The sequence below is a fragment of the Cupressus sempervirens genome, chromosome 2 (genome assembly GCF_028749045.1).
Source record: "Cupressus sempervirens isolate cs-2001-9-10 chromosome 2, ASM2874904v1, whole genome shotgun sequence".
Classification (NCBI taxonomy): domain Eukaryota; kingdom Viridiplantae; phylum Streptophyta; class Pinopsida; order Cupressales; family Cupressaceae; genus Cupressus; species Cupressus sempervirens.
The window spans coordinates 594840699-594912787 of NC_143119.1; the positions used below are offsets into that span (position 1 = coordinate 594840699).

The following is a 72089-nucleotide window of genomic DNA, read 5'->3' on the forward strand; positions in this document are numbered from 1 at the left end:
ATCACAGCCAGGTGATCATTACACTCAAAGGAATCTCATTCATCAAATCAAGGTTACAAATCACAGATCAGCCACTAGTTCATCCTAACAGGTGGAATAGTTAAATCCTTCCATAAGGTAGACTTAACAGTCTTTTGTAAATCTCTTTATTGAGTGCATACTTCACTGTATGTTTGTAAATCCTTTTGCAAGGTGGACCTAGTAGTCCTTTTTGCTCCTAACAGGGAAAATCATCATAAGTGATCATTGTAAGCCTTAACAGGCTAACTTTATATTGCAGTACTAAAGCTTATGAGCAATATCCCCACCCTAGTTTTACTTTCTATTTGGAAGGTTTCTGGGTCACCGTATTGTGTGTCAAAGTGCTATGAATGTTTTAATGCTTTCATTTTTTCATGCATGCAATTAGATCATAAGTCACATGAAGGATTTATTGGTGAATTAAGATTAAGTTTTATTGGTTACTAATTCACCCCTCCCTTCTCAGTAACTTAGCCTATCTTATATTTCCAACAATTGGTATCAGAGCTTTGTGGTTCTCAAAGAAGAAGTTTAACAACTTGAGCAAAGATCAGAGGCAATGGAGGTATTCAAACTTGATAAGGCTATTGACAATGAAAAGCTAGATTTGGAATTGGCTATTAGACAACTTAAGAAAGCAAAGGAACAATACTCTCAATCCTTGAAAAGAAGAAAAGATCTTGCAGTACAAATGAATGAAAAAATCTACATTGAAAGAAGAATTGAAGATATCCATTCAGAAAGTAATTCAGACAAAGCTAATGAGGCAATCAGAGAACTATTAAAAAATAATGGTACACTTCAAGAAGAAGTTAGAAAGCTGAAAAGAGAACAAGAAATTCAGTCAGTAAGATTGTGTGAAGTCATGGAAGAGAAAAACAAGATAAAAGAAGAGATAGAAGGAAAGACCAATGAAATTCAACATCTATCCCTTCAACAGTTAGACTTCATTGATCAGCTTACTAATGCAAATGAAGAAATTGTGAATCTAAGATTAGAGAATGAAAGATTACAGAATGATCTAAATACTGAAAAAAAAACCAATGAGAGGATGATGAAATCTCAAGCAAACATGGATCAATTGAATGAGCAAAGCCAATATAGACAAAAAGGCAAAGTAGGAATTGGATATACAAAAGAAGGTGAATCATCCAAGCAAGGAGCTCAAAAGAATAAAAGACTTACTTGCAATCACTATGGTAAGTTGGGTCATACATCAAACCAATGTCAGAGTAATGGTAAAGCTAAATTCAATAGAAAATGTTACAATTGTAATAAGCATGGTCATAGAGCTAACGAATGCAAAGAGAAACCTAAATTTGAAGACAAATGTCACAAATGCAAGAAGCATGGGCAAAAATCTTCTAAATGCAAAACTAAGATATTGAACCCAACAAAATAGATTGTGAAAGCCATATTTGGTTGGGACTATAACACTTGGTGCAAATGTCACTACTGTAGAGAATTTGAACACATTGGAATAAATTATGCAAAACATCACATGAGGACAATAGACACCACTAAAAGATGCTTTATTTGTACAGAACTTGGACATCTTGCCAAGAACTATATGAACACTAGAAGAACTGAAGATGAAAAGAAAGTCAAGGCTAATAACATCAAAAAAATGAGACAACAATGGATTCCAAAATCTTTTGAGAATGCAAGTTCGAGTAATGAAGCACATGTCACTCAAGAATTGGCTAACTCAAACATTTCTACTTGATCTCCCACAAGGATAACTGAACTAAGGTTTTGAAGTAGATATTTTACATCAGTTTTAGTCAGCTAGAAGGAAAGATCCATATCAACATTCAATTATGCAAAGGGATCACTGAGTATCTAAAGAAATTCTGGACCTTACCAAGCTAAGTTGGGTTGCAAGACCCTACTGAGCAAGGTTGGGAGTAATTAAGTCATTATGTAGACACCGAGTCATGAATGGCTTTGCAAAGCAATTAATTCAAATCGAGTGGAAGATAGTCTATCATCAAGCAAGCAAATGTACCAAGCATTTATGGTGATGGGAAAGTGAAATTTGTTAAAAAGGCTGAAATCAAATTCATTTGTCACCATGAATTTTCAAGAGCTTTTGCGAAGAGCAATTTCTATGCATCCAAGTGATCTGTGCAAATTATTGTTGAGGTTTTCCATGTTTTCATAAACCCTAGCTAGCAATGGCATCCTCTAATGGAAAAACCAAGAAAGGATCTGAGATGTTAGTCCGAGGAGTTGAACGGAAAGCACCAGACTTCAAGTTGAGTTCGACAATTGCAGAAACACTTGATCTAACTAGAGCTCAATCTCAGATTCCACTTAAGGTACTTCTAGTTAACGATATTCACTCACATTTTTGTTGTATAATTCAAGTCATAGGAACCCTAGAAATGGATGAAACTTTGGAAAAGTTGCATGTGAATGGTGTGTTGAAACCAGAGCATCAACACCTGGAAGCCGAGGGTTTAACCGACATCCCACATATGCCCCACAAATTTTAGGGAAAATCGATAAGGTTTATCCTTAGTCATGTACACAATGGGAAACTATGGTTGGAGCAGCCTATTCTCATAACAAAGAAAATAATTCATCGAATCACAGGGCTCCTGATGTTGGCTAAGGCAAAAACTACTAAAACCCTAAGTTGGGTAGAACTAGAAAATAAAAATCTTGCTGAATGGGATGGAAGAGGCATGAAGATCAACTGTGTAGCTGAAATTTGGAATTCACATAATTGTACACAAAATATATAGCTCCAGTCGACTCAATAGTGTATCATGTGAGGTAGTCGATCTCACTTTCAAGATGGTGAAGAACAACATGTCCTTCAAGCTTGCCAAGTTGATGTTGAACCAATTCAACAAGATCATGGAAAGCATCAAGACATCGAAGAATGACTCGTGTAAGTTTGGTTCACTTTTAACTTGTTTATTCTTCTTTATGCAAATTTTTTTCCCTTCCAAAGGTACAGTTGTATGGAGAAAATATGTGCCTGTACTATATCAAATCAATGAGTATATAATAGAGATGGGTGAAAATTATGTCAATATAATGGATAACTATTTTGATTCATTCAAAGAAAAGATGAATAACAGATTCAGAATTCCCAAGAAATTTGTAGAAGATTACAAGGATGATATTTGTTTTATTGTAGATTGTGACAAAGTGTATATACAAGCAGTTAGACCTAGAGTGGTGTGGGTTAAACGTCTAGGTTATGAGGTTAATATTGATGACACCAGGGACATTATTGAGGCATTTTTGAATGAACCTGTAGATACCAAGGCCACATATTTTGGTACATATGATGAAGCCAAAGCCAGAATAGAACTAGAGATAAAGCTTCCTAAGGTTGTTAGCAAAGTAAAGAAGGGGATAGCAAAACTGAGACAAACTAGTTCTACTCTCCTATTGAGAGAAGGTAAAGGAGATGATATAATAGAAGATGGTGCAGATGAAGCAAAATCAAAAGAAGAAGAGCCAATCAAGAAGAAAGGTAAGGTTATCATAACCAAACCTACCAAGTTATCTATTGCAGTGTTTACAAGAAGAACATCCAGAAAGAAATTGAAATTAGGTGAAGAAGTAGAGGATGTTATTGTCAAATAGCCTTCACGAAATTTCAAGAGAAATTGAAAGAGATTGATGGAGGAGCTTGCATGGAAAATTTTAAATCATTGAGGTATGAAACCAGGAATATAGAAGAGAGGCAACAAGTTGAAGACATGCTTATGTCTAAGCTAGGTAAATGGAAATATTCACTAAACCAACTTGCACAAAAGATTTCCAATGAACTAATGGAGAGAATCAAGCCAAGATAGGAACATGCCAAGAAAATTGCAAAGGATATATATGAGGAGACTCTGAGGCAACTCATGTCGAGTCTCAGTGACAAAGAAGTAAAAGAGTCCATTAAGTAGAATAAAGTAAAACTTTGAAATTTAACACCTACTTGATACTGGTTAATGACATTGAACATGTGGTGAGGAATACCACTAATACATTGAAGAATATCTATAATCTTCATCAGCAAAGTGATTTTGTTGTTCATGTTAGTGATAAAGATGATGATGGTGAAGATGAAAAGGAAGAAAAGGATAGTGATGATGAAGAAGAAACAATTGATGAGAATAAAGATGACAAAGAGTAAGGACAGGAAGTCATTGAGGAGAATCTCCCTGAGATTCAAAGCATTGAGGAAACTAATCTTGAAAAGATTGCAACAACAATTATAGCATCACTTCTTCACTCTCTGAGCAAAGCTTTAAAGCCATCAAGCTCAAAGAAAGCTACTGTCGAGTTAGTTGTAAAAAATACTGCAAATCCAAGCACTCAACCAATCTTTTCACCTATTCATCTCAGTACTTCATTGACTTGAGTGACCAACACCTCACCTACTAAGCAATCAGTGCTTCCCCCTTCATCAATTTTGGCTACTCAGCAACTAGATATTTCTTCAATCGGTGCAATATCTACTTTTGTTGCTAGTCATTCCATTTCCACTATTGTTACTATTTCGAGTATGCAAATAGTTAGTACAAAGATAGTTGAGAGCAAGCCTACACCGTGTACAAAAGTTTATAGCAAAGGCAAAGATAAGGAAGTAGACATTGATCTTGATGAGGATATAGTTATCCCGAATTGGGATATCTCTACTCTGAATCCTAATCAAATGCATACAGTAGGTGAGCAATTGTAGAAGAAAGCTAAAGAACATAGGCTTAGAGAGGAGAGAAATAGATAAAATCAAGTGCTAGAAGATGCAAAGTACATTCTTACAGATGCACTCAGCACTGAGGTTGATACTTCTCAACCTATTTTGGCTCAATTAGCAGAAGTGGTTCAAAAATTCAATGAAAATTTGAATGGGCAAGAGAAATTGTTACAAAGAGTAGAGAAGAAATTTGAAAACAAACTATTGGAGCTAGTTGCACAGAAGATTGGAATATATCAAGTAAACTTGTCTACTATTCTTAGCTCATTGGGAACCTCTGCCAACAATGTCACTTCTCTATTTGGTAAATTATGTGATACATCTATATTTACTCAACAAATCAAAGATAAACTCTCCAAGATAGATGAAGATCTGAAGTCAAGTGCACACCAGTTGTCACTTGACCCGAGCTACAGTTATGGTCATTACACAAAGATTAGATTTCTGGTTAATATTTAAGCATAATTACTAAGGGAAGAAGCTAGGATAAGGGCCACACTTGTAGATATACAAGACATGATTCTTCTGAACACGGATGCATTGCCCATGCCGAAACTCTCATCCATGATAAAAACTTCTCCATAGCTAATCATGTGAAGAAATTATCAATAGAAGTTCATATTACATTGTATGCAAGCAAGGTGTTGCAAGAAAATTGGGACAAGACAATGTCACTGATTTTAAAGGTACATTCTGATTTCTTGCCACATTTTGGCATTACCATATAGCGTATACCTTTGGCATTTATGTCAAAAAGGGGGAGAAGATGAGAAGATGTATATATTGTGTAAATTATATTGAATATATATGTATGGGGGAGCATCATAATATTATACATATATTCAGATAAACATCTCTTCAATTTTGAAAAATTTTGAAAACAAAGTACATTATCGAGTTGAAGACACAGGATGGAGACTAAAAATTGTTTTGAACTTTTTGAGAATTCAGCTTTGATTGATAAGTGTTTTTGTCACTAATGCTAACGGGGGAGATTGTTGACATTATGGTCAAGTTTGTTTATTAGTGATACACACACTTAATCAAATGATTAGTAGCTACCAAGCTTATAGTACAGTTAATAATGTTAACCAAGTAATTCTGGCTCTACCGAGTTCTATAGTTGCTATTGAGTTCCAGGAACAATATTCATTTTGCATCAAGCAACATCTACTAGGTTGGTGATTATCAATGTAAACCAAGCTTCATAATGTTTACCGAGTTCCTCAGTGCCAACTGAGTTCTCCAGAGGATACTAATTTTGCAACTGCAACAATGTGAATCTAGTATTGATTGAGCTATACAGTGTCAACCAAGTGATTCAGTTTATCTGTCAAGTTTCGTAGTGTTCACTGAGTCACCAGCACATACCGAGTTTAGACTACTTGGAAGTGATTAGTCTATCACCTATTTTAGTAGAGTAAAATGAACACTAATCTATAAAAAGAATTTTCAATACTAAAAATAAATAAACACTTAAGATAGGACCAAAGAAGACAAAATTGAGGAAAGTAGACCAAAGATGGTAAACTCCTCAAGTGCTTCTCATGATGACGAAGCTATGTCCCTGATGGATAGTGGATGTATGCTCACGATGTGCTCAAGCTCCAAATGGATGAGTGATAATCAAATATGAGTGTGGATGAATGATTCAACAATGAAGGTATGGAGGGTTTTCAGCATTATAATAGTATTTTGGTAGTTTTTAGGCTCTCAAAATAGCATTATAAGTTTGCTTCAAAAGTGGATGATTTTAGTGAAGGGAGAGGCTTCTATTTATAGGCCAAGGGGTGGAAGGATGGACAGTCAGGATGCAAGGATGGCAAGATGGTAAGGGAGGGCTAGGATGCACTCAAAGGGGAGCACATGGATTGTGCTTGTTTAAAGCCAATTAGGAGGTGACACATGTCACAAGGTGATTGGATGTGAGAAGGTAGGATATGGGTTGGTCAAAGGAGTAATGAGGGAGGTTGAGCCATAAATGGGGATGGTTGGGTCAAATAGAGATGGTTGGGTCATAAATAAAGATGGTTGGAAGGAGGATGAGATTGTTGACTTTGGCTTAGAGGTGGTTGGGAGGAGGATGAGATTATTGACTTTGGCTTGGGTTAGCAAGTCTTAACCCTTGCTTAAGTTGTGCACATGATTAGAAGAGGGATTAGGATTAGCTTAGGAGTTGGCTAACCTTGTTTAGGGAATGTGACAAGGTTAGAGAGGGGTTTAGGATTAGAATTGACAACTTCTAGAAGAGTCTAGGCTTTTAGGATGAGGATAAATAAGATTTTTTAGAAAATAAATAAAGTTTTATTTATTTCAAGAGTTTAGGTTGAGGAAATATTTATTAAAATATTTTTAATAAATATGAGGATTAATATTTAATCTTAATTAAATATTTGAGTTGGGATTAGGGGTAGGAAATGATGGGATTAGCCTTTAATCAAAATTAAAGAAGGATTTAGAAGATTTTGGAAGAGGTTAGTGGTCTTAAGGAAATTGGCCAAGTTTTGGACAAAAAATAAATAAATTATATATTTTGGGATTTTTGGTCAATTTATTAATTAAATAATTAATAAATAAGGAAATAATGTTTAAATAAGATTTAAACATTTTTGGGAGGGATTCCTTAATTAAATATTTTTAATTAAGATAAAGGGATTTAATGGCATAAAAATAAATTAATTAATTAAATAATTAATTAATTAATAAATGATGATGTCATCAGGGATTTTTTTCAGAAAATAAAAATACTTTATTTTCTAAAGGATTTTTAGGTGTCTACATTTTGCCCCTCTTTGAGATAGTTTTGGAACAATACTATTTCAAAGAAGTTTGAAGATAGACGACACGAAGGAAACTTTGAAAGGAACATGATTGCCCCAATCTTGAATAGAAGAAGAGAGAGTGGACTGTGTGATGCCCCCTCAAGAAGATGGCGGGGAGAGAAGGGGAGGCCCGATAGCTTCTTGAAAGGTACAAGAATCTAGGACAAGAGGAGGACTGAGGGTAGCTAAGAGAGGTGAATCAAGGAAGCTATGGGAGAATGATACAAAGGAAAAGCTTTTGCACAAGGATAACCAATGGGTAAGAACACTAGCTTTAGGGAGAGGGGAGAGGGTGATTGGTTGTCTAAATTGAATCCCAAGGAAGTGAGGTGGAAGATGGGAGATTTGGGGAGATAATGATTCAAGGATTTATGATTGGTGATGACTAAGATTACGATTGATGCAGGAGATATGATGATGATTGATGTAGAAACTATGATTATGATTGATGAAGGAGCTAAGATTATGTTTGATGAAACACCTAAGATTATGATTGATGAAGGACCTAAGATTATGATTGATGAAGCACCTAAGAGTATGATTGATGAAGGAGCGAAGAGTATGATTGATGAGGCACCTAAGATTATGATTGATGAAGGACCTAAGATTATGATTGATGAAGGAGCTAAGATTATGATTGATAGAGGAGGTATGATTATGATTGATACAGGATTAAATACCATGGGATTGATAGGAGATATGATTGGGCTATGGATAAAACTTGTAGATCAGGATTGTAAGACTAATTGGATGGGATGCTTGGATAGGATGGGATGTTTTGATAAAATGGGAGTATTAAGTAATCCATTGAAGCTTGAGCATGCGGGTGTTCCAAAGGGGAGCACCACCATGTAGTTGAGCACTTATTTTGATATAGGAATATTGGGAATATGCCAAGGTTACTAAGAACATCAAGGCCTTTTTACCAATATTACATAGGACTGACACGAAACAAACACACAAGGATTGCCCCAGCATCACACATGAATCCCCAAAGAATCAGAGTGGAAATGATACTGGGTAATCCACAAGCAAACAATATTTCCCAAGTGCACCATGTAACCACAAGTGATCACATGTTTGGACTATGCAAGGGGCATATCTGACTAACTCACAAGCAGAAAAGAAAAAGAAAAAGACCTGATCAAAACCTTGCTCTTGAATTGCCCCATTCATAGCACACCATGATATAAAAGATCGTGGCGACCATGAGGAGGGAACAACCCAAATCACTTGAAAGAGATACTTTAAGAACCAAATGTGAAATCCTGAAAAGAAAATAAATCGAAAGAAAATGTAAATCCATGAAAAAGGAACCTTTTGCCAAAGAGATCGGTAGGATTGGATACTGACGGACCAAGATCAGACGAGAGGAAGGTGCAGCCTGCAAGGATCTATCGGTAATATCAAGGACTAGGATGAGCTGGGCAATCAGAACTATTTAGGACAACATGTTGATGACAAGGGGTCTCGTACAAGGATTCGCGAAAGTATCTAACCAAAAGAACTAAAAATGTTTATTTGTATTTGATTTTTGTTGAGCAAGCATGAATGGACGTGAAGAGATGAGAGATATACAATGATACCAAGAGAAGGACTGACACGCAAGAAATATACAGTGGATAAACCAAAGTATTTACAAGGGATGACCGTACAAAAGTTCAACATGATAGGATAGTGGCGGGAAAGATGAAAATGAGAAGGTTAGCAGAAGAAAAGCTAGGGATAAGGAGATAGGAGATAGTGCGAGGAAAAGCATGGGAAGTTAGTGGAAAGAGGTAGGATATAACATACTGTTACTATAGGGGAGGTGAGCTATGGAAAGGAAGGTGTGTGTGAAAGGGTTGTGAGAAAAAGAAGCTCTCTTTTTTTTTTTTTGGATTTTTGGATGATTTATGAATGTTTTTGACAATTTTTTTGGCAATTTTTTTTTTTTTTTTTGGTATTTTTGAGTTTGTGGGGGTGAAACGGAGGATGTGAGTGAGATAGTGATGCTAGATGCTATAAGGCTCAAAAATATACAAGCATGAAAAGGAAATGGGTGGATGACTCTGGAATGTAAGATAGAACATAGTAGCGGATGTGCAGCGGATGTATGAACTTTTGGAAAAAACTTGGAAAATGGGGAGATGGGCGATGAGAAGGAAAGGGGTGATACTGGATATGTAGGTCATTGATAGATAATGGAAAGACTATAGTACACCTGGTGCCTATTTGCTAGATTTTAATTAGGGACCTATCCAAGGTGCTTGAATTGCCAAGTTTTCACCATTGGACGCTTTATTTTTCTTTGCCTATTTTTGATTTACAAATTCTGCCCTTAGGCATAGAATTTCTTGAGGTGAATAATGTTGGTAGGATCATTTAGGACTTCACCTTCAAGGGTAGATAGCTGATAGGCTCCTGAGCCAAAAGATGCTGTGACCACATAAGGACCAAGCCATGTGGGCTCAAACTTGCCTTTCTTTTCTCTGTCAGCTTGAACCTTCATATTCTCTTTGAGGACCATGTCACCTTCTTGAAAACTACGTGGATGGACTTTCCTATTGAAATTGCGCTTGAGGCGACTCTGGTAGACCATGAGGTGGTCATAGGCCTGTTGCCTTTTTTCATCAAGTAGATCAAGTTGAGTAAGTCGAGCCACTCTATATTCTTCATCAGATATCTGTTCGTGTAGAGAAATGCGGAGCGATGGGAGTTCAACCTCAATAGGTAGGATTGCTTCAGCACCATAAACCAAGGAGTATGGAGTTGTGCCAGTGGCTATGCGAAATGAAGTGCAGTATGCCCATAGGGCGGGATTGATTTGCAAATGCCAATCACGACCGGAGTCATTGACAACTTTCTTGAGGATTCTGAGCAGGGTTTTATTAGTTGCCTCTGCCTGACCGTTACCTTGTGGGAAGTATGGGCTAGAAAAACAATGATGGATATGAAGGGAAGTGCACAATTCCTCCATATTTAGGTTTTCAAAATTACCTCCATGGTCAGTGAAGATGGTAGCTAGGATGCCGAAGTGACATATGATATGATATAAGATAAACTTGGACACTTGAACTCCCGTAGCAGTGACAAGGGGAACTGCTTCGACCGACTTAGTGAAGTAATCAGTGGCGGTGATTATCCACTTATGCCCCTCTGAAGAAAGTGGTGCAATAAGACCAATGAGATCAAACCCCCAGCAGGCAAAAGGCCATGGTGGTGCAATGGGTTGCAAGTCCTGTGCTGGAGCCCGGATTAAATTAGCATGTTGTTGACAAGGTAAACATCATTTCACAAATTCACATGCATCATGTTCTAGAGTAGGCCAATAGTATCCAGCCCAAAGGATCTGCTTTGCTAGCACCATCCCGCTCGTGTGAGCACCACAAAGTCCAGCGTGTACCTCTTTGAGAGCCATCGTAGCCTCATTTTGATCTAAACATCGAGAGAAAGTATCATGATAACCACGATGATATAGGGTTTGGGCAATGATAGTGTATCGGGAAGCTCTACGTATAAGGTTTTGGCATTGGGTTCGTGTGAGGTGAGGAGATATGATACCATTTAGTAGGTAAGCATGAATTTCGTGGTACCATGGGGATTGGGGACCAACCAAGATGCATACTTGTGTTGATTCATCATTCTCATATGCGGGTTCATGTAGCTGGTCGACCAAGAATTCATATTGTGTAGCTTCACACGACATTTCTAATAGAGAACCAATAGTAGCCATAGCATCAGCTGCCTTATTCTGGAGTCTAGGTACTTGTATGAACTGGATCTGAGTAAAATGCTCCTTTAATTGATCAACCAAATTTTTGTAAGGTAGTAGCTTGTTATCCTTGGTTTGATATTCATTCAATGCTTGTTTAATGATAAGTTGAGAATCACCATAAACTTGAAGCTCTGTGATATTCCATTCAATGGTGATTTTGAGGCCTGCAACAAGGGCCTCATACTCTGCAATGTTATTGGTACACCGAAATTGTAGCTTGAAAGATTTAGGAATATAATCACCTTAAGGTGTAATCAAGAGTATGCCAGCGCCAGAGCCATGAGATGTATAGGAGCCATCAAAATATAGCTTCCAAAGTGATTGTTCTTCTATCAAACAGAGGTATTCATCTGGAAATTCCATGATTAGTGGGTGATCTGCAACTAAGGGTGCATCAGCCAAGTGATCTGCAATAGCTTGGCCTTTGATGGCCTTTCTGTCAACATATTGAATGTCAAACTCACTGAGAAGTGTAACCCATTTTGCTAGGCGTCCAGTGAGTACTGTGCGAGAGAGCATATATTTTAATGGATCAATCTTTGATATCAGTTGCACAATATGACTCAACATGTAATGACGTAGCTTCTGGGTGGAAAACACTACTGCTAAGCATGCCTTCTCCATTGGCGTGTAGTTGAGCTCATAGCCCACTAATGTTCGGCTAATGTAATAAATAGCTCGTTCCTTTCCTGCATCGTCAAGTTGTGCTAGAAGAGCACCTAATGCTGTGGGAGTAGTTATGATGTACAATATGAGTGGGCGCCCTGCAACTGGAGGAACCAAAATAGGCGGTTTAGCTAAGTATTGCTTGATGAGCTCAAAATTGCGCTGACAAGTTGAGTCCCATTTGAAATTTTGATCTTTCTTAAGCAAGTGAGTGAAAGGTTGACACTTATCAGCAAGTTGAGAAATGAACCGCCGGACTGATTGGAGTTTTCCTTGCAAAGAACGAAGGTGCTTGAGTGTCTTAGGAGGAGCCATATCCATGATGGCTTTGACCTTCTTGGGGTCAATCTCAAAACCACGCTGGGACACAATGAAGCCTAGGAGCTTGCCTGAGGTGACACCGAAGATACATTTCTTTGGATTCAGCATGAGACGATAATTTGCCAATCGATTAAACACTTCTTCGAGGTGAAATAAGTGATCAAGAGCATTGAGAGACTTTACTAAAATATCATCCACGTAATCCTCAATAATCTTATGGATTAGGTCATGGAAGATGACCGTCATGGCACGCTGATAGGTTGCCCCGGCATTCTTTAGCCCAAATGGCATCATATTATAGCAGAATGTGCCCCAAGGTGTAGTAAATGTTGTCTTATGTTGATCTTCCTCTGCTATATGAATCTGATTATATCCAGAGAAACCATCCATTAGTGACAAGAGTTCATGACCTGCGGTGAGATCCATAATCATGTCGATATTTAGTAATGGAAAGTCATCCTTCAGACAAGCCTTATTAAGATCCCTAAAATCAGTGCAGATTCTGATATCACCCAAAGGCTTGGTAACAGGTACCATGTTAGAAATCCATTAAGAATAATCTATTGGGCGAATGATTTTGGCCTCCAACAATTTTTCTAACTCTGCTTTAACCAATAAAGCAACTTTGCGGTGCATCTTACGGAGCTTCTGCTTAACAAGCCTGGCCCCTGGATCCACTGCTAGATGGTGTATGACTAGTTTGGGGTCCAACCCTGGCATGTCCTGATATGACCATGCAAAGCGGCCCACATTTTCGTGGAGAACCTCCATAAGAAGATCTGCTTGTTCACGTGGTAGAGAGGTTGCGATGTATGTGATATGTGGGACCTCTGTCAAACTAATATTTACTAGCCGAGTTTCCTCTGTCAAAACTGAAGAGATAGGATGCCTATGCTCTTGCGGGGGAAGGATGAAATCTCCATCTTCAGGCACCTCAGAGAGGTTTTCACCATCAGATACATCCTTTATTTTTAATTCATTTGTTGAGTTATCCAATGATGCTCCAGAGGAGTTTTCACCAGAGGACATTTTTCTTTTGATTTTTTTCTTTTTTGTTTCTTTTTGTATTTCTATTTTGTGATTGGAGATTTCCTCCTCCCCGAAGTAACCTGCAAGATCCAGCTTGTAGACATATGCCGATGGTGGTGGCGGCCGTTTATGTGGCGTTTCTGCCCCCATGAATTTAAGAAGCGCGTGCTCAGTAGAGAACTTGTCAACATGAACGACACTTGGTTGGTCCCAATCTATGAGTTCGGGGTGACCGAGCGGGAGGTCTATGAGATTCAAGGATAATTGGCAGAGCACAGAGGCTCCAAGGATTATTTCGTCAAGGAAAATATCGTTGTAAGCTTTCTTTTCAACTTCCTCAGGGATGTCTTCAACCTCAACGAGAGTGTTTTGGATGTTCGTAAAGGTGTGGCCTTCCGTTGTAGTGCCCCCAGTTGCGGGGAGTCCATAGCCCAAGCCTTGAGTTTTCTGCCCTTGGTGTGCTTCTATAGGTTGTCTCATACCTGATTCCTGGTAGCCTAAACCACCTCCTTGATAATCCCATTGCTCTGTGGCCAAACGATGTGACCAGGGATATTTTTGTTTAAAGTGATCAAGAAGTGCTTCACTTTTAGGAGGGGGCTCCTTGTATAGCCATGTGTTAACGTCTGGTGCATTCTCTTCTCCATCAAGAATGCCTTTGGTAATAAATGTGATAGCGCCCATTTGTTGAAGTTGAGAGGTGGTTTTCGGTATAGGCCCTTGATGTGTTGGGCGTCCTTGAGTATGGGGATCAAGTGGTAGAGCGCCAACAGCAAAAGCATCTGTAAGACTATACTCACCACAACCTTGGTAGTTGATCTTAACCATGGAGAGGTTGGAGGCTAAAATGGTGTCTGGATCATGGCAGGTGCCAGAGGAACTAGCCATGGTGGTGCCAATTTTGATCCCAGGACAGTGATTGGTGTATGAAGCTTCAACCGCATTGCAATAAGCAAAGGGTTTAGGATCTGCGTGGATGGTTATCTCAGTGCCATTATGCAAAAATTTGATACACTGATGATATGTGGATGGAACGGCCTTCATGGCATGAATCCATGGGCGACCAAGGAGGATGTTGTATGGAAGGTTAAGATCAACTACATGGCAAAGTGTTTCTTGAGTGGTTGGGCCAACTCTTATAGGGAGCAAGATGGTTCCTTCAGTGGTGCGCTCCAAATTGTCATAGGCCTTGATGGTGATTACTTCATTAATGATATCTGCCTCAGTGTATCCTGCCTGTTTGATGAACTTTAAAGTACATAGATTTAAAGCCGATCCATTATCTATCATGACCCTTTTAACAGCAAAGTCAGAAACCATGATGGCTATGCGGAGTGGAAGGATATGATTTGGTTCAACTTTTGGGATATCAGTGGTTTTGAAGGATAAGGCACATGAGGCCAAAAGATGGCCAACCAAGTTGCGAAACTCGATGGCATTTATGTCAGAGGGGACGCGTGACTCATGTAGAGTACTGTTGAGGATCTCTTGATAAAGTGGGCTTGTTCGTAAGAGATCTAGAATGGAGATCTGGGCTGGTGTGTTTCCAAGGTGTTCCAAGATGTTATATTGTGGCCCTAATGAGGATGATTCTGATGGAGATGCTCTAGATGGAGGTGGTCTTGACAGTGCAGAAATAGGTGGGCCAACTATATTGAGTCGAGTCCGGCGAGTAGCAACTGCACATTGGGTATTTGGGCCCTTAATGTTAATGACGTTGATGGATGGCTCAACCTCTGATATGCAACCGATAAGGCTTCCATAGTCTAAATACGCTGAGGTATAATTTTGAGACTTGTCTCGGTTATCTCCTTGTTTGCCTTGAGTATTGTTCGGTTTGTTGACAGGTGGGTTTGTGGGTGCTTTTCCTAGGTTTGTGTTATGAGGAGTGAAAGCATTTTGATACATCATTAATCCTGCATTGGGTGAAGTTTGTGCCCCCACTGTGATTTCCTTTTGATCAATTAGGTCTTGGACATAGTCCTTGAGTTGCATGCATTTGAGAGTGGTATGTCCTTTGACACGATGGAATTTGCAAAACTCATTATCTTTATAACAAGATGCCCTAGATTGGTTTGGTTCCAAGGGTTGTGTTGGTGGATGTCGAATAAGATTATCCTTAGCTAGTTTTTCAAAGATTGCATCAAGAGGTTCCCCCAATGGGGTGTATACACGAGGTTGTCTTTGAACACGAGGTTTAGTACTTGTCGAAAGTGTGATAGCATTGGTTTGATTATGATGAGCAGGTATTTGTTGATTGTTTTGTATGGGTGACGGGTGATACATAGGGGGTTGTTGTTGATAAGTTTGTTGTTGGCAAAATGCGGTGGGAACATTGGTAGCCGCCCCAACAATATGGACCTGTCGAGTGTCGGTGGCACCATCTGTTACTGTATTCTTGTTTTTGTTCCAATATCGAGTTTTTTCATTGCTTGGACCTCGGTCTTGGGTGTTTTCTTTGTACAATCTAATGACACCATCCTTAATGAGGCCTTGCTCAAGGCCCATTCCTTTTTCTTTGATGTCCTTGTACGTTTGCAAACAATTCATAACCATATGATGAGCAAGGCTTGGGTGTGCATTGTTTATGAACACCTTGACAAGATGACGCTCAGGGATGGTACAAGAGATCCTTGTTGTGAGGATCTGCCAGCGTTGCAAGTATTCTGCAAGGCTTTCTCCACCTTTTTGTTTAGTATGGACTAGGTCTACTACAGACAGTTCAGTTTCAACAAGATGGGTATATTGAGCAACAAACGCCTCAGAAAGTTCTGCAAATGTTTTAATAGTACCTTGAGGGATACGACATAACCATTCCAAAGCTGGTCCTGCTAGGCTCTTGGGAAAGAGCCGCATGAGGAACACATCATTATAAGCTACCTCCTAACAATGCATATAGAATTCTTTAACATGTGTGACTGGATCACTTTTTCCTCTAAATTTGTCAAACTTAGGGGTCTCAAATTTTTTAGGAAACGGTGTCATCGTGATGGTTTTGTCAAACGGGTATGGGCAATCATTCTCAAACTTGAAAGTTTTGGAGTTTGTCCCATCTTTGAGGGCTTTGAGAGCATTTTTCATCTCTTCCCATTCAGAGTTTATAGGTGGGGGAGTGAGTGCCCCTAGCGTAGGATACATGCCTGGATCTGATGGTTGCGATTGATATGGAAAACCTTGGTTGCCATATGGCGTCTGTGGAAAAATAGGTTGCATAGCTGGAGGAATGGATGTTATGGGTTGTTAGAATGTGTTTTGGGTATATTGTTGCATCTGCTGAGAAGTTTGTTGGTGGGGAAGATAAGTATGAGGCTGCTGCCCTATGAGATATCATTGTGTAGGTGCTTGAGCATATTGTTGGTGTGAAGACTGCGGCTGAAAGGGTGGTAAGGTGGTTAATGTTGGTGCCATGCTTTGGGAATACATACCATGTCCAATATATGCGGGTTGCGCTCCTACTTGAGAGTATGACTGATTATGAGTAGGTGCAAGGTAATTATTCTGTGGTCGAGTATTCATCATAGGGAACTGTAATGGCGAGATGGTTTGGCTATTTCCCAAAGGTGGCATGGAGAGATAGTTGGTAAGGGGTGGTAGTGAATAACAATGTGAAGTGGTAGATGAAAGTGTTTGAGGGGCGGACATGGCTGTAGTGCTAGGGGGAAGACCAGTGGTAGGTCCTTGCGCTATAGTAACATTCCAAGGTCCCAAAGGAAATGAGGCGGAAGAGCTTTGGCTAGCTACAAAGGGGTTGATAGTGATGTTGGGTGGGATGGAAGATGAGGTATTTGACCCTAGTGGTGGCATTTGAGTAGTAAATAGACTAGGTGTGCTGTGAGGTGGAAGTGAAAAGGTAGTGTTGTTGGATGTAAACGGAGGATTTGGGGGAGTAGGAAAATGAGTGGTTGAAGCAGAGGTAGATGATACACATGAGGTTTGTTGGGATGTAGCGTGTACTAAGGGTTGAGTGAGGATGGGATGGGTGTTTTGTGGAATAGGAGCAGGCACTTGGGTTGAGGGTATATTCGGGTTTGCAGGTTCTGTCTGATGTGGTTGACATCCAGAGAAAGGATCAGTAAGAACAGATGACTCTGCGACTGGTGGTTGCCACCCAAACAAAGGGTGTGTAGGATTTGAAATGTCGATAGGTGGTGGATGCCCAAATTCAAAAGAACCAACATTATCCCTTAAGAAATTTGCCATGATGGTTTCCTTGTTTCGGTCTATGATGGCATTAACAATGGTGGCATGACCAGGTTGGTTCATGAAAGCATCAATGTCTATGGAGGAACCTGTCTCTTTGGGGATTTGTGGTGGTGGATCTGGTGCCATCACGGAAACGATGGGGTATGGCTGAGCTCGAGATGTGTTATTACTATGACTAGGATCCATGTCCTTTTTCCTTGTGTTTCTACCAAAACGAGTGGTGGGTGGCATGAAAATGCAGAATGTTCCTAGGGATGAGATGCAACAATGCTAATGGATGCAAAAGGGGGAAGGCTATTTTATGCAAATGATTTCCTAGTTTGAGACAAAGCTATACGAAAAACCTAAGGAGGATTGGGTTGGGGATTCTAACTTCAAAGATATGTTGCCAAAGCATGAAAGGTCTGCTTTCCTATGTGCAAGCTTGGTGGTGATTGTGTCAACTTAAGGATAGACTGATGACCCTTTAAGAAAAACATGAGATTAACCACTTGTGGATCTCAACCTTTAGCTCAAGGTGATGAGGGATGACAAGTGACAAGCCTAGATTACCCTAGACAAAGCTCTGTCAGAGGGATAACCTCGGTGAGACTGGTGGATTTGCAAGATGGTAGGAATGGCAGAATTCTAGCAAGGTGACAACAATTTTGAAGGCTTGGATGTGAATTTTTTTGATTACTGGTTAGATGGTTTGGTTCTAAAGAAAAGAACTAAATGAGATGGAGAACTAAAATGCTTAAGAGGATGACTAAGGATGGCTGGCTGACTTACCTACAAAGATGACTCTAATGCAAAAGTGAAGCTTATGCAAGAAGATGTGGAGAAACAAGGGGGTCTAATCATAGAAATCATGCCTAGTTGGTAAGGCATAAGCATTGTTAACTCCTGGATGTTGGTTAAGTTGGATGGTGCGATCTAACCAGGCGTCTTGAAGGGCTTCGTCAGCAGATTTGTCCTCTGCTTTGTGGAGTTTGGCAATTCGAGGGCTTGGTGTTAGTTCTTTCTCTTGGCTGAAAGTTCTTGGTATACCTGAGATGGCTTGAGTTTAACTTTGTGAAACTTCTGTTTGGGTTTGGGTTGTTCTGACATGAATTCCTGAATCTGCTTGGCTTTGAGAGATCTCGGTTGTTTTGCTTCGACTTCTTCAATTTTTGAAACAAGCAGTGACTACACTAAGTATGCCCTAAGCTAGGATCGACCAAGTTTGGCAAACATTCATTCAACAAATAAAAAATCAAGCAATAGATAGGAACAACCACATAGAAGTTTTTGATTCTCAGAATGTGATACTTGCGCCAAGGAGTGTGTATGTTTTACAAATGTTTCGATCAGTCACTTCAAACACATTAACACCCTAGATGGTTGTCTGCAAGGCTGACAGTTGGTTTAGCTAGGGAGTCCTCGATATACCCAAGGTACGTGAGGCCCAAATCCGTAGATGAAAACAAAAAGATGTCGCACAGTCGAGAGGAGCGGTAACCCACTTCTCCTCTTTCACTTCTCAAGGGTATAAAGTTCCTTGAGGCTTAGCCCGAGTGACAAAATCTTGATCCCAAGAGAGGTGTCTTTCGATTCACCTCCCGATTCTTATACTCCACTGGAACACTGGAGTTGAGGTCGTCCAAGGGGTGATGAAATCCCCAAGCAGGCCTCCTAAGAAGACAAACAAGGTTTTGGATCCTAATCTTATGCACCCAAGATGGCCTCGAAAGACGACAAGGGGAGAGAAGACTTGGATGACCTTGGGCTAAAAAACACGTTTGTTCTTTTACCAACTGACTCTTATGTGTGCCAATCTAGACTTTGCAAGCACTCATGTTTAAGAGACAATGTTCAATTCCAACTTGAAGCGCCAACAAAAGTAAATCAATCGAAGAATGCAAACAAGAAGAAGAGTTAGGGTCAACAAGAAAGTAAACCCGGGCACCCGGAGGCCCTCCACGTCAAGTATCAATTGATTTTTCTTTTTAAGGCATTCAAGATTGAGTGTGAGTTTGTTTTAAGCCCAAAACAAAAGTGTATGAAATTTGATGTCAAGCATGCGCCTGGAGGCCCTCCACATCAAGAGTTGTTCAATTTTAGTGCCCAAATGAAGTGTTAGCGAACCTAATGTGCATTCAAGAAATTTTCTAAGTTAGAAAAACTAATAAAAACACAAGTAAGTGAAGTTTGATCTTTGTGGAGCACTTAACACCCTCTTAGGTGGACCCATCCCCATAGATGGTGCTGAGATTGCAACCAATGGTTGAATTGATGGGTGATTAAATAGGGTGAGTCCAACTACAAACTCACTTAAAGCGTCTTTCTTTGGTTTTTATAATTTAGGAAGTTTCTAGAATGTAGATTCTTTTTATGCCCAAAAATTGAAGTGTGAGATATTGCAATGGTTAATTGATCTTTTGCATTCAAGATTGAGTTTTTTTGTTTGAAGCATACATTCCAAGAAAGATTGATTTTAATCCATGGCATTCAAGATTGATTTAAGCGACATACATTCAAAGACAAGTGTTTAAACATTCAAGTTCATTTTAGCAACATGCATTCAAAGACAAGTGTTTAAATTTTCAAGTTCATTTTCCAAGAGCATTAAACCATGTAAGGAGAACCTGCAAGAAACGTGATTAGTGGTTTCATAGAAGTCTTCAACCGATAATGCATGAGTTAGCAAATATCCCTGCAAAAACCATCAAAGTTCAGTCATTGATAGTGAAAATAAGTATTTAAAAGGCTCTAAAATATGATAGAAACCAATACCATCATGACGGGCTCGGAACCAGCTTTTCAAGGATATTTCATTTTCTGAAAACAGAGTCCGGATGCTCAAGTTATGAGCAAAACACCAAATGTTGCTTCTCAAGGCTTAAAAGGGCATGTAGAAATGATGTCGTGCTGACATCATCAAAGTGCAAGTTTAAATTTCATGGCCATATGGCTGTCATAGGCATAAAAAAAAAGATTTGACCTGCTAACATGGCAGATCCAATGGGCGTGGACTATGCATGATTAGAGAGTGACTTGATATGATGATGTTTTACTACAATGGCTAGAACCCAATGAATGAGAGCAACGGTGTTGGTGGTCTTCAAAGGCCGCAAGCTGTGACTAGAAATGGCGTTGTGGTGGCTGCCCAATTGGTTTGGATGGGTTTGGATGGTACCTGCAAGAAATTTGGGGGCCAAAATCCGTGCCACTCCAAAAAGACAAGCACATATTTTACACTTTTTTGAATTTTTTTATTTTTTTTTTACAACACATATATATGAATATGCATATTTTTACCAAACTTTCACAAAAAAAAGGTGTACCCAAATTTTATTTTATTTTTAAGAAAATTTGAAGAAGAGAGAAGATGAGATTTTTAAAAAAAAATTTTAAAAAAATAAAAAATAAAAAAAATAAAAAAATGGCCAAGATCCCACAAGAAGAAGTAGACGGAATAGAAGAAGAATATAGACAAGAAGAGGAAGAAGAATTCAAAGTGCTCCGTCCACCTATAAGCTTGAAAAATTTGAAAACACTCTAAATCACATTAGCATGTTTGCAAAGAACCCGTGAAGTGGGTCCCACCGGGTGTGCCAAAATGTATCACCTATTTTAGTAGAGTAAAATGAACACTAATCTATAAAAAGCATTCTCAATACTAAAAACAAATAAACACTTAAGATAGGACCAAAGAAGACAAAATTGAGGAAAGTAGACCAAAGATGGTAAACTCCTCAAGTGCTTCTCATGATGACGAAGCTATGTCCCTGATGGATAGTGGATGTATGCTCACGATGTGCTCAAGCTCCAAATGGATGAGTGATAATCAAATATGAGTGTGGATGAATGATTCAACAATGAAGGTATGGAGGGTTTTCAGCATTATAATAGTATTTTGGTAGTTTTTAGGCTCTCAAAATAGCATTATAAGTTTGCTTCAAAAGTGGATGATTTTAGTGAAGGGAGAGGCTTCTATTTATAGGCCAAGGGGTGGAAGGATGGACAGTCAGGATGCAAGGATGGCAAGATGGTAAGGGAGGGCTAGGATGCACTCAAAGGGGAGCACATGGATTGTGCTTGTTTAAAGCCAATTAGGAGGTGACACATGTCACAAGGTGATTGGATGTGAGAGGGTAGGATATGGGTTGGTCAAAGGAGTAATGAGGGAGGTTGAGCCATAAATGGGGATGGTTGGGTCAAATAGAGATGGTTGGGTCATAAATAAAGATGGTTGGAAGGAGGATGAGATTGTTGACTTTGGCTTAGAGGTGGTTGGGAGGAGGATGAGATTATTGACTTTGGCTTGGGTTAGCAAGTCTTAACCCTTGCTTAAGTTGTGCACATGATTAGAAGAGGGATTAGGATTAGCTTAGGAGTTGGCTAACCTTGTTTAGGGAATGTGACAAGGTTAGAGGGGGGTTTAGGATTAGAAGTGACATCTTCTAGAAGAGTCTAGGCTTTTAGGATGAGGATAAATAAGATTTTTTAGACAATAAATAAAGTTTTATTTATTTCAAGAGTTTAGGTTGAGGAAATATTTATTAAAATATTTTTAATAAATATGAGGATTAATATTTAATCTTAATTAAATATTTTGAGTTGGGATTAGGGGTAGGAAATGATGGGATTAGCCTTTAATCAAAATTAAAGAAGGATTTAGAAGATTTTGGAAGAGGTTAGTGGTCTTAAAGAAATTGGCCAAGTTTTGGACAAAAAATAAATAAATTATTTATTTTGGGATTTTTGGTCAATTTATTAATTAAATAATTAATAAATAAGGAAATAATGTTTAAATAAGATTTAAACATTTTTGGGAGGGATTCCTTAATTAAATATTTTTAATTAAGATAAAGGGATTTAATGGCATAAAAATAAATTAATTAATTAAATAATTAATTAATTAATAAATGATGATGTCATCAGGGATTTTTTTAAAGAAAATAAAATACTTTATTTTCTAAAGGATTTTTAGGTGTCTACAATTAGTATGAATTGAGCTTCTACATTTACTGAGTGCATGACGATTCTAAGCATTGATAATGGTTGTCGAGTGTTAGAACCTCACAAAGTTTATCTTCAGAATCCAAGTACCAGCAGTTGGGCCAACTCTATGTATTTTGGTGAAACTTGTATTGTAGTCGACTTCGATGAATTATAAATTGGATTGGTATATATGTAATGTATTGTATCACATTCACAAATATAGATGGAATAAAAAGAAGAAAGACATAAGAGCAGAAGTGCAAAGTAAAAAAAGGCTACAACAGTATAAGGAGCAACAAAGATTTATCTATCACAGCCAAGTGATCATTACACTCAAAGGAATCTCATTCAACAAATCAAGTTTGCAAATCAGAGATCAGTCACCAATTCATCCTAATAGGTGGAACAGTTAAATCTTTTCACAAGGTAGACTTAACAGTCTTTTTTAAATCTCTTTACCAAGTGCGTACTTCACTATATGTTTGTAAATACTTTTGCAAGGTGGACCTAGCAGTCCTTTTTGCTCCTAATAGGGCAGATCATTAGAAGTGATCATTGTGGGTATCATTCCCACCCTAGTTTTACTTTCTACTTAGAAGGTTTTCGGGTCACCATATTGTGTGTCAAAGTGTTATGAATGTTTTAATGCTTTAAGTTCTTCATGCATTCAATTAGATCATAATTCACATGAAGGATGAATTGGTGAATTAAGGTTAAGTTTTATTGGTTATTGATTCACCCCTCCCCTCTTAGTACCTTAGCCTATCTTATATTTCCAACACGTCAGCCCTAGCTATTAAGTTTTAATGTATAGAACCTTCCTGGGCAGCATAAAATTGCCTATTCAAGAATGGCTTGAAGATTGTCTAGGGCAACTCCGAGTGGTAGTTCTCAGCTTAGTCTTGTAGATTACTTTAATGAAGGGGCCCGTGTGGGTTAGCATTTTGTACTTGTGACTGTAATTTCGCATTTGCTGCGCAAATAAGAAGTCCATATTTTGTTCTTGCATTTGCTGCTATTTCTTTGTTTTTGTTATGAGTTTATGGTTTTAAGGGGAGAACCCTTCATTAGATACGATGAAGACTCAAGTCTCTCGGGATCCTGATGATTTCTTTGTCTCCTAGGTGACAATAAGATTCACTCTTTGCTTTTGGTCTACTTTATCGTGAGTTTGAGGCAACTCATACTCTTGCTAAAGTGGGGGCTAAATGCACCATTTTAAAATTGATGCACTTTCCTTTAAGACCTTTTAGTACCCATTTCATAGTGACTTCCTAGACCATGGATAAATATGTGCTCAATGCCACCTTTCTCTTATTTTCTTCCATATTTTTCTTAATCCTTTTGTATTCCTTGTGAAATTTTTATAGCTTGTCTGCTCCCATCTCTAGGAATAGGTCAAACTAGGTCAACCTAGTATAGAAGAGGTCGACCTAGTTATTGCGGGGCTCAAGGTCTAAAAGATCTCAATGTTTCAATTTGTTAACTCTCACTCTCTAGTCAACTTGCATTGTTTTCCCACCCAAAAACTAGTATATAAGGAGACTTGAAGACTTCATTTTACAAATTACAGTTTCACGATATCTACACTCAAACTTTGCAATCAAGGAGTTCAAGCATTCAAGCAAAGGAGATTCCATCAAGCATTGAAGATTTCTTTGTGATCATTTCCTCTTCAAGATCTAGTATATTGTTGGCCATCAAGGGAGGAGATCTACATTGAGACATTCACCATATTCTCCATTGCTGCATATTTACATCCATGGCTCCATGATATAGTTATGGCAGATCCATTATAACTCATGGAGATATCCTATATTTACATACCAAATTCAACATACAACAAGGAAATATCCTTACTAAGAAGGGTTTTTACAATCAAGGTGAATATTTACATTTATCTCATTTCAATAATCTACATTTAAATTTCTCAATGCAAGGTTGATTCCTCAATATAGGGCTTGACTAAAGCAAGTCATCATCCACCAAACAACAAAAACCTTTACATTCTGTGTGTAGGAGCAGGATAGCGAAATTGTGATTACAGATCCAAAAATAACTTTTAGAGAGATTTTTGGGGAACCCAAGTCAACTTTACCTCAGTACACTGAGAACACGGTGACCTTGTGGGAACTATTCTGGAATTGTTACAACTAGTTCAACTTGTTCTCTACTACTTTTCAATAAAAAATAATTTCTAGGTTTTTCATCCTATTAAGAGATCCAAAGTTGCAAATTTAGATCTGCACTTTTCATAGCTAAAATAGAGTTTTTGTTATGCATTTCAAGGTGAATCTTCTATATTTCATCTCCATTCATAATTTAAGCTTAGATCTGTATCTTAATTGGGATGATTATATATACTTTGCATCTAGATCTACATCACTTATTCAATCAGTTCATTTTTGCGCTTATCACACACGGGCAAAAGAGTGTATTTCCTTCAAATTTAATATTAGTACACCTTTTCTTTAGGCCTTGCTAATATAATTTGAATTCAAAGAGGAATCATATTTGGGGATCATCTCTTTCCCTTCACACACATATCTTTGAATGTTTTAGTGCCCAAAAAATGGATGTATATATCCTATGAAAGTGCTCCATTTTTTTACTAAACATAAACAATAATATGAAAAAATTCCTTCTAATAAATCTATAGAAGATTAGCCTCTTTCGTCATGATTCTTGTTGCCTCTTGGATTTTTCTATTCATCCTCTCCATAACACCATTATATTGTGGTGTTATAGATATGGATAATTGTCATTTTATTGAATGCTTCTCATGTAATAGCCAAATTCATCATGTGCAAACACCCCTCCTTTATCAGATCTTAAATATTTAGTTTTCTTTCCACATTCATTCTCTACTTTAGCCTTGAAAATCTTGATCTTATCAAATGCTTTAGATTTTTCTTGTAAAAAACCAACCCATGTGAATCTAGAAAAATCATTAATGAATAGCTCAAAATACTCTCACCAAGAAAAACTCTTGTTCTTATGGGATTTCAAATGTTAGTGTGCACAAGATCAAGAAAATGAGTCAATGTGTGATCTTTTGCCTTCAAAATTTCCCTCCTCTATTTTCTTTCTTGACATCCTTTGCAAGAGGTACTGTCTACCTTGCACAATATTGGTAAGTCTCTAACAACTTGTGAATAACTTATCATCACCAAGTTGTCAAGGCTAATGGGACACATCCATTTATGCCAAAGCCAATTTTCATCAATCTAGGATATTAAGCATCCTTCAATAGCTCCTTCTAACTGGTACACGTTCTTGCCTTTTCTCTTATTATCACAATTGACTCTCTTGATCTCTTCTCAATCTCACAACCTTCATTCTTGAACACAACATCATAACCATTTTGACACATTTGTCCAACACTCAAAAGATTATGCTAAAAATCCTTCACATAGTAAACATTATTAGTGTAATTCATCCCATCAAAATCAATTGAACCCTTGCAATAATATAAGCTTCTCTATCATCACTGAATCCAATAGGACCACCATCATATTTTTCAAGGATAACAATTTTTTTTTATATCCATGGTCACGTGATAACAATGATGACTATCAATCAACCATTCATTTTTGTTCCTTCTAACATATGAGGAAGTTTCAACATCATCAACTTTAATATAAATGTCATATATATCAATTTCAGATTTAGCTTTTTCCTCATCCTCTTCAACATAAAATATACAATCTTTACCATTTGATTCATCATTTGAAATACTAGCATATCCATTCACATAATAAGCTTTTTTATTGAATCTCTTAAACTTCTACCTAGGACCTATTTTAGGACATCTAGTAGCCAAATGACCAACCTTACCACAACTAAAACATTTTAGGGGTAACATAACCTAATACCTGTGAATTCCTTTCCTCATCCTCCTTTCCAAACTATCTCAATCTCTCCTTCATCATTGTCACCATCACATTCTCCTTCAACCTTTGTTTCTTTGAAAATTGTTTCAGATTTGTTCTTATTGGTGTCAAACTTTCTCAACCCAAACAAAATCAAATTACCAAACAACTACTCTTTGGTAAATGTATGGGAATCATAAGCTTCTTCAATAACCAAAGCCTTATCACTGTAACTATCAGGTAATATCATCAAGGTCTTCTCCATAAAGTTTTATTGGTTGTCTTATTGCCTTGATCCTTACTTTCGCTCACTGCACTTTCAATACTTTAAAAATAACTCTTGACACCATTACAATCTTCGATTTGAAGACCCTCATAATGTTTCTTAGCAGTCAACTTCCTGGATAATTTTTCTTTCATATTTCCTTCATAGATCTCTTTCAATTTTTTCCTAACTTCATAAGAAGTATTCAAGGAAATAACTTTACCAATTTTTGATTTAGATAAAGGAATAGTAATAACACACCTTGCCTTTTCATTGTCCTCATATGCTTCAATCTTATTTATATTTTGTAAGAAACTATGGGGAAATACATACTTCATCTCTACATGCTTTCAAGTCTTGTGACCTCCAATTAATACCAAGCAACATTTTATTTGATCTTTCCACGAACTCTAGTCTAATCCATCAACCATAGGGATGTTCAATCTGTGCACCATCAAATCTACCTCAAGTACTTAAGATCCATATTGAAGAACCAAGCTTTGATACTAATTATTGAATGTATCAAATAATTAAGAGGGGGTGAATAATTTTTTCCCACACAAACTAAAAAACATTTCCCATTGTCAATTACCACTTAGCATACATCCACTGCTATTTAAAATCTTTCAGTTAAAGCATACCAATATATAATCATAAAGATAAGCATGAAAATACATATACATCGATATAATGAACACTATGTTTTACATGGAAAACCCAACTGTAATAAACCATACAAAAGGTAATTCTCATGAAATGACAACAACACTAATTAAGGTGACATGGGTTAGGTGGTATTGTTCAACAAAGGTAGTTGCTTGGATAAGGGATATTGCTAGTAGGCTAATTGCTTGAGAATCTATGTGCCAAAATACAATAAGGTTCACTACTAGAAGGAAGAAAATGGAATTAAGAAAGAATAGTGTCAAGCCTCTTTAATTCTTGTTTAGAACTATCTGCACCTCCTCAATCAACTTTTTGAGTAAGTTCACATTTCCATTACACAGATACAACATCACACATTCACAAGTATATATACATTTTGAAATAATTTTTCATATGTACCAAAATTCCACCATAAACCTCTTGGCTAAAATAGATTTAAGATAGGGCACACTACCTCAAGCAGTACAACAACCCTTAAGCATAGCAACACACTACCACAATTATTGGTGATAATGGATATGTGAGCACACTAGGCAAAACTATTAAGACCAAAAACAACAACATGCTCCAAAAAGGATCGACCCAAAATATAAGCTCCATACATACATAATTTTTTTCGAAGATCCATCAAGGCATGAAATGGTAATAAAATTAATTCTTAGCCAATGGTCACAAACCACACATGAAGCACATGCTATCGATAAGCAAGATAATCATGCATAGTCGACCAATACAACACAATTATTGGAAATCCATTGATTTATAATCACTAATATACCAAAGGTTGATACAAGGATTTTGACATTGATGACAACCATCAACCTTACATTCCAATAGTTAAAAATCAAGTAAGCTAACAACGATACCAATTTTTTTGCTAATATCTTGTCCAAACTTTGCGCCTCAATCCTTGGGCACTGAATTTCATTAACGACTTATCTAAAGGAAAAAATACCAATGATATTTTGTACCTTCAAGCATGAGCCAAAGTTTGGATAGGGTGTTAGATAAGCTAAGTGCAAGATTATCGGGTACAATTCAATTCGAGGTTAGAACCAGTCACACAAGCCACAAGTAGGGGTCACATAGGACATAGGAGATGAAATGAATTATTTGATTGTGTGTGTGTGTGTGTGTGTGTGTGTGTGTGTGTGTGTGTGTGTGTGTGTGTGTGTGTGTGCGCGTGTGTGTAAGTTGATAGGCTATTATACTGAGGGATTCACTCAAAACCTATCTCACATGATAAATCCATGTGGTAAGTCAATTAGTGGTTTCTAGATCCTTGACAAATGTTTATAGTAGGTTGTCAACAAATAAGTTTTAGTCCCTATAAAAAATTTTATCTAAAAAAATATTACTTGGAATAAATTTTATCTGACATATTATATTTGATTAGATGTTTCCTTTCTAACAACCTAAGATATAATTTGAGGTAAGACTTAGCAATGAAATTGGACTTCCCCAAACATTTTGGATTTTCTCACTTAGGCATAACACCTAATATTAACTCACAACTAATATCTTTAGATAGTGATTCCACTAATCTCCTTGCAGGTTATTCATGACCAACATTGCGATGCCCTCATGCTGAGTTCAAAAGAAGATACTCTTAGATCAATACAAGAAAGATAATGTTGGAGCCATTATAGTTTTATAGCTACAACCAACCAAATTCACAGGTTCAAAGAAGACACATTTCTTCTGCTATACCAAACTATAAAACAACTCTATGTAAACCCCCATTTTGCCCTATTTTCAAGGCACAAATATATTTCAAAGTCAACTCTAAACGATTTAGAAAGGTCACAAGAAATAATTTACAATTAGATTTTGATTTATGAGAGACAAAACTATTGACAACCTATCTATGACAATGATGATGATAAATATACCATGCATATGCATCTACTTTTAGATAATTAATTTTAATTTTCATCCAAGAATTATTAAATCATTATATATGTTTTCTTGTGCTATTATTATTCAATGACCATAATAACTTGTTTATGATATATTAGTGTTTTGTTTTTAGGAGTCAACATTCAATGTAATGAAGTGATAATCAAATTGGTATGTCCATCTTAACCCTTACAACCTCTAGTAGAAGTTAGACAGAGACAATATATTACACCACTAATTTGAAATAGTTAAGTAACCTCTAAATTTTTATCGTCTATTGTCATGATATCAAAGTTCTATTTATATTGTCAACTTTACCAGATATGTGGCGTGCAAGCGATACTTGAAAATGATATGTAATTGCATATTCATTATTAATTCACAATATTATGCTACTATTCGTGGTGCACAAATTTTGTTTTTTGAATTTTTTGTTGTCATTCTCTCTTAAGGTTTAATCATGCACATGGATCAATTTCTTTTGTAATCATTCAACATAACCACTCTTTGTAGGATCTTGACAAAATTAGATGAATAATGGGGCTCTACATCAATTCCTCTATTATACTCCTATATGGAAACATCTAGATTTTTGATGCATTACACATATATTTGGGTCCAATTGCCATTTTCACATTCAATATATGCATTTGCTAATTATATATAATGATTTAAATATTAACACATTTGTTAATATAGAGAATCTTATATTAGGAATTTTTGATATGCTGATTCTTGTAACTTAATGTCTTTATGTTTGATTTAATCCCCCACATTGGCTCAATTGCGTTGCATTTTTAGTTTCTCACTACAAGAAGAGTTAACTTACCATGATATATATTTGCAAACAACTCTTCCATTGAAAACAACCTATACCCAAGGAGTTTCTTCGACTTTTCTTCAAAATGTTTATCACATGGAAACAAGACTTGCCTCCTATACAATCTTACATCGATCTTCCCTTAGTAGAATTTACTATTTCTAACATCAATATTGTCTAAAAATTTGAAAAACTATGTGTACTATTAGAATATAAATTTGAAATACATACAATATTGTCTTAACACTTGAAAAATATATGTAATTTAAAAGTACAACATAATATTGTATGATAAATAGGAGATAATTTTCACGACAAGTCAAATTGTGATAACTGTGTGGTTTTTGAGTTTAACACTTGAAAAATATATGTAATTAAAAAGTACAACATAATATTGTACGATAAGTAAGAGATAATTTCCCCTGCAAGTCAAATTATGATATTGCTATCAGGATTTAACTTTGTAGTTTTTGAGTCAAACTAAAAAACTACACAGTTAAATCCTAATAGCAATATCATAATATTGTATATCAGACATACATTACTAGTATAAATATCTTAAATAAATCTATCTGAAGAAATGCCGATAGATATCCACTACAAAATAACCATAATTTTAATTTGCTACATCTAAAATTATATATATTTTCTTTATCTCCATTTTTAAATTTTTTTACTAATTTAAGCTTTTTATTTTAATTTCTTAAAAAATGGATGATTTATATCTACAGATATTATAATTTAAATGGATATTTTATATTCTATTTATTAAATTATTCTTAAAAATATATTCTATTTATAATAAGATTTAAACTTTTGACATGTAGATGGTTGTCAAATTTAACCTTGAAGAAAAAAAGTTAACATTAACATGCTCACACCATCCCATTCTCTCATTTTACCATTGTAGAATGCTTATCGACATTAATAACATGTTAGTAAATTCATTTTTGATGTAACAATTACATCCTCTTCTAACATTTACATGTTGTTCTAATGGAAGTACTAGTAATAATAGATTTTAAAATATTTCCCTCATAATAAAATTAGATTTAATATCTGAATAATAATTGATACAACAAACATTCATATTGTAACATTAAGTATTGACACATAAATAAACCATCTTAACACATTCCCACATTAAAGAAGTGAAAACATTCCCACAATAAAAAAATACAAAACTCAAAAAGAAAAAACAAGGAAGTAATTATTATTAGTAAAAGCTTAAGTTGTTTAATATCATATCAGCCCTCATATTACAACTCAACATTTCAAATCCCCCCTCTTTGACAAACCTACATTTAATAACTTTAGAAGTAACACCACTCTCATTTCATTCACTCGAAGAAGACAAAAATTTAATGTTGGAGGAGAATCCATGTCACATGAAGCTTGTGAGCGAACTTTCATATGCATGCAAACAAGCATGACAAAAGAAAAATCATTAAAGAATAAATACATGTGATTCTCTTGGAGGAACTAACTTCATGATCAATCAATCATACAATTAGTTGTAACCACTTTTAAAAAGCTTTTCCTTAGCCAATATCATATGGGGTCAACCCTAACTCCAAATTATATGATTAATATAATGACTCCTTATTCCTCTCCTCCATTTTATAGTAGAATATTGTCTCTTCTTTGCTCTTTTCTAAGCATCATCTAAAGAACCCTTTTGAATTCCAACTAAGATTCTCCAAATGGTTATTATTATTTTATTTCTAGTGAATGACCACATTTTGTTATGATATGCAAATATTGCCATTATAGTGGGGGTACTTTGGTTGGTGTGCCAATTGAATATCTCATGCAATCCCCATGCACGAAAATGATATTCCTAATGAGTTGGGACAGATGTGGGTCACTATAATTTTGGCTTGGCCAACTTTCTTTTTTATGGGGAAAGTGTTATGTTTATACCAGACCAGACACACAATGGACAAAACAAGATCAAAAAGATGGAAAACCAAGATAAATGCTGTCCGTTGGACATTCCCAATTAATGAGCCCCCCTCGAAAACTACATGCGAACAAACAAATATTATAAAAAGCCTATAATCCCCTCATGTGACCGCATCCCCACCAAATCAAGCACTACTAAAATTTCCATCACAAAAATGTCAAATTTTATTTGTCATTAGGGGAAATCGTAAGGAGTTGACATGAATTTTGGTTATAAATATCATTAGGGAAATTATAGAGAGTTGACATCAATTTTTTTTTTTTTTGTTGGTATAATATATATGTATATGGTCGAGGAGAATTGTCAATACTAGTTACTAAAACAAGGGGTAATGTTTTATTTAAATGATGGCATTATTTTTATTAAATTTTAAATATCATAAATGTGGGGAAAAGTTTTAATTATTATTATGTTTTAACTATCATTTTTTAATTTTATTGATTAAAATCTTATTAAAAAATTATGGAGTGTGCTTATAACCATTCTTAAAAGAAGGTAATTAATTAGATTGATCGTGCAATTTTATTGGTTTTAGTAGAACATGATTGAGACATTTGTGTAGATCAATTTGTATTTTTTTGGGTTTTCAAAATAAATAGGTAATGGGACAATGCGAAGTATGTTTAAGACAAATACTTTAAAATGACCACTCTTTCATCCTTCACACATTAAGGATCTTGCAACAATTACCTTTATTTCCATAAGCCAAAACAATAACTATAAATAATTAAGTTGCAAGTAAATACAACTATTTTTTCTTCTGTAAATTTAATGTACAATTTAGGAACTTAAGATGCACAAAGTTAGCTATAACAACTAGTGTAACACACTAAGGAGATGGTGGAAATAGAATGACATTTTATCAAAGAATATGAAGCATATGAAGATATTTGCACCGACTTTGAAAACAATTTAAAGATGGACAAATTGAATGCACTTTTTGAAGAGGCAATATTTCACATAACAACTAGTTTCCTACTCATGATTCAATAACTACGAGATCAATATACAAAAGAACTTGAAAACAAATTTGATCGTAATTAGACAATGACACAAGGAAAAATCTTTACACAAAAATACTTAAGATTATTAAGCCCTTTTAAACGATAGAAAAGATTTGATTTGGCATTTCTAAACTCTTTAAATTGCTTAATCTATTGGCCCTTTTAGATGATAGAGAAGAAAGTAAACATATATATTTTTTATTTTTATTTTTGATGGAGGGTTCAAACCTGCAAGCTACCAACCAACGAAGGCCACCATTGAAATGATTTAGGAACTTGGGCCCACTCGTCCGTGAAACCTCTTCGGGCTCAGAGCTGAGGATTGAGGGGCATCCACACCGTCAAAATCACCCGAGGCACAATCCTGACCTCATCCATTATGGTGTCGGTGCCTTGCACTTAGCAAGACTTGATCCCTCGCGAACTCTTTGTGAACCATTCAACTTCACCAATAAACCAAAGACCCATTGACAAAAATAAATAAAAATATATTTTAATCTAGTATTTCTCAATTCATCAAATTGCCTTATCTATTAGAGGGTCTCTGGATGACATAGAAAACAAACTTGATTTGATATTTCCTCAAATGACTTGATCTCCTAAACATCATGAAAATACCTTGATCCATTCTTTTGCCTAGTTAGTCACCCAATCTGATAACGGAAAGCACTTGCATTCAACTGCCAGGCAAATCGGAAACACATGAAAAGCTAGTAGAAGGGATAAGTCATAAGAAATAATTTTGAAAAAGAAAACTAGGATCCAAAATGCCTTTTACAAATGCGACATAATCAGTCGGTTAAAAGGCTGCCACACCGGAATTAGCAGTGAAGGCGGATTCTAAACATTTATAAAATATTGCTAATAGCAGATAATAACTTCGAAAGCGACTGCTCAGCCTCACACTTCCCCAGCTGCGGCTTGACGGCAACGACGTACATTGCAGGATGAAAACCACTGACAATCCGACACGTGTCGTAGCGCCGGCATTTTGTCGTACAGAACCCCGCCGGGAAATTGTTTCCCGGCGTTTTCTTCACGTTACTTTCGAGAGTTTTAATTTGCTGACGGACGGCTGGTTTACGCAGTGTACTGGGAAAAACGAGCGATGAACAGCAGATAACAAGCCCCAACAATGGGCTGAGGTTAAGCTTGGGCTCTTCATGAAGCGGATGCAGCCAGCGAGGGGGATGGATATGCATTGTGTATATGTTTGGGTATAGCGCTGTGTGTATATGTTTTTTGTGGCATAGCAGGAGCCCGCCAACCATGGCTCTAGTGAAATGGGGAAGTGGGGTATATGTATTAGTTCTGGTTATGGCCTTTTGTGTTACGGTCTGCGTCTCTGATGAGGGTGAGTCTTGAGAATCTGGTGCCCATGTTAGTTTAAACCATTCTGAAGGTGGTATTCATGTTTTTGGGTATGGAGATTTGAATGCGAATTTTGATTTTTGCAGGGGCCACGCTCTTGGAAATAAAGAGATCTTTTAGAGACAAAGACAACATTCTGTATGACTGGATTGACGCCAACTCTAACGATTACTGTTCCTGGAGGGGCATAACTTGTGATAATGTCACCTTCGATGTGGTTGCACTGTAAGTTTGATTAAAAAATGATGGAAGATTAGCCAGTTAAGGGATACTTGTTGTCCACGCAACGATATCAGGATTGTAGAATGTGGTCTTGAATGATTGTTTTTCAAGCTTCTTTATTGCCATAAAATTTAGTAGCCATGGATTGTAGAATGCGGTCTTGAGTGGTCTGTATTGAAAACATTCTTGACTTAGTAGCCACTAAATCTTAAAAAAGAAGAAGAAAATGCACTCCACCCAAAAGATAAGCAGAAACACTTCATTATTAGTTTAACACATACCCTGCAAATAAAGCATTACAAGCAGCTACATTACCCACAGCAATCCATACCATTTCACCCGGCTGCAGAGTATAGTACACTCATTAGCTAGTTAGAAATTATTGTGGCAAAACTTCATCTACTAAGTTATAATATTGCCTCCCTATTCTGTACATAAAACGATGAATAACGGAAATTTAACCGTGTTACTAAAGTTCCTTTGATGTGTGAAAATTATTAGTGATGTACCATAAACATACACCCATCTCCATTTTTCCTTGTCCCATGTGTTTCTCATAGTGAGACTGTTACTATTTGATACACTATCAAATGTAGTTTAGATCTGTAGGATTGTAGTAAATTGTATCACTTACTGATTTAGGGTCTGAGACTTTTGCAAATATAACAATGGAGAGTATGAATGTGACAACGGATTCCTCAACCAGTGATGCCATAGGATGTCCAGGAGGAACATTGACAGCAACATCAATGGAGACTTTTGTTATAATTATATTGAGGCAGCTACAGCTGCTGTGGCACCCACAATCAATCTGACATATTATAAATGGGCAGCTGACGATTTCAAAGACATGACCATAATATTAGACTCCAAAATTTTATATTTAAAGTTTTTGTTTTGAAAGATGAGACCCAATTTGTATTTTCTATGCTAGATCTATTCATCTCCTGAAGAGAAAGTTTCCCCACAGATGATAAGGCAAGAGTAATTGCAGAATTTTATTAGTAGTTCATTTAACTTGCTGTTTTACAAGACTGTCTTCAAATAACGCAGGTTTACCATTGCCTGTAGGACATAAGAATCAACATTGATGAGAACTGGTTTTGAATATTTATTAACAATTTCTCGTACGATCATTATTAATGGGTTCTATTGGCCAACGTGTTCTCTGTTTTGCAGAAACCTTTCTCGTCTGAACCTTGGAGGAGAAATATCACCAGCAATTGGCGATCTCAAGAGTCTACAGTCAATGTATGTGAATACTTCATAAATAGGTTTTTTAGGTTTTTTAGGGGTTTGATATTCGATTATGATCCTAAATGATGTTTTGAATGCCCTTGCTATTTAATAGAAAGGAGATATATTATGCCTTTATTTTCCTTCCTGCAATGTTCATACAGTGATCTCAAGGGCAATAGCCTTTCCGGGCAGATTCCTGATGAGATAGGCGACTGTGCATCTTTAAAGATATTGTGAGTCTCAAATTTTATCATATTTTGTGTTTGGTTTAGTGAGTTTCATTTTGGATTTAACAACGGTTATTCTTAGCTTAAATGAATCTACTATGCAGGCCATTCCTTGCTTCCATAATGGTATGTTTATTATGTGCAAATTGCACAGCCATAATTATACATTTGAGTGGGTTCAAAATTTTTCCTGCAACATCCCAGATCCTCGAAATGGTTTGGTATTCAGTTTTGAGCACCCCATGCAATGCAAGTCAAGGCCATAGACCTTCAAACACACCTTCAAACATACCTCCAAACATTGAAGGCAGAAAACTTTCAAAAATTGAATGTGAAAAACATTCAGACATTGAATGTGAAAGATCTTCAGACATTGAATGAGAAAAAAATGTTTGCCAATATAGCAAGCAAACAATCTGTTACAGACAATTCTACATAATAGATGGAAAACCAAGCTGCCAGCTGCAAGCAATACTGACACTGCGTACCAAGGAGCCTCAAATTATTACATACTTTTCTGCATTTATGTGTATGCAATCAGATCTCATCTGCTAGGCTTTGACGGTGACTATGATATCAATAGCGCTGTAGCATGTTTACAGACATTAAACTACTGTGATTATCAGAATGGGTTTATTTTGTTTGACTCATAATAGCATGCTACATTTCTTAAAATGTCTTCATATAATCAGATCTTACCTGGTAGGCTTTGGTGACCTCAATGCTGTGACTATCATTCATAATACATTTATGAATAGATTAAATTGCGGTTAATATCAAAACGAACTTAATTTCTTTTTCCATCTAAATACCACGATTGTTCTCAGTGGGTTTTAGAGATGTCTGTATTGTGAAAAAGTATTGTAACATATTTACAAACAGATATTTAACTTCGGCAAATATCAAAATAATCACATCTTTATGCTTATCTTGTTCATTTTATGATTTCATATGAACTGACTTGTAAAGTCTTGATTGGATTTGACTCTAATGGATGTTGGTGCAGGGATGTTTCGTTCAATGGATTAGATGGGGATATACCCTTCTCTATATCAAAGTTGAAACAGCTAGAAAACTTGTATGACTTCTTACTCCTTAATTTGTTGTACTTTGATATTCACGTTCATTGTTTGCAGAGATCTGTATATTTGTTAAAGTTCATCCTCAAAACCTAATTATATTTGTGTGTGGTAACTTAAAATTTTGAAATTTGTATGTTTGATTATGTGAGTCAACATTCCAAATTAGAGGTTGAATTGTTTTACAGGATACTAAAGAATAATCAGTTGATGGGGCCTATACCTTCAACGCTGTCGCAGATTCCAAATCTAAAGATTTTGTAAGTTGGAAACTGTAATATCAATGTACTGTCATTATGATTTTACTACCTTCTATCAGCCATCCATCCCAGAAGACGTGATGTATTATGGATGGTTGCTTTGATCCGTTTCATATAAATGCTATGTATTTTTGTTTCAGGGATTTGGCACAGAATCAACTAAGTGGAGACATCCCCAGACTTATCTATTGGAATGAAGTTCTGCAATATCTGTAATACTGTGGATCCTTTCTGAATGTTTTTCTATTTATTTGTTCAATCTTATAAAATGATTAATGGCATTAGGTGCTTTTGTCTCATGCGGAAACTAATTTAGGATCATGTCTGAATACCAATTCAGGGGGTTGCGCAACAACTTGCTGGTTGGAACTCTCTCCCCTGACATCTGTCAATTGACTGGACTGTGGTACTTGTAAGTGGCTATTTATTCTCCAGCCTTGTGACAAAAGGAACATCCTTAGTTTTCATCAAGGCTTCTTCATTTGCATTGCACCTAGATGCAGTAGCATGCATTAGAGTTTCATACGGGGAGGATTTGTGTTCAGGACTGAAAAGTTTTTTCTACTAAAATGTATTCCTTTGTTGTAATACAGTGATGTGAGGAGCAACAATCTGACAGGCACAATTCCTCCCAATATTGGGAATTGTACAAGTTTTGAGATACTGTAAGCATCCTATATGTGTTCTAAGAATTGTAGAAAGGATTAATTGTTTAGCTTTCACGTCTCCTTTAATGTGTTGGAAGTCTTAAATTTTTGTTGTCTACATGGGCTATGGATCTTGTTCAGAGATTTATCCTACAACCAGCTTACTGGTGAGATCCCATTCAACATCGGATTTCTGCAAGTTGCTACACTGTAAGTAAATGTACATTTGCCAATAAAATGCATTTGCTGGTCTATACTGCTATGGAATTTATGTTACTGTAGAAGCCGAATGAAGCAGAAGCTTTCTATTAGATGATTAGGAATGAAAAAATATTTGGTTTTGAGTGTTGGTGACTGTTAAGATGATATTTATGATTCGGAGACTTAGTAATTCTTTATCTTTAAAATGTACTTTCTCTGTTCGTAATATTATTTGGCCAATTCTTCTAGGTCGCTACAAGGAAATAAGTTGACGGGGAGAATCCCAGAAGTCCTTGGTCTTATGCAGGCTCTCGCTGTTCTGTAAGTATTATGTTAAACCTTCATTGACGAGATAACTTCATTCAATTTAATAAGAATTCACAAGTAACACAATTATTATAGATGTCCATTGTGGATTGTTGTTACAAAAGCTGCAGAATACGTTTTGGAAACTTTGAGTGTGTTCTTTAAAGTGGATTAATTTGAATTCTTTCTTTAATCCAAAATTAGATAATCATGTTTATAAGTATAAAATTTGTCTTGTCAAATTAAGTTGTATCGTTAAAATTTAAATTATTGCAGGGATTTAAGTGATAATCATCTTACTGGCCCAATTCCTCCCATCCTGGGAAACCTGACCTACACAGGAAAGCTGTAAGTTGCTTCCTTTTCACTCAACAAATGTTCTTTGTTTTCAGGTCAGAGTTAAATAGTCAAGCAGCTGATTATCTCTGGTCTTTTCCTTCCCTCTTTTCAGGTATCTTCACAGTAACAATCTTACAGGACCCATTCCGCCAGAGCTAGGGAACATGACCAAACTAAGTTACCTGTAAGAGTTTATTTTGCTTGTATTTTTATCTAGATTGCACTGTGCTGAAAATGCATGGTTACAGACTTTCATTTCGTAGTGATCAATTCAAGTTGTATGAATGTGCAGGCAACTAAATGATAATCATCTGTCAGGCCAGATTCCTCCAGAGCTGGGGAAATTGGAAGAGTTGTTTGAATTGTAAGTTATCTGTATGTTTCAGAATGTGCCTTGAGAAAATGACTAATCAGCATTTTTGAACTGAACATCTTGTTGTTTATCTAAGGATTTTTTTGATTAACTTGATTAACTTCTTGTTTTTACTCATTCAGGAATTTGGCTAAGAATCAACTTGAAGGTCCTATTCCAGAGAACATTAGTTCATGTGTTGCTCTTAATTATTTGTAAGTTGTACAGCGTGAAAGTATATTTTTAATGAAAAAGCTGTTCCTTAAGTTTTCTAAGTTTGTGTGACAATTGCCTGTGCTTAATAGCAATGTGCATGGCAACCGCCTGAGTGGAAAGATGCCTTTAAAATTTGAGAAGCTTGGAAGCCTTACTTATTTGTAAGTTCTAACCTATATCAAAAATATAAGAGTTCTGCTATGAACAATAGTTGTGCGTCTCTAACTTAAACACTGTCTAGTCAAATTTAACATGGCAAGCAAAATTATTATGGTTTTAACAGGAATCTGTCCTCAAACAACATAAAGGGAGTAATTCCAATAGAGCTGGGACATATCGTAAATTTAGATACGCTGTGAGTTGCAAAAATTTCAATGGCTTAATTAGGTTTCCAAGATGCTTTTCAGAATAATGTTTGGTGACGAACTTGGTGTATGAAGTATCTGAAAAATAATAACATATTTTGTTGGTGTCTTATGTGGCATGAATTACTAGGGACCTTTCTGATAATAAGCTTTCTGGACCCATTCCTGGATCTGTTGGGACACTAGAACATCTTCTAAAATTGTGAGTGCTTCTAGACCATTAACGACAAAGTTGAGTCTTCATTTGTTAACATTACATTGTTATTTTGATGATAACTCATTGCAATATCAATTCAAGGAACTTGAGTGAAAACAAGCTGAATGGGCTTCTTCCAGAAGAGTTTGGGAACCTGCGGAGTATAGTGGATATGTAAGTTCTTTATGCTCGAGTCAAATTATTTATTTCATCATGTTGTTCTTTCTGAGAGTATATGTTGTGGATTTTCATTTTAGAGGATAGAGTAATGTAGAGTTTATCTTTTCAATGCAGCGACCTTTCTGGCAATCAATTGACCGGTCCAATTCCTCAAGAGCTGGGGCAGTTACAAAACTTGGTTACACTGTATGTTCTTCTTAGGAAAACTTTGAATATGATTTTTGGCAGGTTTGTGTTGATATTGAGATAATGGTGGAGATGATTTTTGTGTAGGATTTTGAAGAACAATAGTTTGTCAGGAGAAGTGCCACTGCAGTTGACCAACTGTTTCAGCCTTGCTGTATTGTAAGTGAACAAAACCCTTTTAATAAGTTTTTCTGCGAGGTTCTGAAAAGGAGAAATGTGGTAAGTTTTATTCACTTTCTTAGTGGTTAATTATGTGTGCTATAAATGGTTCAATTTTTTCCACAGAAACCTATCTTACAACAATTTGTCTGGTGACATTCCTGTTATCAAGAATTTCTCAAGATTTCCTCCTGACAGGTTAAGATACAACTGAAACTATGCCTCGTGGAGTGATTGTTTTTTATTTATTATTATTCAAGTGTTTGTGTATTTTTGACTGATGTTAGTGACTATTCCCCCAGTTTTCTAGGAAATCCAGGCCTTTGTGGTGACTGGATTGGATCATATTGTGGGATTTACTCTGGATCATCTAAAGGTAAAGCTACAAATTGTTCTTAATTCTTGTTCTAGAGATCACTTGGTCAGACCAGCAATTATTACTATCCCCTGGTCAGATCATCTCTCAACTTATTACTGAATATTGGATTCTGAAAATCAACAGAGACCATATCAAAACCAGCAATTATTTGCATCTGTTTGGGATCAATAATATTACTGTGTATGATCGTTTTATTACTGTACCGTTCAAATCAGCCTAAGCCCTTCACAAAAGGGTCTGCAAACAAAACAGATCAAGGTGATATAATTGACCTGACTAGACTTGATTTATTATCTCATAGATTATCAGATAACAGATCAAAGTGCAATGTCTTACATATCCTTATTGACACTCCTGTATTTTGTGGATAGGTTCTCCGAGATTAGTCATACTTCATATGGACATGGCCCTGCACATTTATGATGACATTATGAGAATTACCGAAAATCTAAATGAGAAATACATAATTGGCTATGGTGCTACAAGCACTGTTTATAAATGTGTTTTAAAGAATTGTAAGCCAATTGCAATAAAGAGATTGTACAGTCACTATCCGCAAAGCTTGCGAGAATTTGAAACTGAGCTAGAAACAGTTGGAAGTATCAAGCATCGGAATCTTGTAAGTTTGCATGGATATTCACTTTCTCCACATGGAAATCTGCTATTCTATGACTACATGGTAAATGGAAGTCTCTGGGACATCCTACATGGTAAGTAATTGAAAACATACAGAAATGTGGTAGATTTATTAAAAAAGAATGTGCCAATCTTTCTACTTTCTGATCAATTTGGAATCGGGAGAATCTAACAAACATGTAAATTTTTTTGTGTAGGAACATCAAAGAAGATTAAACTAGACTGGGATACTCGTCTAAAGATAGCTCACGGTGCTGCAGAAGGATTAGCATATCTTCATCATGACTGTAACCCACGCATTGTTCATAGGGATGTGAAGACATCTAACATTCTTTTAGATGATAACTTTGAAGCACATTTGTCAGACTTTGGCATTGCGAAGTGCATTTCCTTGGCCAAAACTCATACCTCCACCTATGTTATGGGTACTATTGGTTACATTGACCCCGAATATGCAAGAACTTCCAGACTTAATGAGAAATCTGATGTCTATAGCTATGGCATTGTTCTTCTGGAGTTACTGACAGGCAGGAAAGCTGTGGACAATGACTCAAATTTGCTTCAGTTGGTAAGATTTTTGTTTCTTGTTTTTTCTTTGGAGATCTGTTTTTAATGACTCTTAAGGTTTATTCTCTGGAGTTGTCTCAACATTGGCATGTGAATACAGATTCTATCTAAAGCAGACAACAATACAGTCATGGAAACTGTAGATACGGAAGTGGCTGCAACATGCAAGGATCTTGGAATTGTAAGAAAAGTTTTTCAATTGGCCTTGCTCTGCACTAAGAAGCGGCCCTCTGATCGACCCACAATGCATGAAGTTGCCAGAGTTCTCAAGTCAATGTTGCCAGTGCCTGCTCCTAAGCAGGTTCCTAGCATTCGAATGAGCCAGCCCACCCCTAGTAACAACTACAAGAGGTACTTAGATGAGTATGCTGATGGCAAGCACAGGGATGTAACAGGCAGCACAAGCAGCACTTCCGATGGCCATTTGTTTGTGAGATTTGGTGAGGTTATCTCACAAAATACAGTTTGACAGGGTCTTGTGAAAAACATGCAACCCCAGGTATCCTCTATATACCTTGAAGAGGCATGCCTTTACTCTATAGAGGAACCAATTTTCAAGCAAACAGCGAGTTCCTCTATATGATAACCTCAGCTTTTTTGTGTGGTAATCCGGGCTGATGGGAAGGATCTTAATCAATTGATGGAAGTGCCGAATTTCCTTTTCAACTAGTAAAATCTAGCAAGCATTATGGGCATTTTGCGAATTTTTACTGCCCAACAGACATGCTAATACATTAAAAAAAGAGACAAATCAACCAACTAGTCTTATTTTTATTGGTAACCGATCAGAAACTCTTATGTTGATGCTCTATATTTTGAAGTTTCCAAAAAACAGTTTGGGTCAAATGACATCGGAGGCAGCAACTTGTTGATATAATTTTTGTTAAACATTAGATGAGACCATCTTCTGTAAGTTGAGATCAAGAACTTTCTAAACGAAAGTTAATTGTAGATATAATTATATAGTAATATTTGACAATAAAGTGTGTTTTTCGGTCATGCTATAGATTGGACAGCTTAGGTTATATTGTCAAATTACTGTATCATTCGGGATATATGGTATCAATCTTGTATTTAAGCTCACATTTGATGGATTAAATTTTTATTTGATTTTGTATTGTAGTTGGTATGTATATGTTCTTTTGTAAATTCAATGTAAAGGTACAATGGGGATTTTGAATTTTGGATGGGGTACTGTAGCTGGCTGAGAGTTTTTTAAAGTTAGCGTGGAGCACTGTTACTCGAAAAGAGAATTGTAGAATGCTCCTGTTACTTGAAAAGAGAACTTAAGAGCACTGCTGTTACTTTAAAAGAGAATTGAAGAACACTCGTGTATGATGTCTTTTTGGACTCTAGTTATAAATCAAGTACTATTTTGTTCCCTCTAACCGGAGTCTGTCAAATAGCATTGATTTTTAAATTTTCCATTTAACGATGATACAAATAAAAATCTTGTACAACAGAACTCAGAAGCGAAGCACAGTAGCAGTTTGCCTATCTAATAGACTGATATTGTCGTAAAGAATAATAATAGGCAGGTTGATTTTCTTACAGTGGTTGCACCAATGATAAATAATGAAAAAGTCTTAAGAGGGTAGGCTGGTGTATAACTGTGCGAGATTATATAGAAGGGAATTATGAAATCAGGATTGAAATGGTGGTCTAACCATGGTCTTTAAACTGAGAGAGACTGATTGAATGGCAGATAAACATTGGGATTGGAATTTTGCGGAGTCATCATGGTCGCCAGGGTTTCTACGGTACAGCGAAATTGAATGAAAAGTAAAGCAGAAGAGATCTTCCGTGATATATTGAAAGGCAAGGATCGCGTTAGTATGCACAAGTCGATCGATTTCGAACGATTCTGAAGTGCTTTCGATATCATCGCGGCGTGAGAAGCCCGTGACACAATTTATGTAAATTTGTTTATTACACTTAAAAGGCCGTTAGTACGAAAAAATTGTTCCAGTTAATTGAATGTGAGATGTAACGTGACATTGAATGATTGTACCTGCCCTTGTTTCCAGCCATTCGCAAGGGTCCTTCGTCAAAGTGGCTTAAATAATTGGCACGAGGCTTCCCTTTTCCAATTCTTTGTTTTTTCCGGTGGTTGCAAGATATGTCGCGACGAAGAGCGGGAGCCCTTGATTTGTGCGGTCACTTTGGAAAATTGTTACCTGTACAGCAAGGCAAAACCCTGTTACCTGTACTTAAACCCACTAGTGTACTCCATCTGTAGCTTCTGATTTCTCTGTCCCATCACAAGGATCAATCATGTCACACTTTTTTGTGTCAGGGAAGGTCAATTAATTTTGTTATTTTTTCGAGGATTGAATTACTGCTCCTAGATTGAAAGGGCCCAAAAGCGTAAAATGACAAACAGTTCGAAATTTAAGCCAAGCATTTGAGAGTACTCGAGATGTATGATGAATCAAACTGTTTCTCAATGGTTGTAGTACAGATTTGGATCTTGTAATTCAATTTGATTTTGAATTGGCGATGTGACCAGTTTGTATTATAGACACATTTCCTGAGTTATCTGTGCCTATGCTTTCACAAAAACATTAGCCCCTCTGATTTGACTTGTTAACATAGCATTGAATAATTGGGCTTATGGATCCCGGAAGCTTGAGGGAGAGGAGATAAAGAGGGAGAAAGTAAGTTGGGGAAAGAACGTTTGAACGGGTGTACGTTTTATTTTTCTGTTCAGATGTTGCCGATTCTTTCAAGTAGTTGTAATGTCTCAGTCTTGCAACTTGTCTGAGCAGTGTTAGGGCCACTGGATCAACATTAATTCTGTTTTAAATGAAATACAGTTGTGCAGTGGGTTATCAGCTGGGCCGACAGTCGCAGGTTATTCTGCATTAGCCTATAAATTTAGTACTATCAGATGTTAATGAATTGCTCTTTGTCCTGTTTTGTAGGTCAGATTAAGATCACAACTAGCATGTGGATTTTAAGAGTAGTAGGGAAGGACTAATTAACACATCTGAGTCTACCGAAAGTTGATTTGAAATGCTTAAGCGTGTCAGAGCACGGGCTGCTTATTCTGACCGATCATTAGCACACATAACTTGTATTTACTTCTTTCTTCTTCTACGGAACTCGTCTTGTTTTTCTCCATGACTATGCAGTGTGACTAGACACCCTTTTCTCGTGGGGTTGCTATAATATTGTTTGTGTGGAAGAACACGCAATGATGCTGCTTATAAGAGTGAAATTATTTGTTCGTCTTTATGCTGATCTGGTTAACTTGTCAAATATACTAGAAAGTGGTGAGCTTTTTCTTTTGGTGAATGTTAGGGGAAATGAGTGAGTTGCCACAATGTCGCCATGTTAATCTTTATCTTTTTATTCAATTTTCATAAAAGTATACTCTGGTACCTACACAAGCATGTCAAAACAAATCATCATGAATACAAATAGTCGTTTGCCTTTTTTTCATGCTTTTGTTTATTGATTGCTGATTGGTCCATTCATCAACGGCTATGGGGGGTCTCAGTGATAGTTATTGGACGAATGTTTCAAAATGACACTTTTAGACCACCTTGCAATCCAGGAGTTCTACAAAAGCTGAAAGATAAGCTTTAAGCTCCACTCATCTATGAAAAAATCGGCAAATTGCGACATGGATTTGGAACTATAGGTGTACAAAGTTAGCCGAGGTGGCTACTTGGACAGCTACTAGATCAGTTCCCATATTAAACTTTGTATATTTCCTTTGGAGGTCTTAGTATATTGGTTTTGGAGGTCAATTAATGTTGTTTATCTTCACACACGATGTGTAATATTTTTTTTTGTAGATTAGTGAAAATATGCTTTTTTAAGCGTCTTTTATTACAAAATGTGTAGATCTTAAAAAAAAAATGATATAAATTTCTAAAAAAAATAAAATTAATTGTGTTTTTCATTTGGTCAATAGTATATTTATAAGAAACTCTAATTTTAGAGATGGTTGATCTCCACCTGATTTTTTGTTTGATAATCTATATTTAACCTTAAATTTTATTTTCGAAGTTATATTTTAATATATGTTCATAAGCATTGGAAAATGCTTGATTAAAGAGGAAATGGTATTGTTTGGATATATATCCAGCCTTTGAGATACATCAATGCTCCCTTTAATGCAATATTTTAGCATGCATCACCATCATATTACATTTTATAATATTTAATGCTATTGAATTTGTTAAAGAGGGCTATTAAGTAGTGTATACATGGAATATTGTATGAAAATATTTTTTTCTTCACATATTTTGTTATTAGATTAAAGTATACTACAATTATTTTCTAATTATCAAGGCTCAAAGTTTAGGTGTCTCTCATTATTTCCTTTACAAATATTTTATGGTCATACGAAAATCTCTATAATTTAATGATCTTATCAAAATTATAGAACTCATACACAATTGTATTCTTTTAAGATGAATGTTAACAATTATACTCAATAATTATTATTAAAACATTAAATATATCTAAAAATATTATTTTTTAATCAAATATTAAAATTTGAAGTAAATTATATTAAATATTATTCTAATTTATAATACTATAGATCAAAATCAAATAAACAAGATAAGTGATTAAAAGTAATACAACATAAATTCACATAGCAAGATTGATAGTTATACATAATGATTTTACACTCGTAGAATTCATTTGAGAATGACAGCGTAATTTATAATTGTCAAACATTCATTTGAAAGTTTATTAAATATTGGACAGTTTTGATTCCATTTTTCATTATTTTGAATAATAGTTCGTCTTCGAAAAATATGCATCTATAGAAAAAACATAGTTTGATCTATATAAAATTATCATTTTAATTTCTTCCAAAGAAAGATGTGCACTATGATGTAGTTGGCTATCATTCATTAATAATATTTTCCTAAATATTATTTTAGTTAAATTTAATTGTAACTAATTGTCATTTGTAAAAACTTGTTATGTACCATTGTTATTCTATAAAGGACGATGTTTAGATTAATCACAAATAATTTTAAAAAGTTAAAGATCAAAGTTGTGCAAAAATACTAATATCCTATCATTTGAAGTTTATTTATTACTTTCCTAAAAAATAAAATAAAATATCCAATCATTAAAAATTTACATATTTGAAACACCATTGTTCTAAGGTATTTTTTATTTTGTCAATTTCTTTATCAACCATATTGTCGAAGTCAAAAATTTCTCATGTTATTTTCAAGAGTGTACATGCAATTTTAAAATATATGAAATGCCCGTCCTCTCCAAACCATAAAATCATTCTAAAAGGGAAAAAGTCTATGATATATAAAAATAGTTTTTAACTTAAAATGCATGTTCATTTTAAAACAAGTACACATTTCTATTTAAGATAGGTATTTGTTTTAAACGTCAAAATGGGGATCCATTTCATATGGGTCAAAGTTAAGCTTCAAGAGCTTATTCCAAATAATCACTTTACAAAAAAAGAGATGTGTAATCATTCTTGTTAATATTTTATCAAGTTTGATACTCACTAAAAATGGACACGTTAGCTTACAACTACCCATACTTATCTATTCTTTTAAATTAGTCTCACCTTTTCACACCTTACTCTACCTTTTTATTGTGTAGTGCTTATAACATCCCTATGAATATGTTAGGGTATGAGAGAATCCAAGGATGGACCTCTACCTTTGTAGGCACTAAAACACCCCTACCATGAGAAATTGAGAATGAAAAATACCACTACCTTTGTAGTACTCAACCTTATACTACTTTAAAACCCTAATTCACAAAGATTAATAATCAAGGTATTAAGATTAATTACTTAAAGATACCTACCTTGAATAATAAGTGGACAAACTACAACATAACCTATCTCAAGCTTATAGTGCCAACAACACTACATGCAATACCTTTTTAACATCTTCATTCCAAGGTTATGCTAGTACATGAGAAGGATGCTTCACCCTATGAAGCTTGACCAAAACTAAAATAGTAAATAAAACCATCAACAAGGTGTTAAACCTTAACAAATAGATAGATTGAACATTCAAATGCAGACCTTCAAGATCTAGGTTTCCTCTTCAACCTCAAGAAAGCACCTTCAAAGGTTGAGTTAACAAGAAGATATCTCATTGGATATCACCATGTATGGGTGTATGATAATTACAATAAGAAGTTAGGGTTGATATGTAGCTACTATAAATGTGGCATATACCTGAAATGAAAAATAAAGAACAAGAGGTATCTATATCATAAATGATGAAAATTCAATAAATATATACAATTTCTTTATTGAATAGGTTGAATAACTCGGGGGGGTGGGGGTGGGGTGTGAATAAGTTATTCCCCCACACTTATAAAGAACTGGCTTTGTCATTAAACTTGTAAACAACACCAATAAAAACTTTTGACCCATTAGTTAAGCACATTGAACATCTACAATAGATGTAAACATGAAAGCACAAAAACATCAAAATAAAGAACACTGAGATTTACATGAAATCTCAAACTGGGGAAAAATAACGTAGAAACTAATTCTCACAAAATTAACACCTATAAGGGTGACACTAGTTAAGGCGATTTTTGTATTGGCTTACTACAAAATTTTCTCACTACAATTTGGAACACTATTGGTTGGTTCACTATTGGTCAAGTTAACTATCCTTATATAATAGAGATATCAAAATAACAAAAAATGAACTAATAGAATTACATCTTAATATGTATGAACAATTAGGCAATTAAGCTCTACTACCATAACAGCTGGTAGATCTAAATGAACACTTCTTTATATGCTGCTATTTGATCCATTTCTATTAATGTGTAAGCCTCTTTTTGATTACCAATTATTTGCTTCAAATATTTCTACTCACATACACCACAAATTCACATTATGTTCCACACATATTTTTACACCATTGTAAATAAACAATCTCCTTCATTTATATAGGTATTTTCTTACACAAACATCAATGTACACTTGATGTATGTCATCCCCTAAAGAAAAAGATATTGCAATTACATTTAATGCATATTAGATCCTAAATCTAGGACACATTTAAGAGTACGTATCCACATGCTACAACCTGACCCACATATAGGTCAAGCTTAAGATATTCAAATGCATATTACAATTGCTAAGAATACTAGCTTATATATACCTCTATATATATTACGCCGAGAGTAATCGTTCTTGAGGTGCCTATTTTCATTTAATCCCAAGGTTATTTTAATCACAGTTGGGATTTATGAAAATGAAAATAGGCGCCTCGAGAACGATTACTCTCGGCGTAATATATATAGAGGTATATATAAGCTAGTGGCAATCGTGGCGCAATAGGAAAAGCATTTTAATTTTTTTTTCTATTTTTTTAAGGTAAGTGCTGAATTATTTATTTCTTTTTAAATAAAATTGTATAAACTTACTATAAAACTATTCTTGAATATTTTATTTTTTAATTCTACATATGGTGTTTATTTGCATCACTTTAATTTAGTTTTATTTTAAGCATATTGTTACATAAAATGTTATATTGAAGAGTAGAGTTATAGTTAGGGTTAGGGTTAGTGTTAGGGTTGGGGCTATTGTTAGGGTTTGAGTTATGGATAGGGTTAGAGTTACGGTTAGGAATAGAGTTACAATTAGAGTCAGGATTAGCATTAGGGTTAGGGGTAGGGTTATTTTTAGGATTATGAATCTTGTTAGGGTTATAGTTAAGGTTAGGTTTAGAATTAGAGTTAGAGTTAATATTAGGATTAGGGTTAGAATTTGGGTTACAAATATAGTTAGGGTTAGAATTAGAGTTAGGGTTAGGGTTAAGGAAAGGGCAAGGGTAAGAATAAGGGTTTAGGTTAAATATATGGTTAGGGTTAGGATTAGAATTAGAGTTAGGGTTTGAGTTAGAGGTAGAGTTAGAATTGGAGCTCGAATAAGGGCTAGAGTTAGAGTTTAAATTAGGGTTATAATTAGGGTTAAAATTAGGCTTAGGGTTAGGGTTAAAATTAGATTTACGATTAGAGTTAGAGAAAGGGGTAGAGAAAGGGTTAGTTTTAGGGTGATGGTTAAGGTTAGGTTTATATTTAGAGTTAGGGTTGTATATAGAGTTACATCAGGGTTAAGGTTAGGGTAAGGGTTTGAGTTGGGGTTAAGGTTAGGGTTAGGGCTATGGTTTTCATCTAGATTAAAGTAAGGGTTAAGATTAGAGTTAGGGTTAGGTTACGATTTTAGTGAAGGTTAAACTAAGGATTAGGGTTAGGATTAGAGTCTAATTATGGTAGAGTTAGATTTACAGTTAGGGTTATATTTAGGGTTAGAGTTAGGGGTAGGATTATGGTTAAAAAAAGCATTTTTTTTTTGGCATATTGTAATGTAAAATGTTATAGTCAAACATAGATATATGGTTAGGACAAAGTTACCATTACAATTAATGTTAACCTTAGAGATAGAATAAGGGTTAGGGTTAGCATTAGGGTTAGGGCTGGAGTTAGGGTTAGGGTTTGAGTTATGGTTAAGGTTAGGGTTAGAGTTACGGTTATGGTTATTGTTAGAGTTATGGTTAAGGTTTGGGTTAGAGTTATGTTTAAGGTTAAGGTTAGGGTTAGAGTTATGGTTATGGTTAAGGTTTGGATTAGAGTTATGTTTATGGTTAAGGTTAGGGTTAGAGTTATGGTCATAGTTAAGGTTAGGGTTAGAGTTATGGTTATGCTTAGGGTTAGTGTTATAGTAAGGCTAGGGTTAGGGTTTGAGTCAAGGTTGAGGTTAGAGTGAAGGTTAGGGTTTGAGTCAAGATTAAGGTAAGGGTTAGGGTTAGGGTTAGAGTCCAATTATGGTAGTGTTAGATTTAGGGTTAGAGTTATGCTCATGGTTAAGGTTAGGGTTAGGGTTAGCGTTATTATAGGGCTCGAGTTAGGGTTATTGTAGGGATAGGGTTAGGGTTTGAGTCAGGGTTAAGGTTAGGTTTAGGATTAGGGTTAGAGTTTTAGTTAGTATTAAAGTTAGGGTTGTATATGAGCAATGTTAGTATGCTAATAGAAACTAAATTTAAATAAAGCTTCTACAAACTAAACAAAATTCATAAACTTCAAGATAGACTAAGATGAACTCTCAATTGAGAATATGAGCCATTAATGGGCTCTCTCAATGAGAAGCTCTCTTGTTGAGTAGCTTTGTCTAAATAGATAGGATGTATGCTCAAGCTTATGCTTCAAAAAGGGCTTCAAATGGAGTTGGGATTTGGGTGTGAGTGTATGGTTTTGATGTAAAATGGCTTCTCAAAATGGCATTATGACTTTACTTCATGGATTGTGTTATTTTGCAAAGGGGAAGGATCCAATTTATAGGCAAGAGGCTTGAGGGATTGAGGGCTAAGATGCAAGGATGGGAAAAAGCTTATGGAGGGCTCAGATTGCATGAGAGGAGAGCACATGGATTGTGCTTCCTTATAGCCAATCAAGGAGTGACACATGTCACATGGTGAGAGGATGGAGGAAAGGGGAAGGATGAGTCAACAAAGGAGGCTCAAGGGATACAATCTTCATAAAGACCCTCATAATGGCTTGTAAGAGCAATAAAAGGGCTTGGAAGAGCCATTTATGGCCTAGTGGGCTTCATAAAGTTTTATGGTTGAGATATTTTGAGGGAGATGAGAGCAATTTCGACTTGGGCTTGATTAGGAGGGTTTTAAGCTTGCTTAGGATGATGCAAATGATTAGAGGATGGATTAGGATGGTTTAGGATTAGCTTAGGGATGGGCAAGTGGATGGCATTTAATGAGGGTGGGTGAAGGAGGAGATATTTGTTAACTTTGGCTTGGGTTAGTAAGTCTTAACCCATGTTTAGGGAATGTGACAAGGTTGGGAGGGGATTAGGATTAGGTTTAAAGACATCTTCTAGAAGAGTCTAGACTTTGGATGAGGATAAAGACTTTCTAGAATAGTCTAGAACTTCCTAGGATGAGGATGAAGACTTTCTAGAAGAGTCTAGAACTTCTTAGGATGAGGATAAATTAGATTTTTAGGAAATAAATAAAGTTTTATTTATTTCAAGGGTTTGGGTTGAGGAGATATTTATTAAAACTTTTTTAGTAAACATGAGGATTAATATTTAATCTTAATTAAATATTTTGAGTTGGGATTAGGGGTAGGAAATGATGGGATTAGCCTTTAATCAAAATTAAAGAAGGATTAAAAGATTTTGGAAGAGGTTAGTGGTCTTAAGGAAATTGGCTAAGTTTTGGGCAAAAAATAATTTTTTTATTTATTTTAGGATTTTTGGTCAATTTATTAATTAAATAATTAATAAATAAGGAAATAATGTTTAAATAAGATTTAAACATTTTTGGGAGGGATTCCTTAATTAAATATTTTAAATTAAGATAAAGGGATTTAATGGCATAAAAATAAATAAATAAATAAATTAATAAATGATGATGTCATAAGGACTTTTTCAGAAAATAAAAATACTTTATTTTCTAAAGGTTTTTTAGGTGTCTACATTTTGCCCCTCTTTGATGTGATGCCGTAAGTGGCATGACATCAAAGATAAGAAAATAAGATGCTCAAGGCTAGAGCAGAAGAGGAGAGAATGGGCTGCGAGATGCCCCCTCAAGAAGGCGGCGGGGAGAGAAAGCGAGGCTCGACGAATTCTTGAAAAGTACAAGAATCCAAGATGAGCAAGAAGACTCAGATTGGCAAAGAGAAGGGGCTGAATTAGCTCAAACTCTCACTACGAGAGGATGATAAAGGGAAATCAGGGGCATAAGAGGAAACAAGCTTAAGACTTTTGGGATTGGGGGGAGGATGAAGGAACAGAGCGCTATAAAAAGGAATCCAGGATAGGGAGATGGATGAGGGGTTTAAAAAGCTAATGCAATAGGATTTCAAAGAGTTAGATTGGCGGAAGATGGGTTTCGGAGATCCCTAGGACTAGGATTGTAGATCTCAAAAGATGAGGCTTCGTGGATTGATTTGATTGGTGGATCCCTAAGACTAGGATTGTGGATCCCTAAAGCTAAGAGTGATGATTGGTTCAAAGAGATACGACTGCACAAGCTGGGGTAGGAGAGATGGATGCTGGATATGGATGGGGGATAATGGAGATGAAGGAAAATCTATTGAAGCTTTTTGAGCGGGGGGATACTTCAAAGAGAAGTACCACCATGTAGTTGAGCACTAGATTTGCTATAGGACTGTTGGTTAATTGCCAAGGTTACCAAGAACATCAAGGCCTTTTCACCAACCGTCTAGAGGACTAACGAACTGACTCAAAACAAACATGCAAGGATTGCCCCAGCATCACACATGAATCCTAGAGGAAGCAGCGTGGAAACGACACTGGAGAACCCACAAGTAGAAAAGAAAAAAAAACGAAAGGCATGATCAAGACCTTACGCTCTGATTGTCCCATTCGCAGTATACCATGATATAGAAGATCGTGGCAACCTTGAGGAGGGAACAAGGAGATTGCTTGGAAAAGATATTTCAAGACCCAACAGGGAAGAGTCCAAATCAAAAGAAAGTGAAAATCCAAAAGAGAAAAGTTTGCCAATGAGATGGGTAGGACGAGGTACTAACAGACCAAGATCAGACATGAGGAAAGCTATATCCTGCAAGGACCTATCGGAGAGCACCTAAGCTGATGGATCTGGGTGAGTGATGCGTCTGGCAAGCTGAACTAAGAAGGATAACACTTTGGTGATAGGAGATCTAGCTAAAGGATGCATTGGAATAGCTAACCAAGATGTGTGATGTGTGCAAGATGTTGATCAAGGAGGAACTGACACGAAAGCTGGATAGATACAATGGTACTAAGCTAAAGAGGATGTACAAGCTGACGGACCAAGATATTTACAAGCGGGCTAATCAAGATATGGTACAAGCTAATGAACCAATCATAGGTATGATACAAATGGATAAAAAGCTCAGGATGAGAGGATAGTGGGATGGTTCGATGTTGTGCAAGATGCGAAAGCTAAGGGTGGGGTGATAGCGAAAGATATGGATTTGGCAGGATGCATCCAATGATGATGAGAGATTTTGTGACCAAGGATAGCTAGAGGAGCAGGACGAGATGGCTGGATAGGATGGTAGATAGCTAGGATTATGATGGATATAAAGAGATGACATTGGGTTTGCATGAGGATAGCCTAGAGCCAGATACCAATGACAAGGGAGGATGGACAAGACAAGATCTCCAAAGAATATAGTGCCCCCAATCAGAAGATAACATGCGGAAGGAGGTCTTATGATGGATGTGATAGGATTGAAGCTAGGATGGAAAAAGATGAAGGGGCTAGGGAGATGGATGATAGCTAGGATGGTTGGCTGAAGCTGCAGGAGATAAGTGGATGGTGTGAGATGGAAGATGGAGGGTGGAGGATAGGTGGATAGATTGGAAGATGGAGTTGGATGTCAAGAGATGACTGAAAGCATGAGGGTGATAGGCTAAGCTGGGGATGGCGGGATTACGCATGACGCTTGTTTGCCAAGTTTTCATCATGGTACTTGTCCAAGGTGCTTGAATTGCCAAGTTTTCACCAGTGGACGCTTTATTTTTCTTTATTATATATATATATATATATTTTTTGACTTTTTGACTTTGGACTTAGCTGGAATGATTTTGGCTTTCTTCATCTATTTTTGGCTCATAGATGTTGGTAGGATGGATGAAAAAGGATTGGATTGAACAAGTGGAATGGGGGGTGGGAGTTTGACAGATAATGGATGCAAAGATATAAGGCTTGTGGGTAAATGGATGAGGAAAATGGAAAGATCATCATTGGCACACACCTTGAGAGGTGATAAAGTAGTGGGAAATATGGTTTGGAGCGAGGTTGAGGAGAAAATGGAGGAAGAAAGATAAGGACTAAAAGTAGAGTTGGAAGATGGAGGATGGGAAATTTAGGATAAGAAGCATATGGACTAAAAGTGGATTGGGGGGATGAAGGATGCTTATATGGGGATTTGGATGAAGGATGGATGGATGAGGCTTTTTGAGTAGCATGAATGGATGCCAATTGAGATTTTTCTTTGAGATGCATTTCTTTTATGAGCATCTTGGGTATCCACATGATTTTTGACTTCTTTAGCTTGGGCTTTTGTGGCCTCTTGACTTTTTCTTTGATTGGGATTAAATGTTGTTTTGAACATGTATTTTAGAGGGACATGTTGAGACTTGGATTTTTGTGGATTTTTGGATTTTTGGATTTATGCTTTTGTATTTTGGCATCCAATATGATTCTATTAGCCATGGGATGGGAACAAGAGCATGGAGGAGATGGAGGGATAATCGATGGAGTGATAGGGTTTAAAGGTTGGAAGGGATTCAAGGGTGAGTGCCTTTGATGATCTAGCTGGTGGATTTGAGGGGATGGAAGGATAGATTGGAACATAGGATATGGATGGATATAATTGCCCAAAATGGATGGAGGGAAGGAAGGATATGGGCCCAAAATAGATGAAACGACGAAGGTGTAGGTCCCAAAATAGATGGAGGGGATAAAGGATTCATATTAGGTATATAAGGACCCAAAATGGATGGAAAGGGTGTGGGATTTAGATAAGGGATATATGGACCCAAAATGGAGGGTTGGAGATAAGGAGTAGGATGAGGGCCCAAAATAGATGCAGAATAAGATGGATGGGAACTTTGGGGTGGAGATGGAAGGACTTGGGACCATGCAGGAATAGCAGGGATACCAACATCTAGAAATACATTTTCATTTCTCTTTTCAATATCATGTTCATTATTTGGAACACAAGATGTGAGTCCATTACTAGTTGAAGGAGTTGGAGCTTTGGATATGATAATTAGTTCTTTTTCGATGGATCTATCATCATGGATTATGGGAGATGTATGATCATGAAGCAGAGGAGATGGGAGGATAGGATCTTGAGTTGGGTGGGTTGAGGGAAAGGGATCTTGAGATGGAGTAAGTGAGATGGTAGGATTTAGATATGGAGGGGATGGTAAAAGTGGATCATGTAGGGGAATAAGTGGGATGGCAGGATCTGTTGTTTTGTCGGAGGATATTTCAACATGCTTTTGGACAAGATCTTGACAGGAATGGATGGGAGTGGATGCATGAGGTTCATTATATGGGATTTGGATAATGCTTGGAGGAGGAGAGGTGGATGGGATTTGGAGCGATTCGATGGGTGGTGGGATTTTGACGCTTGTGGGAAGTGGAAGGATTTTAAGCAATTTGATGGATGGTATGGGGATGGTAGCTATGCGAGATGGAGGTGATATTATAGATGGGGAAGCTTCATCACTGACTACTTCACATGGTTGGATTAGATGACATGGCTTATCGACTGTTGGAGGTGGCTTTTCTTGTATTTCCTCTAGGAGATTCCTTGGAGACTCATGTGTCAAAGGTGGAGGTGGTGGATTGATAGGAATAGCTGGTGTGGTGAGGGTGGAATATTGGAAGCTTGGTTGATTGGGTGATGGAGGAGAAGTTGGGATATCAGATGGCATGACTAGATAGTTTGGAATAACTCCTGGATTTTGGGGGATGCTTGGGGGAATGTTTCTAAGGCTTTCAATATACCCGTCATAGTCAACAAGATTTTCATCATCATTGGAATAGGAGGTGGCGGGAGCAAGGACAATACGACCGAACACATCATGATAGGTTTGGGATTTCATGTTTTGATGATGAGTCGAATGGGGATGGGGTCTTGCATATGGATGAACACGGAAGCTCATGGTTGGATTTGGATTAAGCGCAGATTTTGGATTGGCTGATGAAGGATTTCCTAGGGAGAGTCAAAGTTGTATGATAGACCTAAGGAGGATTGGCTGGAGATTTTTGGCTTTCCTATGGATGGAAGACTTCAAGGGCATGCTGTCAAAAAGTGAGAGTTTTGCTTTCCTATGCACTAGATTGGTGGAGATTGTGTCAAATTAAGGATAGACTAATGATCCTATGGGCATGACATGAGATTGACCACTTATGGATCCCAACCTTTAGCTCAAGGTGATGAGGGATAACAAGTGACAAAGCTAGATTACCCTAGACAAAGCTCTGTCAAAGGGATAACCTTGGTGAGGCTGGTGGATTGGTCGGATTGATTGGATAGCAAATTCTAGCAAAATGACAACAACTCTCTAAAGGCTTGGGTGTGATTTTGGATTGGGTTGCTAGCTGGTTGGGGGGGATGATTTGGATGGAATTTGGATTTGGGATTGTTCTAAAGAAAAGAACTAAGGGAGCTTGGATGATCTTTTGATGAGGCAGTGACTACGCTAAGTATGCCTTGAGTTGGGAGATTTCTGCTTTTCTGGGATTTTGACCAAAGTTGGCAAACATTCATTCAAAAGCTATGAACAAACAAGCAGACAAAATTTTGGAGCAAGCACGTCAAACACACCATCATCCTAGGAAGCTTTCTACAAGGATGAAATTTGTTATAGCTAGGGAGTCCTCGATATACACAAGGTACGTGAGGCCCAAATCCGTAGATGAAACCAAAAAGATGTCACACAGCCGAGAGGAGTGGTAAACCACTTCTCCTCTTTCACTTCTCAAGGGTATAAAGTTCCTTGAGGCTTAGCCCGAGTGACAAAATCTTGATTCTAAGAGAGGTGTCTTTGGATTCACCTCCCGATTTTTATACTCCGCCAGAACGCTGGAGTTGAGGTCGTCCCAAGGGGTGATGAAATCCCCAAGCAGGCCTCCTAAAAAGTGTAAAACAAGACCACATACATGATCTTGGGCTTTAAAAGACACACGTTTATTCCAATTGACGATTTAGATTTTGTAAGCTATGATTGAAGACACTTGTGATTATGGCAGACAATGTTCATTCCAATTTGACAACATCGTCAGCATAATGAAAGTCGAGAGATAGTCAAGATAAGAAATGCGAGCGTCATTGAAAATGCGTCCAAACCATGCAATGTTCATTGATTGTTAGGAATTCAAGATTGAGTGTGAGTTTTTTTTAAGCCCAAAACAAAGATGTGTGAAACTCGATTGCCAAGCACGCGCCCGGAGGCCCTCCACGTTAAGATTTGTCCAATTTTTATGCCCAAATGAAGTGTGAGCGAGATTAATGCACATTCAAAGAATTTTCTAACTTAGAAAAACCACTAAAGACCCAAGTGAGTGGAGTTTGATCTTTGTGGAGCAACCCTCTTAAGTAGACCCATCCCCATAGATGGCGCTGAGATTGCAACCAATGGTTAAATTGATGGGTGATTAAAGAGGGTGAGTCCAACTACAAACTCACTTAAAGCGTCTTTATTTGGTTTTTATAATTTAGGAAGCTTCTAGAATGTAGATTCTTTTTATGCCCCAAAAGATGATTATTTGATCTATGGCATTCAAGATTGGATTTGTTGTTTTAATCATGCATTCATAAAAAAAAAACAAACTTGATTTTAAACCATGACACTCGAGAGTGATTTTAGCAACATGCATTCACAGACAAGTGATTAAACATTCAAGTTTTTTCCTTTGAGCATTCAAGATTGAGATTTTGTGTGTTGTTTTAAGAACTTTGAAGTGCTTTGTTTTAACCTTAGATCATTCAAGATTGTGTTGGACTCAAAAGTGAAAATGACTCTTTGGACTTTGGTTTTCATTCAAGATTTTGTGTTCTAGTTTGCATATTTTAAGCCCAAAAATGATATTCTTAGGTTGTTTTGATGCATGAAAAACCTAAGCAACATTCAAGATTTTACAACAAGACATTTGTTTGGAACAAATAACAAAGCTTTTTGGACAATTTTTGGCAACCATTTAGGACTCTTAGTTTTCATGAGGTTCATTTTATCCTTGATTGATGCTTTGAGTTTGATTTAGATTTTAGTGTGCACTTAATGTTGATTTTGAACCTTTTGAAATGGAAACTTGAAGTTCTTTTTAAATTCCCAAAAATGAAGTGTTCCTAACTTTGCATGAATGCATCTAAAACCTTGATGTTGCAAGGATGCAAATGATTGGATTGGTTTAGTTTCACTTGTTAAAAGATTTTTTTTTTTTTGCAAATTTTTAATTTTTTAATGGATTTAAGTATGATTTAGGGGTTCATTTTAATCACTAAAAAGAAGTGTGTATGATTTTGCTTCCTTAAAAAAAAATGGCCAAGATCTCCCACAAGAAGAAGTAGATGGAATAAGAAGAATATAGACAAGAAGAGGAAGAAGAATTCCAAGTGCTTTGTCCACCTATAAGCTTGAAAAATCTGCAAACACTATGAGATTGACTATGAGTTCCTTGGTCTTCTTAATGCTCATGTGGACCTACAAAACCAATTTATACAATCCTACCAATCACAAAAACAAGCAAAATTAGCCAAAATCAGCAAATGACATACAAAACTTGACTAAAAAAGCTAATGAAGATGACCCATGCGGGGTCCCACCGGGCGTGCCAAAATGTATATGAGCAATGTTAGTATGCTAATAGAAACCAAATTTAAATAAAGCTTCTACAAACTAAACAAAATTCATAAACTTCAAGATAGACTAAGATGAACTCTCAATTGAGAATATGAGCCATTAATGGGCTCTCTCAATGAGAAGCTCTCTTGTTGAGTAGCTTTGTCTAAATAGATAGGATGTATGCTCAAGCTTATGCTTCAAAAAGGGCTTCAAATGGAGTTGGGATTTGGGTGTGAGTGTATGGTTTTGATGTAAAATGGCTTCTCAAAATGGCATTATGACTTTACTTCATGGATTGTGTTATTTTGCAAAGGGGAAGGATCCAATTTATAGGCAAGAGGCTTGAGGGATTGAGGGCTAAGATGCAAGGATGGGAAAAAGCTTATGGAGGGCTCAGATTGCATGAGAGGAGAGCACATGGATTGTGCTTCCTTATAGCCAATCAAGGAGTGACACATGTCACATGGTGAGAGGATGGAGGAAAGGGGAAGGATGAGTCAACAAAGGAGGCTCAAGGGATAAAATCTTCATAAAGACCCTCATAATGGCTTGTAAGAGCAATAAAAGGGCTTGGAAGAGTCATTTATGGCCTAATGGGCTTCATAAAGTTTTATGGTTGAGATATTTTGAGGGAGATGAGAGCAATTTCGACTTGGGCTTGATTAGGAGGGTCTTAAGCTTGCTTAGGATGATGCAAATGATTAGAGGATGGATTAGGATGGTTTAGGATTAGCTTAGGGATGGGCAAGTGGATGGCATTTAATGAGGGTGGGTGAAGGAGGAGATATTTGTTAACTTTGGCTTGGGTTAGTAAGTCTTAACCCATGTTTAGGGAATGTGACAAGGTTAGGAGGGGATTAGGATTAGGTTTAAAGACATCTTCTAGAAGAGTCTAGACTTAGGATGAGGATAAAGACTTTCTAGAATAGTCTAGAACTTCCTAGGATGAGGATGAAGACTTTCTAGAAGAGTCTAGAACTTCTTAGGATGAGGATAAATTAGATTTTTAGGAAATAAATAAAGTTTTATTTATTTCAAGGGTTTGGGTTGAGGAGATATTTATTAAAACTTTTTTAATAAACATGAGGATTAATATTTAATCTTAATTAAATATTTTGAGTTGGGATTAGGGGTAGGAAATGATGGGATTAGCCTTTAATCAAAATTAAAGAAGGATTAAAAAGATTTTGGAAGAGGTTAGTGGTCTTAAGGAAATTGGCTAAGTTTTGGGCAAAAAATAATTTTTTAATTTATTTTAGGATTTTTGGTCAATTTATTAATTAAATAATTAATAAATCAGGAAATAATGTTTAAATAAGATTTAAACATTTTTGGGAGGGATTCCTTAATTAAATATTTTAAATTAAGATAAAGGGATTTAATGGCATAAAAATTAATTAATTAATTAAATAATTAATTAATTAATAAATGATGATGTCATCAGGACTTTTTTAGAAAATAAAAATACTTTATTTTCTAAAGGTTTTTTAGGTGTCTACAAGGGTTAGGGTTAGGGTTAGAGTTTAGTTATGGTAGAGTTAGATTTAGGGTTAGAATTAGGCATAGAGTTATGTTTATGGTTAAGTTTAGGGTTAGAGTTATGCTCATGGTTAAGGTTAGGGTTAGACTTATGGTTATGGTTAGGGTTAGGGTTATAGTAGGGCCAGGGTTAGGGTTAAGTTTAGGGTTAGGGCTTGAGTAAGGGTTAAGGTTCTAGAGTTATGGTTGGGGAAAAGTTTTAAGCCAAGATTAAAGTTAGGGTTAGGGTTATGGTTAGAGTCCAATTATGGTAGAGTTAGATTTAGGGTTAGAGTTAGGGACAAATTAATGTTTATGGTTAAGGTTAGTGTTAAAGTTAGGGTTAGGGTTAGTGTTAGAGTTAAGGTTAGGGTTAAGGTTAGAATTAAGGTTAGGGTTAGTGTTAAGGTTAGGGTTAGGGTTACAGTTAAAGTTAAGGTTAGCATTAGGATGAAAATTAGGGTAAGGGATAGGGTTTGAATTAGAATTAGGGTTCTTGTTAGGGTTAGAGTTACAGTTAGGGTTAGAGTTAGAGTTAGGGTTAGGGTTAGGGTTAGGTTTAAAATTAGAGTTAGAGTTGGGATTAGGGTTAGGGTTAGAATTAGGGTTAGAAATATAGTTAGGAATAGAGATAGAGTTAGGGTTAGGATAAGGGTAAGAATTAGGGTGAGGGTTAGAATTTGGGTTTAAAATATAATTAGGGTTAGTGTTAGGGTTAGAATAAGAGTTAGGGTTAGGGTTAGAGATAGAGTTAGAATTAGAGTTCGAATAAGGGTTGGAGTTAGAGTTAGAGTTAGAGTTAGGGTTATATTTAGGGTTAGAATTAAGGTTAGGATTAGAATTAGTGTTAGAGATAGGGTTACGGTTAGTGTTAGGGTTATGGTTAGGGTTAGCATTAGGGTTAGGGTTAGTGTTAGGGTTATGGTTAGGATTAGCATTAGGGTTAGGGTTACAATTAGAGTTAGAGTTAAAATTAGAGGTAGTGTTAGTGCTAGTGTACATATAAGAGTTAGAGTTAGAGTTAGTGTTCAAGTTAGAGTTAGAGTTAAAGTTAGAGATAGAGTTGTGATCAGGGTTAGATTAGGGTTAAGGTTAAAATTACCTGATTAGATTTAGGGTTAGGGTAAGAGTTAGGGCTAGGATTATGATTAGAATTAGGGTTAGGGTTTGAATTAGCATTAGATTTAGGATTATAAAGGGTTAAGGTTAGGGTTAGGGGGAGAATTAAAGTTAGAGATAGAGTTAGAGTTAGGGTTAGGGTTAGGGTTAGGGTTAGGGTTAAGGTTAGGGTTAGGGTTAAAATTAGAATTATCTAGTTAAAGTTAGAGTTAGAGTTAGGGTTTGTGTTATTATTGCTGTTAAGATAATTTTTGGGTTACTAATCATATTATAGCTAATAAAATTATAATTAATAAATATTATTACTCTAAATTATAATTATAATTTAGAGTTAGGGTTAGGGTTAGGGTTAATCGTAATCACACGCTCTCTCACATGTCCCATTCTATAATTCCCCCCTCCCAATAATGTATACCCTCCCCACTCCCCCTACGTTGTTCTCTTTGTCCATCTCTTTCTCTACATATATACATCTCTCCCTCCATAATTATTGTCATTGTCTATCAGTATCCGTCATACTCTTCCTCTCCCCATCATTGTCTACATCTCTTTTGGGCCTTATATATTCTTTTTCTTATTTAGCTCATCTCTCCCTACTCCCCTTCTATATATCTACATCTCCTACCCCCTCTAATCATCTCTCTCTCTCTCTCTCTCTCTCTCTCTCGCCCTGCTCTTTCTCCCTCCTTATTTTTCACTACATCTATCTATGTCTACCTCATGTCTCTCACTCTCTCCCCCTTGTCTCACTCTTTCTCTCTACCACATCACCTCATGTGATCTCTCTCTCTCTCTCTCTCTCTCTCTCTCTCTCTGTCTGTTTGTCTGTCTGTCTCTCACACACACACACACACACACACACACCATCTTCATGTTTATATATCTCTAAAATGCTCTATGTATGTCTACCTCATGTCTCTCACCCTCTTCCCCTCCTCTCTCTCTCTCTCTCTCTCACACACACACACACACACACACACACACACACACACACACACACACACACACACACACACACACACACACTCACAGCCTCTCTCTCTCCACCATCTCCATCTCCATCTATTTTGGACCCTTCTTATGCTTTTTATCTCCATGGCTCATCTCTCCCCCTCTCCCCTTTTCCTTCTACCCCCTCTAAGATTATCCTCTCTCTCTCTCTCTCTCTCTCACACACACACACACACACACACACATTGCATCATGTTATTTATCTCACTCTTTCTCTGTATCACATCGCCTCATGTTAATATTCCCTCTCTCTCTCTCTCACACACACACACACACACACACACACACACACACACACACACACACACACACACACCATCTTCATGTTTATATATCTCTAAAATGCTCTTTGTATGTCTACCTCATGTCTCTCACCCTCTTCCCCTCTCTCTCTCTCTCTCTCTCTCTCTCTCTCTCTCTCTCTCTCTCTCTCTCTCTCTCTCTCTCTCCACCATCTCCATCTCCATCTATTTTGGACCCTTCATATGCTTTTTCTCTCCATGGCTCATCTCTCCCCCTCTCCCCTTTTCCTTCTACCCCCTCTAAGATTATCCTCTCTCTCTCTCTCTCTCTCTCACACACACACACACACACACACACACACACACACACACACACACACACACACACATTGCATCATGTTATTTATCTCACTCTTTCTCTGTATCACGTCGCCTCATGTTAATTCTCTCTCTCTCTCTCTCTCTCTCTCTCTCACACACACACACACACACACACACACACACACACACGTCACCTCATGTTATTTGTCTCTCTTTAAATTTGACTTCATTTCTAAAGTTTGTCCCAATTTATAATTTTTGTTTGTATTTCTATAATATAAAATCAAGTACATTTAATAGAACTTAATTATCTTTAATAATTTTTTATACAATTAATAAATTTAGGTAAAATTTTATAATTTTTATATTTGATTTAAGTAACAATTTTATTATCTTTTCTTTCTTTAATATAAATATTATGTTAAAATTCATTTGTAAAATCTAAAATAATTTCTAAACTTCAATATTTTACAACCTCCAAAATCTTATTATTTTAATAATAAAATAAAATTACATATATAAAAATCTTTATTTTTAAGATTTGAAAAAATAATAAACTTTCATATAAAATGAAAACTGCAAGCGAAACAGTAATCAAAAAAGATTTACAGAAAGTTCTTCCTTTCTACTTTACAATTCATTACCAAAATAATAACAGATTTTCAAAAGAAAGAGAATATTTGTGAAAATAAAAACTTTCTGCAGTTATCTCAAATTGTTATTACTAAGTTTTTCTAGATTTAGTACTATTCTCTGGATGAACTCAGAGATATTAATAATCAATATTTGTAATAATAAAATTTAAAAAAAAATCAAGACTAACAATAATTATAAAAAAATTAAAAATAGCAGCAACAATAATAATAAGAAAAGAGTAATTTCTTTCAGTGTTTTGTCTCTTCCATGCACCGTTTAATCTAATAGTCATGCACCAATTCACCGAATAAGTAAGAGAATGTAACATGCAGTTTGAACTTTGAGTTTTTAGAATCATGAATTTAAGCATGAAATACGGAGAATCAAGCAGTTATAAATTATTAATCACAAGTTCTATAGCTGTCTATGTTTGTTATAACAACAGTTACATAGGAATCTTGGGCCAGTCTCATTCGATAAAATTAGATTAAGTACAAAGTTAGTCTTGATTGTAGTGTAGTTAAATAAGCATGCGAAAGTCCATATGAGGCATTTCTCAATATAAAATATGGCAATTGTAACATACTTTAAGCAAACGAATTAATACAAAAACTAAAGTTTTTTCTCCATTCTCGTTTTGCTGTAGCAATTGTGTTTTTGATATTTTTGATAAGTGTTGTAGCATGTTATATTTAACATTAAATTAATCTTTATTATTATATTTAATAGTAGTTTCAAACATTATTAAAAAGACTCTAAATACAACCAAATCACATAATCTAAGAACTAAAACATAAGTACCCATCACAAGAACAGTTAGAATGCCCAAAATTGCTAAAATAATTGCACCTGCAACTACCGTTACAGAAGCAATTTGTTACTCCAATCTGTTATCTTTCTTAGACTAAAGGAGCACAAGAAAAAGTGAGATTGATATTATGAGTTACAAAAGAAATTTGAATGTATTTATAAGCATTTCTGCTCAGAGATTTCCTATAACATTGTGTTAATACCAGATTTCCCTTTTTTTCAATTGTATTGCTAAGAAAATCACCATGGCCGCATTCTATATCTAGAGCAATTATCACATTGGACAAGTCGTTCAGCATTGACATAATTATTCGCACCATTTTCCAATGAAGAATCCCATCAGAATGCCACACGCTAGACATCGTGACAAAATTACAAACCGGTGGGAATGAGCCAGAACCTCTCAATCCGCACTTAACCAGATTAAACCACCGAAAGAATAGGTAGCAGGAAGGAACCTATAAATTGGAGCCGCAACAGAGCCAATTCCAAATGCATATCCAGATCCAGAGTCAGTCATTTATCTTTAATCCATTCCCATTTAGTCCCAGCAACGCGCTAATAGGGTTAGGAAGCTCCATGCATGAATTAGAAGAAAATGGATAGATCTGGTTAGAAAAGTACATATTGGACCAAAATATTTCAAAAATAGAAAAGAAGACACCCCTAAAACACTCCCATCAAGCACCATTAACAATAAAAAGTATTATAATATATATATATATATAATATATATATATATATATATATATATATATCAAATAGATTTTGAATACAAATCTAAATCTAAATCAAACATGCAAGACTAAACTATTAAATGCAAGCCTAAATAGTTATGAACAGAATTCTAAATCTAAATGAAATTAATTAAAATTGAAATCTAAATAAAAGTAGAATATTATAACTAATTTTGAATTTCAATTTACATCTACATCTAAATCTAAATGGAAATGTAAATAAAAAATAGAAATCTCACCTACAAAAATGTTACTCCAAAACTTCAATTTACTCCTATTCAAAAACTCCAATCTAATCCTCCAATAACCTCCACCTCTTCCTTCCTACAAAAACATAAAATGAAAATGAAATGAGGAGCCTTGGTTTTATAACTTTTGAGAGGCTCCTCATATCCCCCAACAGACGTCTCTTCACATTCCACAAATTTGTTTCAAATTCCCCCACTCCCCGCAAAAAAAAAAGCATGAATGTGCATGCAAAATTATATTTAACAAAAAAAAAAATCATATTGAAATTATTTCGCCCCCATTTTTTTGGGTCCTACTTTTTCGGGCCCTACTTTTTCGAGTCCTACTTTTTCAGGCCCTACTTTTTCGGGCCTATTATTTCGGCCAGCTATTATTTCGAGAATTCTTTTTTAATATTTAATTTGGAAGTTTGTAACTGCTCCCAATTCTTTTTTATTGACAAGGAATCTTGGCATATTCCCGTGCTGGGCATTTGTGCTGCCATTGTATAGAATGCCTCTCGGCGTAATTAGAACACCACAACCAAGTCCAAAAGATGAGCCATGAAAAAACTAAAACCACTGATAGATGAATCTCGGTAAAAAGTGCCCAAAATACTACATAGCCAATAAACCAAAAACATATGATGAACCACATTACAATCCAGATACTTGAAATACACGAAGAGCATTATAGCCACAAAAATTACCAAGAACCAATAAAATATTCCTTGCACTACTAACCACTAAAAGCATACACATCCACCAAAGTAAATGATCCATGAGTAGAAAAATGTACACTTGTCGTAGAACACTAGGAAATATTAAAAATGCTCATATTGAATTTATCATGTGCATAACCAAAGCTTTTGTTGGATAATTGTCGACCAATATGTATATCCATAACTTCCAATAACTAATTGATACCGCTAGAGTGTCTGTATGAAGTCATTGACATCAACAAAAAACAATTCCAACAACTACTCAATAAGTCTAATGATTTCCCCCTTCAATATTGATGGAAAACACCCCCCAAAAAAACACTTGATTGTCATAACTGAAAATTCTAACAATAAGAATTCAAAAAATCCCCTATAAGTAGATGAAAAATATTTTATTTTTGTTTTTCCTTTGTTCTCCTCCTTTTTTGCCACAATAGAAAAGGGAAAAAACTAAAACAAAGGAAGTCAAAGAAATACAACCAATTTAACTAAAAAGATAATCTTGTAACTCTCTCTCGAAATTGGAAGTTTCTTTTTTGACTCAGTAATGGATGCCTCCATTTGAGCATACAAATTGTCACACTTGATTAGTTTGTCAAAGGTTTTCATCTAATTTGAAGACTGAAACCACTACCCAAAATCCTATGTGTTGGTTTGGATGCCATAAACAAACCCCAATATGACCTCAATCATGTCTTGTCATATCCCCATTCAAAGATAGAATTTTAATAGTAATTAGATAATTAAATGTTATTAAATAGATAATGATAATAAACTTATATTTATAAAACTAGGAAATAATAATTATTTAATCTATATTATTAATGAAATAATATTTTAAATAATTAAAAAAAAAAAAATTTTCAAAAAGTAAATAAAGAAATAAAATTAAATACAAGAGACAATATTGTAGAAAGTATGTTAACTTTCTAAATAGAATTTCATAATAAATAATAATAAACACAAATAAGTAAGTAAATAAATAATATAACATAGAATAATATAAATTAACTAAATCTAATGAAAAGTCAAGAGAGATTTAACAAATAGACATGACTCCTTAAAAGTAAGATATAAAAGGAAGGAGAGTTTATTTTAGAGAGGGAAAAAAGGAAGAGGAGAAGAGAGGAGTTCAAAAAGGAAAAATGGAAGAGGAAAGTAATATCATGAAGAAAGTAAGGAAGTGACTTTTTGAAAAGGTATGAATGATATTGAAAGGATGTGAACCTTCGAAAGGGTCATAATTATGAATAGTTGCGACTCTTCAAAAATATCGTGATTATAAAGTATTGAGATTTTTCCAAAGGATTTTAGTTATGAAGTGTTGTGACTTTTCGAAAGGATTACAACTATGAAGTGTTGTGAGTTTCCAAAGGATTTGTATTATGAAAAGTTGTGACTCTTGAAAAAGAAGAAGGTAAGAAATGTATGTTTATGGATTATATTTGTTTAATTATGTTTATGTATTTATTTATATTTATGAATCATACTTGTGGATAGTATTGTGTTAGCTCATGGGGTTAACACCATGGATATTAATGAGACTCGAAGCATGGAGCATGGAGATATTAAGATCTCCATTGTCCGCCATGGTCCGGAATCGATGTGAACTCAAAGCATGGAGCATGTGATATATTAAGATCTACATTGTCTGCCATGGCCGAGAATTAATATCGAAGCATGGAGCATGGATATATTAAGATCTTCATTGTCCGCCATGGCCAATAATCGATGTGCCAGAATATTCTGATGTTGTCAAACATATGCATATGCCATTGGCCTTGGATAGAGGATGCCCGTCCAAGAAGAATCTTAAGGGGTGCGCTCTTGAGATGACAGCGAGGTAGCTATGAGCTAAGAAGCTCAATTTGGAGACGTCCTTAAGATTGGGGTTAACTTAGAGGTTAGAATAATATAGTTAGTTTTATTATTATTGTGATTCTAACATTATTTTGCAGGTATTACTTGTCCCTAACTAACCCTATTAGTGGGGACATTATAGTGGTATCAGAGTATGATCTTGCCATCCTATAGGGTTAAAGGGGATTTAGAAAATAATATATATGAAAGACTAATGTAGAAATTTAATGACTATTAGAAATGATTCAAACATATCCATGATAGCAACCTAAGAATTTAGACTAAAAGAAATATAAATTTCAACTCAACAAAATAAGTTATATAATTGCTTGAGGACAAGCAATTTGAGGAAGGGTGAACTGTCATATTCCCATTTGAAGATAGAATTTTAATAATAATTATATAATAAAATGTTATTAAATAAATAATGATAATAAAGTTATATTTATAAAAATAGGAAATAATAATAATTTAATTTATATTATTAATAAAATAATATTTAGTATGATATTTTATCAAATTAGAAAATAATAAATTTTCAAAAAGTAATAAAGAAATAAAACTAAATACAAGAGACAATATTGTAGAAAGTATGTTAAATTTATAAATAGAATTTCATAATAAATAATAATAAACACAAATAAGTGAGTAAATAAATAATATAACACAAAAATCTAATGAAAATTCAAGAGAGATTTAACAAATTGACATGAGTCCTTAAAATTAAGATATAAAAGGGAGGAGAGTTTATTTTAGAGAGGGAAAAAAGGAAGAGGATAAGAGAGGAGTTCAAAATGGAAAAATGGAAGAGGAAAGTAATATCATGAAGAAAGTAAAGAAGTGACTTTTGAAAAGATATGAATGACATTGAAAGGATGTGAACCTTCGAAAGGGTCATAATTATCAATAGTTGTGACTCTTAAAAAATATTGTGATTATAAAGTATTGAGATTTTTCCAAAGGATTTTAGTTATGAGATGTTGTGACTTTTCGAAAAGATTATAACTATGAAGTGTTGTGACTTTTCAAAGGATTTGTATTATGAAAGGTTGTGACTTTTGAAAAGAAGAAGGTGAGAAAGGTATGTTTATGGATTATTTTTGTTTAATTATGTTTATGTATTTATTTATATTTATGAATCATACTTGTGGATAGTATTGTGTTAGCTCATGGGATTAACACCATGGATATTAATGAGACTCAAAGCATGGAGCATGGAGATATTAAGATCCCCATTGTCTGCCATGGCCAAGAATCAATGTGAACTCGAAGCATGGAGCATGTGATATATTAAGATCTACATTGTCCGCCATGACTAGGAATCAATATCAAAGCATGAAGCATGGAGATATTAAGATCTCCATTGTCAGCCATGATTGATAGTCGATGTGCTAGAATATTCTAATGTTGTCAAACATATGCATATGTCATTGGCCTTGGATAGAGGATGCCCATCCAAGAAGAATCTTAAGGGGTGCGTTCTTATGATGACAATGAGGTAGCTATGAGCTAAGAAGCCCGATCTAGAGACATCCTTAAGATTGGGGTTAACTTGGAGGGTAGACTAATATAGTTAGTTTTATTATTATTGGGATTCTAACATTTATTTTGCAGGTATTACTTGTCCCTAACTAACCCTATTAGTGGGGAAATTATATGTCCTTCACAAACTAAAAGATCTTAATCAAATATTCTCTTTGGCTTTACTACAACAACTCTGCCTAAAGTTTATCAACTCTAATTCTTTACTTTCCATCTCTGTCCTTAAAGACATTATATTTCTTCCCAATTTCATTGAGTTATGTTTCAATCACTTTACTCTGACCTATTAAGTTATCAACAATTATAGGCCACCAAAGATAGTATTGACCAGGGCTTGTGATATCCTTTATATAGTCTCTTCTTTGCATTACCACATTTATTCTCTATCTTGTTTGCAATTGTCCAGTAAATAACACACTACTACAATAAATTATTCTCTACTACATCAGCCAATTCTTTTGGTAACATGCCAGACACACTGAAGACCATGATCTTTTTATTTATCAAATGATTAGTCATCAATTTCAACACCAAGTAATTGTTTATTATGGAACAGTGAGTTCATAGACCACCAAATCTATTATATTCATTGTCATTTATAAATTTTTTGATTATAATAGAATCCACACATTAAAAACTATAAGAGAGCACAATTCTTGACACATCCTCTTCTAAAACTTCCATCTCTTCTTCAACTTCATCTTCTTCATCTTTTGAAACCATACAAAAATTATTTTCCTTTCTCACCAGTCTTTCTCATCTTCGATTCAAGGGATGAACCACTTAAAAATTTATTTTGTACTCATTTGCCGCAAGGAGGGACCTTCCTCACCATAAATTTTTGGTAAAGCATCAATAATAATTAAACTATAACTAATATCCTCCCGTAAAGATAAAACATATGCCTCACATGCATCTACTATGTTCTCCAACACATCCAAGTACTTGAAGACATTCTTACCTAGATGAATGCCAGTTCTCCACTCAATATTTTCTTTCCTAGTGACACACTTAAGGAAAGAGAATCCCCAAAGGATATGTCTGATCTTGCAACAAGATTTAACCATAGTGGAATGCCCAAACAAAATTCCAAGAAGAACACAAAATGAAAGGATGATCATTGTATTATCATTAAGTTAGTCTATTAATACACATATTACATCACCATTTCTGATATACAATTTCAATAAGATAGATACATTCACTACCTCTTTAGCATATGATCATCCCTCAAAATTAAGAAGCAAACAAACACTAGTTATCCTAGTTTCTCCTTTGATTCTATTCTAACCACCTAATCATCTAGAAGTCTTGCTACACTTAACACCCCTTAAACAAGAACTACTGCCCTACATATATACAAGACTACCAACCATAAGTCATCTTATTTGTTCATTAATTTCCAAGATGAATGAAACATATTAACAATATATACACTAGGATACAGATCATAAGAAAACCTCAAATGAATACAATATTCTATGTGAGCATACAAGAGGTTCGATTAAATGTGTTACAACATAGAGAAATATGCCAACTCATATCACATTTAATGAATCTTCATCGCAAGCTACAACTCACCACCCTGGCTATTAGAATAGGAAAACCCGTATAGGGTCAAGCTGATCATAAGATAACTTCATCTAGAAACATTAGAACAAGATGCAAAGCTAGAGATATGAACCCCACAATGCCTAGACTATGTCATAAGCATAACATTAGAGATCGGGCCAAATGGATAAATCATAAGATAAAATAACAAGAAAACTATTCAAATGAATAGTAAATAGATAAACCAAAAGAAAATATTTTTGGATGATGCAAGTTTGCCAACAACCCAAGGATGCACCTGCATCATACATCTT

The 72089-nt window shown here is 35.7% G+C and overlaps 1 protein-coding gene across 1 annotated transcript; it reads left to right on the forward strand.

Annotated features, from left to right (window-relative positions):
- The first annotated feature begins 34016 nt into the window (after positions 1-34016).
- On the forward strand, positions 34017-43113 carry LOC149574806 (uncharacterized). Its single transcript, XM_089814631.1, has 27 exons — positions 34017-34341; positions 34445-34583; positions 35760-35831; positions 35981-36052; positions 37053-37124; positions 37314-37385; positions 37526-37597; positions 37726-37797; positions 37979-38050; positions 38174-38242; positions 38483-38554; positions 38816-38887; positions 38991-39062; positions 39171-39242; positions 39374-39445; positions 39536-39607; positions 39730-39801; positions 39942-40013; positions 40110-40181; positions 40302-40373; positions 40461-40532; positions 40659-40730; positions 40835-40908; positions 41035-41169; positions 41283-41621; positions 41745-42115; positions 42215-43113. The coding sequence occupies exons 1-27, from the start codon at positions 34197-34199 to the stop codon at positions 42581-42583; spliced, it is 3009 nt and encodes a 1002-aa protein (XP_089670757.1). The 5' UTR covers positions 34017-34196; the 3' UTR covers positions 42584-43113.
- The last annotated feature ends 28976 nt before the right edge of the window (positions 43114-72089 follow it).

What these genes read in the sequence shown, in the direction of transcription:
- LOC149574806 (XM_089814631.1), top strand. Translation starts at nt 34,197, where the DNA reads ATGTTTGGGTATAGCGCTGTGTGTATATGTTTTTTGTGGCATAGCAGG. An exon ending in ATCGTAAATTTAGATACGCT is followed by an intron (nt 39,802 to 39,941) that starts GTGAGTTGCAAA and finishes ATGAATTACTAG; the next exon opens with GGACCTTTCTGATAATAAGC. An exon ending in ACTCAAATTTGCTTCAGTTG is followed by an intron (nt 42,116 to 42,214) that starts GTAAGATTTTTG and finishes ATGTGAATACAG; the next exon opens with ATTCTATCTAAAGCAGACAA.